Genomic DNA, 72,089 nt, shown 5'->3' on the forward strand with positions numbered 1-72,089 from the left:
CTATCCAAATTACAGAAATATGGGTTGGATGGCTTGAATACAAAGTGGGTGAAAAACTGGCAGAACTATGGGAGCTGAAGATTGGTAGTCAGTAGACTGAAGTCTGACAGGCAGACAGTTAGTGATGAACTTCCTCAGGCATCAGTACTGGCAGTTTAATATGTTTGCCAGCGGCCTGAACTATAGGATAAACTGTGTCCTCATCAAAGCAAAATAGCTACATGCACCAGTACAGTCCGGGTAATGGTAGCAGCTCTGCAGAAAATGACTGGGACTCTTGCTAGCGCAAGTTAAGTGTCTGTCCTCTTGACAACCAAGGCTAACCACATAATGAGCTGCATTAACAAAAGCGTAACCAGTAAGTTTTAGGAAATTACTATTACCCTCTACCTGGCACACTCATGGTGTGCCATCTAGAGTCTTGAGTCCAGTTTTGGTCTTCCATTAAAAAAGAAAGAGTGACTTCAGAACAGGATGAACAAAACTATTAGGAGGCTGGAGTATATTACATGTGCATTAGTCTGGAAAACAGAAGGCTGAGGGGGAGTATTATTCCAGTCTTCAGCTACAGCCATGATGGAGTTGAGAGAACTGGACTCCTTTCAGAGATACACAGAGAAAGGACAAGATGTCATGGTCCCAAATTGCAGCAAGAGAAATTTTCATTGGATATAAGGAAAAAAAAAAAAAAGACACAATAAAAGTTGTTAAGCACTGGAACAGGTTGCTAAGAGAGATGAGAAGATTCTTCATCCTTGGACATCTTTAAAAACTTGTCTGAAAGAGAACTGAGTAACCTGATCTACCTTTGCAGCTCTTTCTCTGTTCAGAAGATGGTTGGATGATCTTCAAAGGTTACTTCAAGTCTAATTTTTTGTATGATTATGTGAGTTCTTTTGACTTTAAAATCTATGGATCTACCTATATTTCTGATGGAATATTCAAGAGTTTAGAGCATGTTAGACTGTTTTTATAGAGAAGGAGTTTGCATGTAAATGCTAACATTTTATGTTCTCTCTGTTAAAGGACAAAATAGATGTACATATTCACTGTACTTTAGGGAAATCAGTCTTTAGAAGAGCCTGTATCTATGAACTATTTAGGATAGGTAATACTAATTTTTTTTCCACTGTAAAGAATCTCAATTAAGTGGGAATCTCAGTTATGAGCTTAAGGTTACTTGGGATAAATCAGTCTCAGACTGAAAGGTGGACTAAATTAAAGGGGGAAATCAGTTTCAGAAAAAAATGTTTGTGCAGTTGTATTTAATTAAAAGAATGGAGCTAGTACAATAAAAGTAAAACAAAAGAAATGGACTGCTATTAATAATAGCTATTTTTTCTATGGCGTCTTTCATTCACACATTTGTAAGCTGAGATCCAAAAGGGTCTTTTTAATCTGTGTTCTGAGTAGCTGTACTGAACTCTTGTTTGAATAACTTCTGAAATGGAATCCACAATCCTAAATCAGGTGTTTGTACTCCTAAGAAGTGACTTGAGAGAGATACACCAGCTAAGTGACTTCCTTGAATCCCGTTTCTCCATGTGATTTGTGAACCTTACTCATTACATTTAGAAGATATCTTCCTTAATGCAAGACTGTATCTTAGAATTCTCTACAGAAGCTGAAGCAGGCTCACTTGAAGCTGGTTTTATGTAGCAGCCCAAGTATCTGAGCATTCGTGAAGAATAAAGCACATAGAGGTTACTCTAGAAAAAGTACAAAACTATAGCTTTCCTGTCTCCAGACAGTATCCAACCTTTAAGTTAGAGATAAATGTGATACAGTTCCTTCTACTTCTACTTATTTCCTGTGTATCGATACAATTAATAATTAATTAGGGGATGTGATAACAGAAATTTTAAAATGTTAAGTATATACAAATATAAAGCATGAGTCTTTAGTCTGGATGTCACAAAGAGATTTGTGTTTTTCAAGGATTCCTTCTTATCTGTGAGTGATAAAGTAAAATATATATATATATGGGGTTTTTCGTAAATAGCGACTACATCTCAGAGGAGAGTAGCAAAGGGATCCCTCCACCAAAGCTCCATATTGATGTCCCAAGAAAATTCACATGCTATTTCTTGTTGACCCTATTGACTTTTTAGTTTTGAGTGACGTCTTACAGTGTCCACTGAATCAATGTCATCTGACGTTTAACTCCATGCTTGTCCAGAGGGGAACAAGTCCTCTGTGAAAACATCTCAGAAATCTGAAGTATCAGGAAGCTGTATCACAAACCTTCAGTCTGCAAGCTGGACCTCGACTGAGAAAACAGTGGTCATTTATTTATTTATTTATTCAACATACAGCAATAATAATGGTAAGTATGGATCACATGTTGCCATTACTGTTTGAGCAGAACAGCCCTGTGCAATCAGTTTATAGTAGAAGTGCTCAATCATTGTTTAGGCATTGATACACTTTAGATGTAAATGACAGAACCCTGGAATGGGAATTAGGAGATCTAGATTATATTTATGGCCCTGCTATAACCTGCTATATGACCCTTAGTAAATAACAACACCTTTTGTTATCCTATTTCCTTATCCATATTTAACTGTCTACTTCAGAAGACAAGCTTCATATGCAGGGAATTGTGCTCATTAATTTTCCTCAATGCTTATTTAGATGTCTTATTAATTACCTTATTTTAATTATGGCAATGTTAAAAAATAGTACCTATGAACAGACTGGTATTACACTATGCACGGCCTGTTTAAATCTGGGACAGAGATAGGGCTATTTTAGTTAGGAGCTGTAGAGAAAATTGAGAATAAAAGGCAATATTGTACCTTCAGTTAAAACCAACCACACAGACTCAGGAATCACTAATAAATCCATTAATTTTAGAAAATGTTACAGTGACTGTGGTGAGACGATAGCTTAATAGTCAGGTCAGGAAAAAGGAGATAATTTCACTTGGAATACAGTTTACTGAAGGAGCCTTTGTCACTTAAGGGTTTTTCACCATATCTGAATTTAAATGTCTCTAAATTTCAGCTCTGATTCTATACGACATAAGCTTCAGCATGACCCCACCCTTAGTTTTATTGTATCAGGCATTCTTTTGATCTGATTTTTTATCTCCATTTTTTTATGGGTGTTTATGCAAGAAGCAAGTATAGAGTGAATGAAAATCTTGACCTAAGCATAAAGAGCATATTTTGTGTCTGAAACCATATTTATTTTGCCTTGGGGCAAATGGCAGCCCAAGATATAAAGAAAAGGGAAAGCATGAATATGCTATGGGACTAAATCTAAAAGAGCCAACAAAGAAAGTAAAAGCAAAATATGAAAAGTTTGTCTAATTTTATCAACCCAAATTTCAGTTCAATTCTAGGTAGCATATTAGGTTTTCACTTCTGGAGATACAAGATCTGTTCCCCATTAGGTAGATCACAAATTAAATATATTTCATGAATCTTTCATCCTTCTTCCTATTCTGTTCATCATAAAAACAGCAGTACCCAGTCTAGTCTGTAAATGAAAACTGTAATTCAAAAATAGCAGTGAGAGAGGGGTTGCAGATCAGGATTGATTTAAATGGATTGGTGTAAATGGACCTTCATCAAGTCCTGATTCAGCAAAACACTTGAACATATGCATAGCATTTAGTGCTTGATCAGTCCCATTGCTTTCCTGAAGTAGGGCTTTAGATACATTATAGTTGGTTCAGAACAGTTATGTTAGTCTCTGACTAGCAGGCACAAAAACATTCATAAACATTAGCCGAGGTTTGCTCTTGTACAGAAATTGGACAGCAACTCTTGAAGTGCAAAGCCAGACCGTAGACTATAAATACATAACGGCTGATGTTGAGAGGTTGTGGATAGGTTGTTTTGCAAAAGGGGGAAAATTGCAACATGTCAGACAGTGCACTCTGCTAATGTCTGGCACTAGAATTTTTCAAAAAAAAATATTCTATAAATAAGAAATTCTCATAATACAAGTGAGAGGAAAGAAAAAAAAAACTCAGGAGATTAAAATGAAATTCAATTGAAACAATGTTTTAGTTTAAGGTTTTGTTTGTTGGTTGGTTTTTTTTTTGTTTTGTTTTGGTTTTTTTATTGGTTTTCCTCTAGCAACGATTTAAATTATTTTTTCATCATGTTCCAGGTTTCTCGTAAACTTAGTGCCTGGTGTGACAAGATCAAGACTTCCAAAAGTTCTCAAACAAATGGTGGACCGGTAAAAGGTATTATCAGTTCAAATTTGGGCTCATCATAGTATTCAGGTATACCTGAAGTTATGATGATCTATATATATTTATGCAAGAAAAAAAATTAGATATTATTTTTGATACTGCACCAGAGTTTTCCGTTGTGCACAGACTCCTACACGACATTATTAGGATTAAAAAATTGTGTAAAACTGGATTAGTGAAAAGTAGTTCAGAATTGCTGTTTCTAAGCGGTAAGTGCCTTGACCATATAGAAGTTGATGATCTGGAATTAGGCAGCTTTGATTCCTATGTAGTACAAGTAATGAGTGATTTACAAGCTGCAAAGACTTTTCTTAAATTTCTTCTTGCAAAGTTTTTCCATTCTCTATAAAATGTTAAAACATTTACTATTTTTATTCTTACGGTTCTGAGAATGATTCCACAGAGTGCACCTACAGTAGTAACTTTTTTTGAAGTCCATTTTCTTTGTCTGCTTTGTTATGGATGTCTTACATCCCTGCTGCTCTCCAGTTTCAGGGAATGGTAATTATTTTTTAAAAAAATGCAATTATTTGATCTCTGTTTTATTCTTAATGCAAAGCAGCCACTGAATCTGGGCTTCCTATGTTCTAAATGAGTGTTGCAGGCACTGGACTACAAAGGCAAAACCATTCTCAGCTATCAATGTGCCTACGTTGCAGGGAGAGCGAGGTCAGCAGTATGCTCAAAGTTCCTGGTCCCCCGATCATCCAGGTTGAGGAATCAAGGGGATACCACCTCCCATCTCTTTCTGTGCATTGAAGTGAACAGAATGCCCAGTCTTCCACAAGGCTGCACTGGGCATCTGAGACCCCTGGCTGCGGGGTGTATCGCAAGTACATCTCTTCTGAAGTGAAGACACAGCTTGCCTCCTTCTCCTGCCACCCTAAACGTATGTACACAGCTTAGCGTTGTGCTGAACCCAGACTGGAAACAGGTTCTGAGAATTACAGCAGGAAGAGGCTCTGCAAGCAACATAAGCAACATAAGCAATGAAACTCAGAGGCTCAGAATACTAATGGACCATAAGTACTGACCTATGTTGGGCAGCTGTGCAACAGATCTCGGCAGTGAAAGATGGGATGTCCAAACACACTGGCTTATCTGGAGCTAACTCTGGTACATCTGATCAGTGCTGCACTAGATGATGAACCTGTAACTAAACAACATGGACATCTTGTAGGGTTTGAAAGCCACAGCAGTCATTTTAGTGCATCTAGGTTGATGCATTCTATCTGAAGCTGAGTGGCATGGAATGAGCTTTCTTTGTGCTACTAAACAGTCTTAACTTTCAAACGAGAAAGGCCATTTCCAGACTACCTACTGGAATCTGTTTCTTGCCTGTGGTCTTCTCATTGTCTGGTAGTATGCTAATTGAGATACAACAAATCCATGCCACGGAGCCCACTAGCAATTTAACAGTATGGAACACTGAGCTTTTGTGCCTGGGAACATCCCCTGGCGCTGTTTAATCCTCTAGTGTAGATGTAATCAAAGTGGGTTTACATAGAAGCCTTCAAGTCTGGCTTGAAGGCTATTTCAAGTCTGGTTATTTCAATACAGTGCTTTAGTTCTGTTGTCACTTCAGTCCTCCATCTCTGTACATGAATCATGCTGAAGTCCAAACCTGTCTCATGTTGACCCATAATTTTCATAAAAAATGAGGTGTGGCACTCAGTAATAGAAAACTTGTCCTCTACTACCTTTATTGTCAACCCAAATGCATATTTATCCTCAAGGTGGTCAAAGTTTTCTTGCTTTTACTCATCTTTTCCTCTTCCTCTGTCCTGCTGTGAGTGGGAGGGAGGAGTGAAGGTCTGGTTGTGAGGTGCCTAGCTGCCTACTAGGGTTAACCCACAACAGCCTGGAGGAGCTGACGTAGTAAACATGTTGGGCAGTATGGACATTCCCCACACCCCATCTTGCACAATGTCTGCTACATAACTTAATGACGTACTCTGCACTTACAGGATTCAGGTTTTCCCACAACATTTGGTTATGGTGCAACTAGTACTTATGGATGCTTTTCCTGTATTTAACCGTTTATTCTAAATGATGGTATAATCAAAATAGCTATTCATTCACAGTTTTTTTGCCCAAATAAAGACATTTTTCTACAATAAAATACCATAATTAAAATATATATCATACATCAGAAATAAGAAGACTATAATTTCCTCTTCTGCTCTTGCAAGCCATAATGCAAGGGGTCATGTTACTGTAATAACAAACAAGAAATGGAAGAAAAAGTTTTATTAATTTATTTGCACTCTAATGAACATACCACATCATTATGGTCTCTTTTCTCCTTCCTTCCTTTCTTTTTCTTTCTTTTCAGAATTTTTCTCCTGATTCTCTCTCTCTTTTTTTTTCTTTTCTTTTTTTTTTTTTTTTTTTTTTGTTTCTTCCTAAAGGGACGCTTGAATAGAACTATCTGGTTTAGAAGATGAGGCTGACTGATTACTGTAATTCATAGGGCCTTAATTAGCTGCACAAACCATTAGCTACAATTAGACTATTATAAAACACTTGATGCGCTGTGTCAACCATGGGGGCTCATTTATTCTTGTGGCAGGGAAGGGAGGGGGGAAGGGGAAAAGAGAGCACTGTACAGCCAAGCATGCTAATAAAGAATGATTTTTGATTTAAGATGTTGCCGATAGTGCCTCAAAATTAATCTCAATAGCTGTCTAATTTGTGTCGGTGGATGGTATATTTATTGTAAAATGACACCAAAGCTAAATGAGTTACCTGAAGCAGGACTGCTAATGTCAGCGCCTGGAGACGCAACTCCATATGCCGTAATACAGCAAGGCACTGGGGCTGAATACTCCCAGCGGAGCACTTTGCTTCATCTGTCTCTGAAAATGCAGCAACTTGACTTCCACTTTATGATCCTTAAATAATAATAATAAAAAAAAATAGATATGAGAAACAAATTCCAGAACAGCTTTCAAAGGTTAGGGGGCTTACAAGGGCATGGTGCAGCTGAAAACCTTATTGAAATCGGGCTGGGTGTTGGCATATGTAAAAGTGGAAATTACGAGATTCGTCTTTAAAGTGAAAAGAGACAGGAAATAATACAGATGAGGAGGATTTTTTAAATGAGCTTAACACGGCGAGAATATAAGAATGACATTCGTTAACTTAGAGATGCCTTTTTTGTTTGTTTTCCTGTTGTATTTTCTAATTCATATTGTATCGATCCAGCTTTCTAGTTGCAAATTGCTGGAAATACATTTATAGATTCCTTTAATTTTTGGTTTTACCCTTGATTAATTTCCTCCTTAGCCCCTTTGCAACAGTAAGTCAGGAACTTAAAAAAGGAGAGATTGGTTCGATAAGACATGGCACTTGGTCTTTTCTGTACCATGTATGAAAGTATAAAAGCACAGAGGGGAAGAAAGCAGAGTCTGTAGTTAATATGTTAGATTGGGACTCTGAGACCTGAATTCTGTTCGTGTTGTGCCCTACATGACCTTGGGCAAATACATTTCTCTGTGCTTTTGTGCAACACAGGGACAGTCATACTTTCTCTCCTATTATGTTTTGTTTCTTTCAACTCTGGGGCCTACATCCATGAAGGTAAATCAAGGTAATTTATCTTGATGGACTTGAAAGTAAGAGCTGAATTACCTCTGTGGATCAGGGTCTGAGCTGTTTGGGGCAAGGATTGCCTATTGGTTTGGGAAATTACAACACTTAGTATCTGGGACCAAATGTCATTTAGAAACTCTAAATCATCTCACAATAAAAAAAGAAAAAAAAAACACTAATAGGATGGAGTTGTTACACTGCATACGCTGTGATTAACTAACTGATGATCTTCATTGATGCTGCAGCTGCCAATACACTTTGTACTATCCTCAGCCATTAATATCTCAGCAGAAACAGAGCTCAGATTGTCCAGCCCCAAAATTACAAGGCTCTGTTGCTGGACCCAAAGGAAGGTGAGTCACTGATAATTGCAGTTTAGTGTTCTGTCTCTCACTTAGGATGCTAAGAAATATTTCTCCTCCAGGAATCAGAGACAAAGAACCGGGGCATGACCCTCATCTCTCTGCTTACGCAGTGCAATGCAAGTGTGAGGTGACAGATAAGCCTTACTTGGCTCTGATCTAGGGGTGGTAGCCACCATTTCCCATGTGTGGAAATGCCCTAGAGCAGTTAGGCATCATATTGTCTCTTTCTGTGTCTGGCTTGACTGTTCAAGAGCTGAGCAGGTATCACTGTGTGTGCATCGGGGAAGTGGCAGCCCTAACCTCCCTCCCTTTATTGCAGTCATGAAAGCCAAGTTTTCCTCTTTGCTTATCTAAGTGCCAAAGAACAATATTGACATAACTTTAACATCATAGTTTAAATAAATATATATATTGCATACAGTCATCAACGTGGTGATTTTTCATTAAAGTCTCAGGGGGAAAATTTTGGATGCCTTGCGAGGAAAACAAACAAAGTCCCACAAGATAGTATAGAGGTGGAAAAGACCACAGAAAGATAAAAATTGTTAAAAAAAAACCACAAACCAACCTACCAAACAAAGCATTTTGTCCTACATGCATATGTGAGTGCATATACACATTCATGCATGCATATAATAGATATATACATATACATGGATGTAGGCATTTATAAAGAAGATTCTCATATCACTAACAAAATATCTTCCATCAACAAATTGGAAAAAAAAAAATAAAACCCCGGTTACACTTTTTAAGTCAGTCTGTTCAAAATGCTATAATTTATACAGGGGCATGGAGCTCTAGTAAAGTTTGTTGTCAGAAAGAATTCAATAATTAGTAGTTAATTGTAAAAAGGAACTTATTTAGATAGGGTTGCCATATTATAATTATGGTGGAAGATGAAAAAGGATTTTCTGGATGATGAAGGAAGGATCAGTCAAGGATGACCAAGAGCTCAGTTCAATCTAGTAACATGATTGCAATTAACAATCACACTCATAAATAGTACTCCATTGGGATTTGAGGAAATACCTTGGCCTTATAGAAAAAAAAAGGTTAAGTCCTGCTGTAGATTGATGAGGAGGGACAGCTGGTATTTGCAAAAGGAAGAAATTAAGTCTTTTGCTTTAGGACTAATTATCAACGTGTCTTCAAAAGAATCCATGGTCTACACAAATGACTGCAGGGATATTCTAAATAAATTGACTTCGAGTTCTTTATTAGACAACATCAGGAAATAGCCTGAGGGAAATAGGTGTGGTGGGTGTCTTCTCTGACAGAAAAATAACTCCCACATGAAAGAAAAGTATATTGGAAGTATGTGGTCCTAGGAAATTTATTAAATGTTCATTCAGTGATTATCGAACAATCACTCTTCAAGCAGCAGTTTGTTCAGTATCCAGGCAGTCACTTTCAAATAATGATGACAGAAGACCTGGCTGCCTCAGGAGATGTCCCTTGGGGAGCTTTTCTCAAGCGCCCCAAAACAGGATGCTTAGCAGCAGCAAGACTGCCAGCCCAGGGAGATAGCTTTCTGCTCTTTACTGTAGCAGTAAGGGAAGCCAGAAACTATCCTAACCCACTCTTTTTCAGCCCCATATGAAATGACTTAATAGCTTCTCTGAGTATTTAGATGTCTCTCCATGTTTTCTGAGGTTTTGGATTTCCATTTCTGAAGCAGTGTTTGTTTGGCTTGAATAACCCCTTCAGCACGGTCATTTACATCTTCCCTCCCTCCTTCCTTTCATGTCAAAGGGTATGCAGGCCTTCTATGACTTTGCTATGGCTATGGTACATTTACATGAAAAGGAGATGAAGGATTTCAGGAGGATGTTTTCAAAGGCTCAAACGGCAAGCAGGCGTGAGATTCTTATTAAGGATCTAAGTTGCTGAGGGCCTTCGAAAATCTTGCCTTTAATTTCCTGGCTTCTGGAGTTAGCATCACCCTGCTTCCCGTTTTCTTTCCTTTTTCTCTTAACTTTCTATTCAACAGTTTAAAAACTTACAAAGCTATTTTTAGTAGGGATTTCCTCTTTTTGGTGTTGTTTGTTTTGTTTTGTTTTGTTTTTTCTTTTTTTTATTCTTGGGATGTCAAACTTATATTATAGACAGTATTATTTAGCGGTTCGTCTATAGTTCCTTTCATCTGTAGTTCCTTCTTGGACCAATTCCTGTTTGTTGCTTAGGACTTACAGATGTTTGGTACAGATACTGTAAAAAGCAAAGAGTTCTCAGACTCCTTTTAAAGTCATAAATCCTCCAGCTTCTGAGCAAAGAATGAATCATTCACCCAAAGAGAGCATGTGGGTGCAGGAAAAATTAAGAAAAGCAGAAAAATACCACCTTTCCTGTTTACTAGATTTGGCTTAGATCTCATAAATTTCCTTTAATGTGATATTATCATTTTTCCTTGTTCCAAAGAAAAAAAAAGAGTCTCTTAGATCAAAATTTATCACAGTCAAAATAAAAAATGTAACAGACCAGCATAAAACATTTAACAGCAATAGTTAATAATGTATACAATAAAATATTGCGCTAATATATTGACAAATACAGCAATAAAGTATTAATGTGATTATGCTTCATCAGTATAACAGCCATTCCTCCTTGCCTTTCAAACAGTTTTAAAAAAGCCTCTCCCCCTAATCAAAAATTTCAACATAGTCCTTTAAAAACAAACAAAGAAACAAAAAGGAATTTAAAATAAAGCTCTCCAAACTGATATTCCTATAATATTTTATACATATACAAACTAAGGTAGCAGTAATTTATTCTTGGTTTACACTAAGGAAAGTGAAATGGGATTTTACTCTATAACAGCTTGATCAAGAAAACATTGTAAGTGTAGTTTTTTTATATTTATTTTCACCACTCCTGGGAAAAAGGCAAGTGCTACTATCACCATTTTTCAGATGCTGACTGAAGCATGGGAAGAGGAAGGGCCCAATCTATAAATGAGACTGTCAAAGTGGCAAAGTCCAGCTCTTTTCTGCAGTGCCTGAGGACAGCCAGACACCTGAGATGGTCATAGACTTTTGAGGACACATACTGGGAAGAGTGAGACACCTAAAAATGCAATTCATAATAGGCAGCATTTAGGAATCTCTTCAAAGTCATCTCAGAGATAGAATCTCACTCTGGGCTGCTGAAGGCCCCTCTCAGCTACAAATCCTCTCCCGTAATTAAATAAGACAGGTCAGTTCTTTCTCATATCAACAAGAAAAGGTTCAGAAGGTTAAAGCACTCTCATAGTCTGTGTCTGCTCATGATTCAAGCCTCCCTTTTCTCTGAACATCTAAGAAATCATGCATATATGAGATTCTATTTAATGAATGGAACATAAAGGGTAAAGCAGATAACTGAGAGCCCCTTCTTTCAAGCATTTTAATTATTATTTTCATATGAGCTCTACATCACTAGATCTTATCGGCAACTACTTCATATGTCCTGTCTTATGGAATTGAAATGTTCAAAGAGGCTAAACCCCCTTAAAAGTACTGTTTCTTCAGTCATATTTCCTGCTTAGGAGTGAAAAGATCCTGGCATGTTGTTTCAGATGCATAAACGAAATGGAATCTGGTGCCAGAATTGCAGGTATATGTGTTTTGTGGTGTGCATAGCGTACTCACGCTCATGTCATTGTTAAAGCTAAATTTGGATTTCTGAGACAGAAGGGCAGTTTTCAGCCTATATTTAATTCAGATGTAGAAAAAGATTGCATCACCCCATGCTTTTTGAAAAGGAGACTTCAGATATCTCTCCTGAAAAGATATAAAAGAATTTAGATTTGTGTTTCTAAAACTTCAGTGGCTGCTAGAGGAATAGTGAAGTTGCATGTGGCAAAAATGATAGTATTCTCTTTAGGCTTGTGAGAGAGGCTTGGCTAACATTGTTAACGGCTTTCGAACGTGTTTGGAATTAATCCCTTGCATCTGTTTGTCGTCTTTTTCAGATTTAATGACTTGTTGCTTTTCTGGGTAAACAGAGAGACTCTCTTACTCGTACATGCTACTTAGAGCAGTGTGCATACCTGTAGGTTTAAAAGGTGGCTAGACTGAAAACTGTATTATGACCTTTTTTCAGGCTAAATTCCAGTTCAACATGAGTCGTAGCAGTCTGATGTACTGGCTGGTCTATTGAGTCTGCTCATGCACCACCCAGGAGAGAAATAGGAATTCTTGTAGCTAAATGTAGACATCACCAGTATAGAAATCTATATCTTAGCTACTCACTCATCTTCCTTTATACTCAGTGAAGAATAATAGACATTTTCAGGTCACTATTCATCTGATCTCATTTAGATGTCTACTTTGGTGTAAGATGAATTGCATCCTAGAACTGCCCACTGACTATGAAGGCACAGGAAGATGATATCTGTGTTGTAGACATCTACAATGAATCATGTGAATTCCTCCATAGTTTTAAGGAAGGTGGAAAGCAAAAGTTAATATTGGATGTCCCTCTCCATTCTTATGTTAAAGTCATTATAGCTCTGCTGCTCCGTAAGGAAGAAAGATTTCCCTGGTAACTACAGCAGAGAAGTCCCTTCAAATGTAAAGAGTACCATTTTTATGAAAAAAAAAAAAAAAAAAAAAAAAAAAAAGTGAGAGTGAAACGAATGCAGGGAATAAACAGACTAAATTGATACTCATTGATATTGATTCTATTCTTCTTCTTCTACTTGATACTGGTTGCTGAAAAATTAGGTGTGACACGACACCTTTGGCCAAAAGAGACAGAACTGGAAACGGCTCAAACGCTTTCTATATCGCTCGCCTGCATAACACAGGAGATTAGCTCTGCTTCTGTCTTTCAGTGGAATGCTCAGACTGAGGGAGGCAGGTTCATAAAACACGGTATTTTCTAGCTCTGCCTCCTACAGAAACCAGCTGTCGATGAATACTAGCAGCCATGGAGCTGAATGTCTTTAGCAGCTCCTGCTGTTGTGTGGGCAGCTCATATATGCCACATATATAGATGTATTTGTATGTTGTTGCCTTGGCAGATTCAACATGAAGATCTGGGTCAGTCCCTCTGCAATGCTGTGTCTGTGAGTCTGGAATTCTGCTATTCATTTCCAAACTAACTGGAAACCTCACAGGTTATTCAAAGACCTTCCATCTTATTTTCCCAGCCAATGTTCCCACCCTCCTTTGGGACTGAAAAACAGCTAGCATACAAAATCAAACTGAGAGAATATCTATACAAAACAGAAAACACATGTCAGTGAAGAAAATGAGAAAATTCATTTGAGAGTGTAAAACCAGAAGGTTTTGACAATTCTGAACTTCTTGTCCCTATTCCCAAAAATCAAAATGTCAAAATTGCCATTAAAAATCCTGTCTTCAGAATGCTTTTGATTTTAATGAATCAGAACTTTAACTGTCTGGGTTTTGTTGTTTTTATTTTTTTAATTGTTTGGGTCTTTATTTTTGTTTTGTTGTTGTTTTTGTTGTTGTTGTTGTTGTTGCTTTACCAAAACACCTCTACCTCAGATTTAAGGTCTCTTCCTCAGGACAAGTTTAGAAAATGACGAGGACCATATTCGCTCAAGTCCTTGCAGAAATAATTTTTATGTATTCCAAGCATGATAAGAAATATTGGCTATATTTGTTCCATTCTATCAGGTAAATATGTATATGTGCAGTTTCTTTAAAACATTTAATTATTTACTCAGGAGACCAGAACAGCTGTTCTACCAGGTAAATATATTTTGAGGCAGCTTTTTAAAATGTGTATTATGTTAGATCTATTTTCACTTAAATGCATTTTTTTATAATGCAAATTCTTTTAAAAGGCAAAATCTATTACCTTCAGAGCCATTCTCTTCTATCGTGTAAACATAGATTTGGGGATCACGCTTTGCATAATAAAAATGTGCCAGTAAGATTCTTTGAAAAGTTGTTCTTGCTAGATCTTGTGGGCCAGATTCTCATGCACTCATTTGTAAGACGAATGACAACCTTAACTGAGGTTAGTTTTACATACTTCCATAACAAAGCAGGTTCCTGCATAGTAATGTGGCACACCTGAGTGTAGTAGCATGAGTAGCGTGAGTATGCGCACAGGACTTGCATCCTTACTCCAAAAAAAGATTGTGCGTGCTCAAACACTGGCCTGTGTCTCAGCGTTCAGTCTGCCTTCCAAGTAGAAAACTTGGAAAGTGGTTGGTTTATCAGACTAAACGATTACCACCCATTCTAGCGCTGGGAATGCCTTTGGATCTAGGGCTGTCTTCTTCAGTTTTATGTTCACAGACTTTCTGGGAACAATTTGACTGCTTTCCATGTGAGTTAGATTACCAAACAGTATACTATGTTTAGATTTTTGATGGTGATTTTTCTCTTAAGCCCTTTGTGAAAAGCCATTTCTGAAACTTGGCTTTCCTGAGTTGCTTTCCTGCTCATTTTCTTTAACAGCATGGCTATCATTATTAAATGTATTATAACATATTTAGGAGTAATGATATTTTTGTGCTTGTGGTGCTCAAAGGTAAATATTTGTAGCAAAAGAAATCAACTTTATTACACCAACCGATATAGTTCTTCTCCAGACGTCATGTGCTCAAAAACTTGTTCTTTTCCTTTTTCTTAGTTTTTCTAATAAAAAATGTCTGTTTGGCTTTCTTTTCCGAAAGATCTTACCCTTCTAGTACCAGTAACTTTGACCTCATACTTTATTTTATTAAATGTTGCACAAAGGGATTCCTAAAAGAGGACCCCAAAAGAGATTCACCTTGAAAGCACTGGTTACCTGATGCTGATTTTATACATTCATTAACAGATCAATTTGATGTTTTACAAGTACTTTGATTTATTAAGCATTTTACACTAATCTAAATTTTATAAGAAAAAGGTGCGTGATGTAAGGGTAGGGATATTTATTTAGGTGAGTTGCAAGTGATTGCTGAAGAGGGTACTTTGATAGTTAACATGGGAAGGAGTCCTTGAAAGCTTTTTAGTTTCAAAACTGGGTGGTAAGAGTCTTAGAAAAAATTATTCCCACAACCTTTCTAAGGGTTCTTGGTTTGACTAAATCAGAGGTACTTTATAGATAGCTGATAAAGATGGTACAACTCCAGTGATGTTGGTGATGGTACCTGACTTCTATGTTTTGATCAATGTAAGCATGTGTTTGACTGTAGACAAATAGGTGGATGTCAACAGATAAACAAATAAATTAAAATTACTGAACTGTATAGCTAACAATGTGTAAAAAAAAATAAAATTCTCCCTCCAAATTCCACATTTTCTAATCTCACCCAGAAAGTTTTGTCTGAAAGCTGAACGATGTTTGAGACATTCCTCTTTCCGTTTGAAGTGCGTTGCTCATCCATCTGAACAACTTTAATAATAACTCAGCATCGTGTCTTTTACCATTGTCCCTCCACTTTTTCTCTTTTTTCTCTTGGGCTACTATGAGAAGTTAAATGATCCAACAACTTTGTCTTTTGTCGCCTGGGAATGCTGCAAATTTTATTTGGTGGGATCAAGGCATTGGAAAGATACTATAAGTGAAACACCAGGATAAATTGGTACTCCCCAAATATGTTATGTTCAAGTTGATTTTCCCAAACTATCAGTCTTTTCTCAAATAACAGGTGTCTGACCAACAAATGATTGCTCATCTACAGTGTGTGCGGTCAAGAACTTTCTACCTTTTCGCCAATATTCTCCTAAACTGTTTAATGTAAGACTTCTTTCTGCTGTTAGCACAACATTTTAAACTGAAAGGAATTAATTTGTTTTCATATATAAGTGGAACGACATCTCTTTCACTTGCCCAAAGACCAACGTTCATTTGCTGATATTCATGCTTTAACAATATTTTAATAGTTTGATCATGTGCTGTGGATCAACATGGTTTACAGCTATGTAAACCTTCCCATTATTATAGACCACAAAATTGGTCTTTATTATCCAGGCTCCCATCTTTGACATTAGCCAGTATCTGATGCTTCAGTAGAAAAGGTGAGAAATCAGTAACTGTTTAATTATATAACTGTGTGCTTCTAAACTGTATTTCTTGCTAATCCCATCAGATAGGGATGCCTTATGCACTGAAGCATCTTAGTCTATGTGTCAGATTTGCAAATACGTTTAGCTGCCTAAGCTTCCATTAATTTCAACGGAAGATTTAGTATCAAAATGAAGGTTATATGTGTAAAATCTGTTGAGGAATCTCTATCCCTACCACCTTCCTGCCCCATTGAATTTAAGTTTGCATAGTCCCTTTGTATATACAATATCTAAAGGCTCTGTTAGATGGGATCTGCAAAACCTTGCTTCACTGGTTTAAGATACTACCGCCTCTAGCTGTCTTCCCTCCTAGACTTACAGCAAAGCTGGCAAAAGGCTACATATGATTAGGTGTCAGATGCACCATCAATAAGATTAGCGTCTTCATTTAAATTAGAAGTAAAACTTGCAACCTGGAACACCTCAGGGGAGAGTTTATTTTTCTTTTCCTGACTGTTTTGGGGTGCTGTGACTTGCAGAGTAGGGGCAAGGTGAACTTCCAAGCAGAACAGAGCAGTAAGCACTGAGAGATTTGCCAGAGATAATTTGTCAGCATCCTAAGCCTTTCTTGAAGTTTTGCTTCCCAAGTTATCTTGAGGCAATGAGCTCCACAGAAAAATTAGTGTTAGTTTTAAAATATACATGCATGTAGAATATATGTGTACATAGAGGTATTTTTTTTTCAATATTCTTTCCTGGATAGATATAGAAATCATAACAATACACGTGAAGTATTATTTTTATATCTACAAAGTTGGGTGTAAAATACACTGTTTACCTTGTAAGAAAAAGAACATGAATTTATGGACTTGAATGAATACCAAGAGTTAAACATAAAAGCAGAATGTTGTTGTTTCATTTGGTTTTGATTGTTTGTTGTTTGGGTTTGTTGTTTTTTTTTTTTTAAGGAATGAGTATAGTTCTGTTCAATTTTCCTTTTAAATATTCATGGCCCATTGTTCCTTATTTCTAGTGTTTAAAAAATGGTTGCCATAAATTCTTATATTCCTGTCTTTTAAAATGTTTATGATCTAAAAATAAGTCAGTCAGGAGTGTTAAGACACAGTTTTTTAATTTGAGTAAGAATTGCTTTTGCAGAAACAAGCATTTTTTATCATAACAAAAGAATTCAGGATTAGAGAGGTTAAAAATGATTTTTAAGTCCAGCAACAGAAAGCTTGAGTGATTCATATAGTTTCAATTCTTCCTGTGAATTTGTCCTTTGCTTTCAATTGTTCTTATTTACATATAGCCTTCTTTCAGAGCAGAGACCTTTTAAACACATCGATAGGTCAATAAATCTATGCTTTTAATAGGGATGTACTTTTGTCCATTCTTTATTTTGGAGCGTTCCATTATACACTATCCTACATGACTATACACTGCTGAAATGTTTACGTCCAATTGATTGGTTCTTTCAACATATTTGATTATCAGAAAGTGCAAAAAGGATGTTTTCAAGGTTTATAGAGGAATATGTTGACCTTTCTTTGTGAATATAAAAGCCTAATTCTATTACCATTAGCCCCTCTGCAGAGGGGACATGGTGCAGTGCCTGGGAACGTATAAACCCTCACAGCAGAACAGAGAAGTAACGTTTCCAAGGACACATGACTTAAGGACATGCTTCTATTATGGATGTAGACTTTTCTTCTTCTTTCTGATGCCTTCTTCCCGCTGCCTTTGCAAATCATACATAGAACTGGAAACATGGTCTAGAGGCTCACTTCTAATAACATCGACCAGTGTAAATGAGTAAATCAACAGAGTAAATGTCTGAACTTTGAGGCACCACTCTCAGAAAGGAGTCTGAGGCATGTTACCTACGAGAATGCCCCACTTTGCGTCCTGCCTTATTGCCAGTACACAGCTATCTCACAAACACCTGTCACAGCAGTGTACCCATCAGCTACATGTGCTTAAGGAAACAGATTCCCTTATGCCCTGGGGATCATGCTCCTTTTCAATCATCAGGACTGTTTTTGCAGGGTCACTGTCTGTGAATTCAGTAGGTTCAGTGGAGCTGGGTGGTGTCAACAAGCTCAAAATCTTTCAGGCCAAGACTCTCAGGTACATTAAGGCATCAGCTCCTTCTGAAATAAAAAGTGTTTAAAGGTTTGCCTTTACGCATCTCTGTAAGGACATGAATTTCCATTGGTACTTTACAGATGTTATGACCTTCCCTATACGTAAGGGGAACATCCATTATGATGTAACTTGAAACCAATGATAAAAAAACTCTCCAAGCTATAAGATATGGGATATAAGTACTCTGGTAAAGCAACAAATGGGCAGGGGAAGAGATTTTCCTCCACAATTAGAAGGATAGCAGGGTCAGCAAACAGAACCGTATCACGATGCTCTTCATCCTGTCTTGTAGTTATATCCAAAAGCAGATTCACAGTGGTTATAACTTCCCTTCCGCCTTCCACTTCATGACATGACTATGACCATGGGATGGTTCTGCCCATGGACACTATGGCTGCTCCTGCCTTTGCCTATGCTGTCTGTGCCTAAATCAATGACCTATTTAGGGTCTCAGAGTCCATAATGTTCCAGAGTGCAGTTACTTTGTATGCTTAACAACAGAAAGAGTTAGTGTGAAGGATACTGGGAGGACCTCTCTGGCTCTCTTCTGCTTGATCATACTTGCACCATGCAGCTAAGGGAAGTATCCAGTCAAGAAGTTTCTGATTTTTTTTCAAAAGAAGACGTGGGTAAAATCCCTAGCTATTAAGAAACATAGCAAAGAAAAGCATAACCCTGTGGAAAGTGCTTCTAAAACACCACTGCTTTTCTGAATGCTTCCATAATTGAAAATGATAGTCTTTAATACCTGGGACTGAAATAGGGAAATCAGTGTTTCATGTTGGATTGTAGCAAACAAACCAACAAAATAAGATTCTGTACTGTGAAGCTGCACAAACCTTAATCCTTCCCTAATTAGGGACAAAAGGCAAACCAACAGAGAATTACCCTTTCCCCAGTTTGGGACAATAATTTTGTTTTGCCGTTTCCATTGCAGATCTTCTCAGTTTGGCTGGCTCCCACTCTCTCCCTGCTTCTTTCAGTTTTCGGACTCCTTGTGCTCCTGAAAGCTGGACAATTCAAAGGTGAGCTGCGTTGTGCTGTAGCGCAGTAGAACTTCAGCAGGTCAGAGGAGTTCTGGCGTCTTTCATATTATCATTGTCCAATTTCTCTCACAACTGTTATATTGTGTATTCTGGGATACTGTTCCTCAGTCAATCTATTCTCCTAGGTTTATTTTTATATCAGATCGTCATCAAGTGGGCTCCATTGTACAAAGCACTGTTCTCAAAAGTGGCTATTATAATTCAGCATACAGTGATGAACACAATTACCTTTAGGTTCATTTAAAAAAAAGATGAAAAAAAGAAGAAGAAAAAAAAAAGCAATGCATCTGAACAAAGAAAGTCTTTGTAGAAAGGTCAATTGGATAAAGGGATAGTTGTTAAAAAAAAGACACATTGATCTAAGCTGCAGGAATAGTAAAAATATACAAAAAATGGATAGTGCAGATATATAAATGAAGGCAAAAAATAATTTAATTAAAATTTTTAAGTCTAATACAATATTAGTAGGTAATACTGTTCAAAAGTCATTATCTGATGATTTTGAAGGAGTAAAATGAGATGGAGACTCATATGCTTTTGAATGACTGGACCTGCATATGGGTGCAAATGGGATTTTTAAGAAGCATTCTCAATAAGCAATAAGTTGGATTTTTCTTTAGCCCAATTGTTAGGCTAAATTTTTTCAATTGGTGTGGAAATGCCAGTACCTTCATTTCATAGATGAGGAATAGAGACATGGAGTATATGAGTTATCCACTTAAGGTTGCAGGGAAGTATTTTTATACCAAACCAATGCTCAGAACACTGGATCATGTGCTTTCTCCTCTCCTAAGGTATATTTATGCATATTCTTAAAGGAGAAGGTTCAATTTGCAAAATACACTTTAAAACTGCATACAATATTTTTTCTACCATAGGAAGAATCTGGATTGCAGTGTGGGAATAACACAGTGGCCCTAACACATACTCCAGAAAACTCACTGCTTTTAAATTTTGACTGTTGTCTTAAAAAAAAAATCTGTCTCTCTGTCTACTAATTCAACATCAGCCTCTTCATATTCAGCCAAACTTACACGATACAAGGGGATAACTTACTCTGGAGCATTTGTTCAGTTTATCAACAGCAGTAAATCTTGTGGATCAAAGTTGACCTGTAGGACTTTCAATTTTGTTCAATATATTCATTAATGACCTGGATGAGGGGACAGAGTGTATCCTCAGCAAGTTTGCTGATGATACCAAACTGGATGGGGTGGCTGACACCCCAGAGGGCCGTGCTGCCATCCAGCATGACCTGGGCATGACCTGGGCAGCTGGGCAGAGAAGAACCTAATGAGGTTCAACAAAAGCAAGTGCAAGGTCCTGCACCTGGGGAGGAAGAATGCTAGGCACCAGTATAGGTTAGGGGCGGACCTGCTGGGAAGTAGTTCTCAGGAGAAGGATCTGGGGGTCCTGGTAGATAGTGAGCCAGCAATGTGCCCTTGTTGCCAAAAAGGCCAATGGAATCCTGGGCTGCATAGGGAAGAGTGTGGCCGGTAGGTCGAGGGAGGTCATTCTCTCCCTCTACTCTGCACTGCTGAGGCCCCAACTGGAATACTGTGTCCAGTTTTGGGCTCCCCATTTCAAGAGGGACAGGGAACTGCTGGAGCGAGTCCAGCAAAGGACAACTAAGATGATTAAGGGCTTGGAGCGTCTGCCTTATGAGGAAAGGCTGAGAGAGCTGGGACTCTTTAGCCTGGAGAAGAGAAGGCTGAGGGGAGACCTTAGTATGGCGTACAAGTATCTAAAGGGTGGGTTGAAGGAGGATGGAGCCAGGCTCTTTTCAATGGTTCCCAGTGACAGGATGAGGGGCAATGGGCACAAGTTAGAACACAGGAAGTTCCGTTCAAATACACGGAAACACTTCTTTACGGTTCAGGTGACAGAGCACTGGCACAGGCTGCCCAGGGAGGGGGTGGAGTCCCCTTCTCTGGAGATTTTCAAGACCCGCCTGGATGCAGTCCTGAGTAATGTGCTCTGGGCAATCCTGCTTTGGCAGGGGAGTTGGGCTAGATGATCTCTAGAGGTCCCTTCCAACTCTGAAACTCCATGATTCTGTGATTCATATTCAACTCTGTGCAAATAAATACATAACTAAAATGCCACATAGTTCACCCACACCATGGGAATCTGTTTTAAAGTGCCTATTCACTCATAGTATCTTGCGGTCCTGATTTTTTCACTCACTGGTGGCTTTTCTTTGGATTTAACAGAAGTATTAGAGGGAGTAAAGGAATATTCCTGAAGGATAAAGCTAGACATCAGGCTCTCTTTTTGTCACAAAGTTACCTTTTAACAGAATTTTAATCAATTTCATTAAAAGTTACAAAGATCTGGAAGCCCACAGAACCTGCTCTGCAGGCTCAGTGTCCTTTTCTGCTTTGCTGCTAACAGAAGTCCATATAATGTCAGCCCAAATGAGTGAGTAAAAATGTACTCCTACAATTGCTGGAAGAAACCTACAGCATTATTTTTCCCATAGTTGAAGTGCCAGAGTTCCAAAAATCCTGGATATCCAGATCTACCTGCAATTTAAAAGAATTTCCCTCAGAATTGGCTAATACTCCATCCAACACAAGAGTTTTTTAATAACAGGGCTCAATAAAATCTAATTTTTCAAATTAATGCATTTTCAATAGAAAAATTCTGGCCTGCTTTGTGCTGTTATTCTTACCTCTGCGTTTTGATTCAAAGCAGAAAAGCACTGTGCAATATTTTTTTTTTTTTTTTTTCAGAGATCTTAGGCTAGAAGTAGGGGGTGTCTGTTCCTGTTGTTGTTTTTATCTTTCCTCATTTTTATTGGTAAACTATCAAGCAGGATGTTCCCCCCTCCTGGTTTTAAACAGCTTAAACTGATTGTATTTCAAAAAAATGCAGATGCCTATATCTTTTATAGGAGGAAAGTCATTAAATTTTGTAAATGCTAGAAAAAAAGAAACTGTGAATGATATTCTGGAAAGTGACGGCATCGTAAAATATGCACAATCTGGTCAAGTTCCAATTAAAAAAAATGTGTGAGCATAAACAACCTTTAAAAATAGCAATGCAAAATTTACGAGTGCAGAGCGGATTTGGAAGTTGTAGCCACGCCCAGCCACATTTTCTGTTCTCATCAGCCTGGTTTCTAATTCTGCATACATTTTACATTTGCTGACATTTTCACATTTACACAGAAAGTTTCTGCAGTTGATGTGGAGAAACATCAAGCCCTGTGCAGCACGGAAAAAGGATTCTTCAGGGTGGAAGAACATTGTGTTGACACTTTCATCTTGATCTGGCAAACATTTCCTTTCACTTTCGTAACTTGTTACTGCTACGTCTTCCAACAGCTTGGAAATCAGTTATGTAGGATGGACTGTTAGAGAGTGTTTAATTATTCACATTTAAATACACAAAGGGAAGCTGGGGGAGGTATCTACTAGACCCAAGGTTTCTATCAACACATCTTCCTTGATCAGCTGTTCCCTTGTGAGCATTTTTTGAGGCTAAGGAAGGCTAAGCCTCTAGGAGCTAGCAGATTTGTTTTTCTGTCATGAAAGTTCCTAATCACTTTAACTCAAACCCTCAAATTAATGTCTTTCACTACAATTAAATTTAACTGAACTTTGAACAACTTCTCATTCTTAAAATCTTTGTCCAACTGCTGTATACCCCTGAAGTTTCCTAAAGCATGCAGATTTCTACCTTATAAACACTTAGGTTTGTCTGGCACCTGTTTTTAATTCTGGGTGTCTGCCTGCGGTCAAGCGTTAACAATATTTCAATTGCCATTCCTCAGCATGTTCCCGCATTACTGTGCTATTCCAGAAAGTCTTTCCTATCCTAAGATGGGAGACACCCAGGGCTATCAAAAACTTTAGCTAGCCAAAATTAAGCAATCACTTAAAATCATTCAGCCTAACGTGGAGTGACTAAAGCTGTTCTGTGTAATATGGAAAAATCAGTCCTTTGCCCAGAGTAAGGGAGTATAAATATGAAAACTATGAAAACATACCTCCCAATGGCTAGAGCACTCATCTGAGAGGGCAAAATCCCTGAGCCCTGAACTAAAGAAACATTTGAATTTTACGTGAAGCAGTCAGTGGAAAAAACTGTTAGTCACTGAAGTGCAGACTTGAATCCATGACCCTCCTTCTCAAATCAGTGCACTAACAACTAAGCAGCTTTTTTTCTTATATTTTGACTTTAATGAACTATTTAAAAGTGTTAACAAGACTATACTTCTTCACATGAAATACTGATTCTTCTCATCTTTCTCCCAAAAGATGAGTTTCAATGCTTTTGTCTATTTCTCTCCAAGTCTCTGTAAGCACAGTAACAGCTGGACTAGTTTTACCTCTTCCCAGTTACTGAAGGAGAAGTTTCAGGCACGAAGTTTAAGGCAGATCTGCAGTTTGTCAGTGCCTACAGAAGGGAATGGGCTTACTCATAGTGGAAAAGTGAGGGTGATCCCTCTCCAGGCATTTCCCTCCTCATTGGATTATATGAGTCCCATCAATAGTTAGGAGAAATTTGGACCAGAAGGTTAAAAAAAAAAAAAAAAAAAAAAAAAAAGGAAAAGCCCAAACAGATACTTTTCTGCAAATACCTTGAACCTCGATTTCTGTTTCCCATGCAGTCAAGTATACGATGGCGAAGAACGAACGCATGTAAGAATACTTTATTTATATAAATATAAACATTAATCCTATATGAAGAGAATGTTTCATAAAGCACTTTTTAGTTTAACATATTTCCTTGGTTTCTTGATTTAACAGCAACACTAAAAAATAAATATTAGCCTGTTAGAATGTGATGAAAATCCAGTGAAGTAGCTGTTGGAAGTTGGTAAGATATGAGTCTGGTCAGAATTTAAGTTGGTACACAAATGATGGTAATCAGAATTTGATTTGGACTATAAATGGCCATTGATTTCTTTCCAAAATGTCTCGGTTCCTCACCTCTAAAGAAAACTAAACCAAAATATATTGATTTGTTAATTCAACACATGTTTATGAACTGTTTTGGCTGACCCAGATGTCTATGTTCTGGTAAATCACTAATAATTAGAGAAATAGTGGACTCTTTTCTTGCCAAATGAAGTCAGTACCTGCCTCACCTTTGCTATGCAGAGTGGATGAGAAAGACAAAGACAAATCCAAAGAGGTATTGACTGCTGAATAGAAGCTGTTCTTCAAAAGATGCAACATTATATCTTTTCTGCTACATAGTTATGCCCCTTCTTCACCCCCAGATCCTCCTTTTTTTTTTTTTGTTATGTTCCCATTTACCTCATTACCTAATACAGCATTTTATCGTTCTATCCACCTCTTCATTGAAAGGATAAACAAATCAGAGAACAATGCTAGCCAAGAGATCAGTGTTTATAACTAAATAAATGAAAATTCCAAAGAGAGCCTGCTAGGAAACACTGCAGTTCTCAGTGGCACAATGTTTTGCTGCCTCCACACTTGATGAGAGAAATCACATTTTGAAGAATACTTTCCACACAAGACATTTTTCTTCCTATCCTCTTCATTCGCACCACCTGCTTCAGGAAATATATATTTTCCACATACTGCTCAAATGAACTAATCTATTTTCACTATGTGTCCTTTTTGGCAAAATATCTGCAGTATTTTCTTTCATAAAGACAAATTCTGTTCTTTTGGTATTTTTCCCCTTCCTTTTTCTTTTTTATTAATAAAAAAATATGATCCCTTATTTCCTCCTCAGGGAAAAAAAAAAAAGGAAGAAAAAAAAGAAAAAAGACAGCAAGAGAAAGAGTAAAGACAAAGTAAACAAAAAAGAAACCCTGTTGAAGCCTAGAGAAATTAAAAATTTAGGGCCAGAACCCCAAATATCTCAAGGTGGCATAGGTTTATTGAAAAACTGCTTGTGAATATTTAATTGTTTAGTGTCTTTTGAAATAACATTTCTGAAGATAGTAGCATGAAGGAAAAACTGCCACTTTTTTATTATTTGGACTGAAACTGCCAATACTGTGTCAGCTAGGAAAGATGAATTATTTCATTCACCTTCTACTGAAGGTGCTGTAGTAGAGCTAGGTCCATGGGAGACCCAGTTTCCCAAATAAAGTTACTTTTCTTACTAATGCAAAAACTACTATGAAATAAGGCTTCTACTATAACTTCCTTATCAGCATGTGCACTTATCTTTCCATCTTTCAAGCATTTCTTGTTTGTTTTTCTTTCTTTTTTTTTTTTTTCTGGGAAAAAAAATCATTCTAGGTGAAGAATGAGTAGGTAGCATTCAAGGCAGATTTTAGCCTTTCTTTTTATTTTATTTTATTTTATTTTATTTTATTTTATTTTATTTTATTTTATTTTATTTTATTTTATTTTACTTTATTTTAGTTTATTTTCACAGGATCACAGAATGCTTAGGGTTGGAAGGGACCTCTAGAGATCATCTGGTCCAAACCCCTGCCAGAACCAGTTCACCTACATCAGGTTGCACAGAATGGTGTCCAGGTTTTGAATCACTCCAGAGTCAGACACTTCACCACCTCTCTGGACTGCCTGTTCCAGTGCTCTGCCACGCTCAAAGTGAAGAAGGTCCTTCTCATGCGTAGATGGAACTTCTTATGTTCAAATTTGTGCCCGTTACCTCTTGTCCTATCACTGGGCACCATTGAAAAAAAAACTTGTTCCCATCCCCCTGGCACCCTCCCTGTATGTATTTAGAAGCAGTGATAAGATCCCTCCTTGGTCTTCTCTTCTCCAGACTAAAAAGACCCAACTCCCTCAGCCTTTCCTCATAGGAAAGATACTTCAATCCCCTAATCACCTTTGTAGCCCTTTGCTGGACCCTCTCCAGCAGATCCCCGTCTTTCTTGAACTGGGGAGCCCAGGACTGGACGCAATACAGCAGATGTGGCCTCACCAGGGCAGAGTAGAGGGGAAGGATGACCTCCCTCGACCTTCTGGCCACACTCCTCTTGATGCACCCGAGGATGCCATTGGCTTTCTTGGACACCAGGGCACATTGCTGGCTCATGGTCATCCTCTTGTCCATGAGGTCCTTTCCACAGAGCTGCTGTCCAGGAGGTCAGCCCCCAACCTGTACAGATGCATGGGGTTATTCCTCCCCAGATGCAGTACCCTACACTTACCCTTGTTGAATTTCATAAGGTTCCTCTCTGCCCAACTCTCCAGCCTGTCCAAGTCATGCTGAATGGTGGCACAGCCTTCTGGTGTGTCACCCACCCCTCCCAGTTTTGTGTCATCAGCAAACTTGCTGATGGCACACTCTATCCCTTCATCCAGGTCATTGATGAATATATTGAACAGGACTGGACCCAGTACTGACCCCTGAGGGACACCACTCATTATTGACCTCCAACTAGACTCTGCACCGCTAACCACAACCCTCTGAACTCTACCTGTCAGCCACTGTTCAATCCATCCCACTGTCCATTCATCTAACCCACACTGCCTAAGCTTGCCTGTGAGGATGATGTGGGAGACAGTGCCGAAAGCCTTGCTGAAGTCAAGGTAGACAACATCCACTGCCCTCCCCTCATCCACCCATCCAGTCATGCCTTCGTAGTAGGCTATCAGATTAGTAAGACATGACTTCCCCTTGGTGAATCCATGTTGACTACTTCTAATAACCTTCTTTTCCTCCAGATGCTTGGAGATGATACCCAGAATGATCTGTTCCATCATATTTCCAGGGATGGAGGTGAGGCTGACTGGCCTGTAGTTTCCCAGGTCTTCCTCCTTGCCAGTTTTGAAGACTAGAGTGACACTGGCTTTCCTCATTGCAATAAAGATTTTAGAAGCATGAAGACAGTGATAAGCCTCATTCCAAAGGGCTTACAAATAATGTTTTACTAGATGGTTGTCTCTATCTGCCTGAATGAATGTGCATCAACTCTAAATGAAGCTTTAAGGTTAACATGCATCTAAATTTTCTTTAATAATTTTTTCATTTTCATGGTATTACAGCTATGGGAGATAAGTAATAAAAGCACGACCATATGCATGCAGGAATTATTTTCTTAAAAAATGGTTAAATTAATATTTTGTTTCCTTTTTTATATTACCACTTACTTCATGACTCTAACAAGACACTATTAGAATTGTCTCTCCAAGACTTGCCTTCCCTTTCCTTCCTCTTCCTCCCTCCATCCCCCTACCATCTTCCTTTCCTTTTCCTCTCTTTGGTCTTGTCTTTCAGTTTTATCTTCCCCTTCCCTTCCCTTCCCTTCCCTTCCCTTCCCTTCCCTTCCCTTCCCTTCCCTTCCCTTCCCTTCCCTTCCCTTCCCTTCCCTTCCCTTCCCTTCCCTTCCCTTCCCTTCCCTTCCCTTCCCTTCCCTTCCCTTCCCTTCCCTTCCCTTCCCTTCCCTTCCCTTCCCTTCCCTTCCCTTCCCTTCCCTTCCCTTCCCTTCCCTTCCCTTCCCTTCCCTTCCCTTCCCTTCCCTTCCCTTCCCTTCCCTTCCCTTCCCTTCCCTTCCCTTCCCTTCCCTTCCCTTCCCTTCCCTTCCCTTCCCTTCCCTTCCCTTTCCCTTCCCTTTCCCTTCCCTTCCCTTTCCCTTTCCCTTTCCTTTCCCTTTCCTTTTTTTTTTTGTTTGTTTTGTGTTTTTTTTTTGTTTTTTTTGTTTTTTTGTCTTTTGGGGATTATTTTTGCCTTTTTATTGCTTTAACTATCCTTGCTCTGAAAAAGGAAACCGAGGCCTAGGTAGCTGAGCTCTCTAGTCCTGTTTCATATCGTTCTCCCAAGGTACAAAGAAATATCCTCTGACTCACCCCAGTTACTGTGCTCTGACTCATTACCTCTCTGTGAATGTTTCAAAATCCCCAAACTCATGCCATGGATTAAAAGACCTCTGTGTAATATCCTGAATTATTTTTGTTTCTTAGTAATCTGTGGATATTTTGTATTTATTTTCAAAGGTTGATATACTCTGTATCAATATGGAGAAGACACCAAAAGTGGAATTCATAGTGGTCTGAAAATATGTTTCTGAAGGACAAAAAAGAATAAGCTTTTCATCACTCAAGGACAAATTGTGTGCCGTAATTACTCTAAGCACATCATCTGACATTAAAATGTCACATATATTAGTAGAGAACCCAGAGAGGGAACTTCCATTAAGTGCTGGACTCATGATTTTGTCTTTCAAGGACTAAATTGCCATATACTTGGGGTTGTCACGCACCATTTCTTTAGTCTCAAGATTTCTACTGGTATCAGAATTTGATCACGCCCAGTTTAAGAAGTAAAGCCTAAGATTTCATCTTATTAAAATAAATTTCTGCTACCTTTCTCTTCATTCATGTTCTTCATTTTCATCCAGTTTTCATTTGTTTTCTCTGTCCTCTGGTTAACAACAGAGGAAAGATACAGATTGCAAATGCTGCTTGATTTTCTTTCTAAATAGGTGTGTTCCCATAAGATGTTTCTGTTACAATAGAAACAGACCAGAGTGGTGATAGCTTGGAAGGTAAAAAAGTCCAAAGGTGTAGCTATCTTCCAGGAGCGCCCAGTTGTTAGTAGCATTGATATTCGATTTGTACATTTGGGTTGTCTCTCTTTGACAAAGCACTGGCAATAGTTAATGTCTGAGCAGGATCCAGTTTAATACCTTGCAGACACCTTTTCAGACAGCATCTGTCTTCCCCTGCAGGATGCCAGTAAAATAGGTAGACAGTCTCATTTCTGAAGGAAAAGGAGCACCCTGGTATTTTTACTATTGCCTTCAGAAAGACAGATCTTCAGACACTGGAATTTGCCCAGCAGAAAAGGGTATGAATTGGGTATGATTTTGTCCAGCACTGATTTCAATACTATTGCTCATGGCTATTGGTCATTACCAGTGTCCGAGGACTTTCCATGGAAGAACACTAGGAATAAAGGTACAAAGGGAGTTGAAGTATGGTAATGTTTCTCTCGTTTGGTGAAACACACAGTACTGTCCCTCTGAAATCTTTTTTAAGGGATTTGAGTTGGTCTGGGTTGTGCCTAGAGATGGGTATCTGTATTTACAACACTGTTTTTATTAGTTTTGGGTTTGGGTTTTTTCAGGCAGAAGGACACGTCATCATATGTTAATGATGATGATGATGTACAAGTCTGTGAAGGTTACAGTCAGGGTCATGCATACTTGAAGGGTCATATTCTTTCAATGTTAATGTGTTAAATGGATGTTGAGAGCAGGAGACAGACATCTGACACCTTCCAAAAATCCAGTGAGACACAAAGGTAAAGGGTCACTGATGGTCAATACACTGTGGAAAGTTCACCTATGGACAGCTTCCCTCTTTCTGAACACAGGTCTCAGTGAAAGCACACTAAAATCCGTGAGAGCCTTTCTCCTGCCCTCAGAGTTGTTGGGATACTTGAGGACATGCCCTTAAATATTATTAATGACACAAGTGGGCCTAATATCACTTCCCCACATGAGTCATTAAATAGTCTAAGCAAGAGCAAGGATAGCTAATATAATGAGAAATGTTTTCTTTCTTTCACATAAGAACAATGGGAATATGTGTCATGGATTACATGAGTCTCTAAAGACAAGAAATATGAGAAGGCTACACTAAGGAATATATAGTACTAGGAAACTGTAAGGCATAGATAAAGCATACTTTCTGCACTTTCATACATTAATCCCTTCCCCCCCCACCTCCCTTACTTCCCACACCACCTTCTTTGTTCCAATAGTGGATGTCAAAAAAGAAAAAGGGAAAGACTTCTGAACCATCACGAAGGAGAGGAGCTCATGAACACAACTCTGCCGGGCAATAAGCTGTAGAGTGGGTTATTATACCTGTGTCCCAGCCAAAGGCAGGAAGGAACATGAGATTTCATGTTGATACAGGGCAGGGCAAAAGCTTGGCAATGAAGATGCAGCTCATAGGAAGACCGATGATGGGACTGTCTTGGATCAAGTTCAACAAAGCCGATGAAGAATTGGGCCTGATTGCTGTATTTGGTTGAGAAAAAGCATGAATGGTTTTAGGAAAAAAATGGTTATCCTTGCTGGTTAAAAACGAGGAAAAGCTGCCAGTGAAGCTTTTAGAACTGGTATTCTAGAAGGAGCAAAATGTAGAAAATTTCCAGAAGCTAATTTTATGAGGCATGTATTAGATACAATTACCTGGTTTAGGTTTTCCCAATAATGGTGTAAATACCTAGGCTGCGTTAAAAAAAAAAAAAAAAAAAAAAAAGTTCAACATGTCTAATTTTTAAACTCTTACTGCAGATGAAAGTTTCCTTCCTTGGAAATTAAGGGTGGTGAAAACAGTAATAGGATCATAAGAGCAATGAGAACTGAAAAATCTGGAATTCTCTGTGTCCTTTCTGTGAAAATACAATCTGTGAACTCTCCCACAAATGATACTTGATATATTTTGCAGGGGTTATAGTGAATGCATATCCTCTGATATCCAATGTGAGTCATACCAGACTTGAATGTGACATGATTCAGTTCTCTGTGAGTGGACCAACATCTCCCACAAAATTTTCAATTGTGATTTGCTGTTGTTCATTTTTTTGGGGGAAATGGAAAGCTCATTTTAAGCTAGTTTGGGAGTAAAAGGGAAAAATACAGATGCAGGGCCTTTAATCTGCTGTGGATAACTTATGTATCTCAGGGTCCATATTTTAAGTAAATGTTCACTGCATCATTAAACTTGGGCATTTACAGTATGCATCAAAAATAGAAATTTTGTTCAGTCGGAGAAGGCAAAGATTTGCAATGCAGGGTGTAAAATGGCACAATTCCATTGATTTCCATGGAGATGGAGCAATTTACATCATCTGGGAGTACGGCCCACAATCTCCTCAACAAAAAATAAAGTCAAACTGTGAATATGGAAAAGCAGGAATCTGCCTAACTTCTTTTGACTTTGAGAAGGTTACAGGCAAGGTTGACAGTGTCAACACATACAGCATGATTTATCTGGAGTTTCAGAAAGCCCTCAATAAAGTTCCACATGACAGGCATCTGTTTAAGTTAAAAGCTACAGGGATCCAGGATAAGACATGGAAGTGAATAAAGAAATAGTTAAAAAACAGAACACAAAGGCTATCTGCATGATGAGGTAGACTGCTTCCCCGACAAGGTTAATAATGGCAATATTTTTGACATTACTGTGTTAGCTCTTGTAGTTGCAGGAGAAATCCAAACATATTAATTGCAAAGGATAAAGAAAAGAAAAAAAGAGAAAGGAAAGAAAAAAAATAAAGAAAAGGAGGAGAAAAGAAGAGAAAAGTTGTTAAATAAACTAAGCAAGATTAATTTCTATTTCAACAGACCCTAGACTTGCTATTGTTTTACAGATTGTTGCAGCATGTGATCAAGAAGGGCGGTAGAAAATAAACACTTGCAATGAAGCAGGAAACCAGTTCTCCAGCAGCTAAGTGGAATGCAGCTGCTTAAATGCAGCCAAGCTACAATCAGCTCCGAGTTGAGAGCTTGTTATAGTGGAGGGAGGGGGTTACAATCAGGCTGGATCAGTAGGGAGAGCAGACTCCCCTTTGATCTTCTTTCGGCTTTCATGCATGTATAAAAAATGCAAATAAAATAGACCCACCGTTTTCTGTAAATTAAAGGAATTTCCCCCCCGCCCCCCCAAATTATCGAGCCATATTTTTTCCATGTGCTTTCAAACAAATTAAAACAGCTTGAAAAAAAGGAACTGAAATATATTGAATGCATAAAAGTGGGAGTTCTGCATAATCAGCTTCCAAGAGTTCTTAAATCTCTGTATATAAACTGTTTAAAAGTAAATTAAAATTATTCCTTAATGAAATACAAATCTGAAGTCACTTGAATAACTAATCGTTTTATGACCCATGCAGTGAATTTTTAATGCCTGCCTCTACCTGATTATTTTAGATATGTCTGTGTTGTAAATTAAAAGCTACATAAATCATTAATGTGTTGATACAGATCAGTGGGCTGACTACACTATATCTGATTCCTCAGGACATACAGTGTCTGATTCACCTCACTCCTATTTTATGGAGTCCAGATTTATTCCACGTTTATTCTTGGTTAAAACCTTATTTGAAGAATTTGAATGGACTTTGTATAGTATTTACAGCGCTGAGGTTACCCACACCTTATAGACCACCATTTTGCAAAAATTCTACCACTGGTAAAGAGGCTATTATTTCTGTGACAATTACCGCATACTTGCAGAAAGCATTTTATCCATGGTACTCAGATTGCTTTGCAACCATTAATTAAGTCTTACAGTTCACAAAACCACTTTGAGTTAGGTAACTATTAGGATTTCTATCTACAGCCTGGTAAACAAGGACAGAGACATTGACCACTTGAAATAGGAATAGATCTAGGAATAGAAGCCAGCTGTCCTGACTTTCAGTTGCCTACTTTAATGACTAGAAAAAAAAACCAAAAAACTTTCCCATAAGAATAAAAAGCAAATTTTAAAAGCACAAGCTGAGTCCCTGAAGTGAAGGAGAAAAGACAAGATCTGTAAAATATTTAAAACTCATGGACTATTGAAGTTGGCACGTGTTTGTATATGTGAATTTGCTGAAAGGAGCAAAACAAGCCCAGTGGAATAGCATTCTACCTTTACCTGGACCAGAATCAGGGATTTGCCCTGTCTTATCGAGTCCCATGATTCTCTTGCATTAATGAATAATCAGATGGGTCCACTACTGCTGCAGTAGAAGTGCTGTTGTTTTGCTTTAACTGCTGCCGCGGTTAGTTGCCTTGAACTGTAAAAACACAGCTCCTGAATCATATTTGCTTGCTTTGTTTTCTCTGATCTTTCCTTCCAACTTCCATAAATGAGCTTTGTTTCTTGACAAAAGTGCTCCATTTGCTGAGTACAGTTAAATAGCTACAGTTTAACTGAAAATCTGATGTTGGTATTCAGGTGCATTTTTGCTTTTCATCAGCGTGTGCCTCTGGGCTAAATTAGAGCCCAATATAATGAATGCTTGTGATGGAATAGGGCGCGCTATTGAACAATCCCATTGATGTGTGGGAGAGCATTTACGTGTGATCTTACTGCCAGATGAAGTTTTTACAAGAGCAAACCCTTTGTCATTGAAATACATGCTGGTTTTACTAAAAAAATAAATGAAAATAAGTCATTTTACACTATGTGAAGATATGGCTCGTGAACATTAAAAGATGCAGTCATACAGAAAAGTGCACTCACATCACCTTTTGGCCTCTTCTGTACCGATGATTTAAAAATGAGGAGAGTATTTGTAGCAGAGAAGATACCGTAGATATTTTAGAATGAATGAAAAGATGAAAACTGCCATCAGGTCAAAATATATTTACTCTCACTTACACCTGTGTAAATCCAGACTGACTTCACTGGAGTCAACAGTGTTACCTTGGATTTTAAGAGAGTTATTGAGACTGGAATCTGTTCCATTATATTATCAATATGGAAACCTGCAATTACCTCTCTAAAAGATAACAAAGAGCCTGTCAATCCTTTTTCTTTATCCTTGTTTGATCTGGATTGCTGATGTGCTGCTTTTTGCAGTATCTGATGTATGTTAATTTACAGAGTATGCTTGCGACTTCTGTTGATAAGGACTCATTTATTTTTGTTTGGCTTCTTGTAAACTGACCAAGGGGGGAGGGGAGCTTCTTTTAACCCATTTTACACATGTATTGCACACTGTGGCAATAGTAGTACTGAAATAAAAAGCAATCCATAAAGACTTGCAGACCAAAGAAAAGAAAAAGTCCTCTATGTGTTGGAAGTGTACTGATGGTGGCTTTTTTTTTTTTCCAGTTATTATCAGTGATCTCCCAACATTTTTAGGTTTATCTGTATGTACCAGGTAATTTTGCTGAAGACCATAATACAAGAGCCTTCTGATTTCCATAGGAGAAGAAATTAACTGTTTTTAAAACCAGAAGGGACAGTTGCGTGGTCTGCTTTCACCTCTTGGATAAAGTTAACTGTAGATTTTTACCCAGTGATCCTCGCAATGGGGAAAGTGCATTCAGCTTGGATTTATATGTGAGCACAGTCAAGCCAAGCGATATGTGGTGCAACCAAGGCATGTCTCAGCCAGACCTCTTGACAAGAACAATATTAATTGTTCTGGCAGTCAATGGCTAGTGGAGCTCATGTATTCAGTAAATACAATTAAAAAAAAAAAAAATCATCTGTACTTCAGAATTTAAATACAAACAGAAGAAGGTTGTTTTGAGTCTTATTATAAACTGCCCTGAAACTAATATTCTAAACACATATATATGCTATCAAAATAGCCCTCAAAGCTATACTTTATTTTTCCTGGCATTCTTTTTTCATTTGCTTGTTTGTTTTTTTTTGTTTGTTTTGTTTGTTTGTTTTTTGTTATTATTAGTATTGGTGTTATACATTCTTCTGACCAGAACATTTCAACCTCTCTCATAGTTCACCTCCAGGCACAGGACTTGGGTCTTTTTGTTCCTTTTTTTTTTTTTTTTTTTTGTGGGTTTTATCTGGGAGGTGGGGCAGTGTATTTTGTTTGGTTGGGTTTTTTTGTCAGTCACCTGTATCATGTTGGTGCTCTTCCTAGTGAACTCTTTCAGGTGACAAGAAATTCTTTCCAAACACAGAGTGGAGCAGAGCTAATGTTGTTCTGTTTTCTGTGGATTTGTGTCTAGCAGTTGACTGACATTAACATCTAAAAGGAACGAATTTCAGTTGAAACTCTTGTTCTGTTTGGGATATCTACAATATATGTCACGTGTAGATTTTCTGATGTGTCTCAGTTCTTTCTTGCTGGGAATAGCAATACAGATGTCCACGTCTGTCTGCTGCATATTTCATAAGACTTAAGCCCTCCTAATCATGTCCTTACAGAGTATCTCTCTCTTGATTATAGAAGGAGCCTATAGTGAGCAGGGAACTGAGTTAACCGCTTAAAGCTTGTTGGTAGGATGAACCCAGGTCCTAATCTCCCATTAATTAGTTAATGTAACTCATGAATATAATAGCGCTTCTCTGGGTCCCCAGTAGGTGCAATGGTGGTGGGAGTTAAGGAACAGAGCTAGAGCAGGCCAGACACTGTTTTTAACTGATTTTGTAATTTTATCACCTGTATCTTGAGGGAAACCATCTCCAAAACTAAAATGACTTTCTTGTCCACCAACAGGAATAAGACCAACAGGAGCAGAGATGCCCCAGAGGCTCACAAGTCACATTGACAGCCACTGTCTCCTCAGAAATTATATTTTTGGATGAACATATTTACAGTTCTTAGGTGGTGTATCCTATTTATACATGAACATATATTTGTTTTTTAAAAATTTGAAAAGAAATATAAGACGCTTTTCAAATATTCTCATTAGTATCAACTTCTGATTTATTTCTTCCACAACTATTTTGCAATGTCTTTAATAAAGCTGCACTCCAGTTTGTCTTGTAATAGTGGCAATAATGTTGGGTTTTTTTTTTTAGTTTTTTTTTTTTAATTATTATTTATTTTTATGAAAAACCTAGGTGTCCAAAAGGACTTTCTCTCCTCTTCAACACACAAACCCACAGTACCCTCAAGCACCAAGCACTTCTTTATTCAGGACATTTTGTAATGCTTTCTTCCACAGTGTAGCACTGGTAGAGCTATTAAAAGCAGCATCACAAAATGTTCTCTCACACAAGAAGGTGGCATAGAGGATTCTACAAAACCAGAGGTGGTAAGTTTAAATGAGAGCTTAAACAAAGCAAATTTTATAGAAATATGTATTTCATGGTGTTAACTGAAACTTTGAACTTTTTGGTGTAGGTGCCCCAAATTGTGTGAAATTTTGGTAGCATTTTATTCACACCATGTAAGCTAGACTTTTTCTGTGAGCAAGTCCAGTACGAATTCCTGCTTGAATTTAAGGGCCTTTCTGGTAATTTCAGACATGGCTTGTTCCTAGTAATACAGCACCTGTTTGGTGTTTTAAGGCCTTGGTCCTTAGCTAACAGAAATCAGTGTAACTTAATTGAAATTGTTTTACTTCAGCTATAGAGCTGACATCCAGTTGATAGTACTTTTGAAAGCTCCTGGTGAATATTGGTGAAGTCTTTTATCAAACTTTTTGGGATAAGTAGCTTTTGGGGGAAATTTCTAAAAGGTGAATTTCAAACCCTAATTCCCCTTGACTTTTACTGAATGTCAATGAGACTTTGAGTCATACATTCAGAAATAATTAGATGCTGAAATAAAAGAATAGGCAGCTAGTGATATTCTGGGGGAAAACAAAAAGAGTAAAAATTTAGAGAAAGGAATAAAGACAGGAATGAAGATATAAAGGAAAAACAAACAAACAAACAAACAAACAAAATCTATGCAGGTGGTCAAATCCAAAATTATGTTACTCTGTTGTTGCTGTGTAAATTGAGCAGTACCAAAGTGTCATGGCAAAATTCTCTAAAAAGACTAAAAATCATTTTTGAGGCTTCTTTAACATTTCTGGACAGTTTGGGACCTATCTTATACCTGAACTCAGCTGGAATGCATAAAGAAGAACTCATTTATCTCTGAGTACCCTGTTTGTGATGCTTTCTCAGACTACAAGTAATGTGCAAGGCATGGATGTCCACCAGATGATTCAATCATGGCATTTGGTTGTTCAAGAAAATCCCCCAGCCTTTCAGCTGTAAGATATTCAGGCACTGAGATTCTTGGATGTCCTGACCTATTCAAGACATTCCAAGACACAGAATAATTATATATTAATTGAAGCAGAGTTTTACGAGATTACGGACTAGCTGGTCATTATGAGTGCTGCCTCCAAAAAAAAAAAGTCACTACAGTCATGTACTCATTCCTGCAACTCCTTTGACATGCAGGTTTTCATTTTGTCCCAGTTAGTGCCTGTAAAGAGTTCAGTAGTCAAAAGAGTGATGCTCAGACTGAGTGGTGGACCTGTGACCTGTTGTATGTCGCAACACATTATGTGAGAGATGCCCATCTGCCATATGTTTCCAAATGCCAGGAAGCTGCTCCGGATCCAGCTGATGCAGACAGAGGAAGCTAAGTTGTTACCTTGATCAGAAAGCAAACAGAGTGGCTATTTTGGAACCCAGGATAAGGATACATGTCATGACTTTGTGGTCAAGACCGCCTACAAAGACAGCTCCCTGGGCACAAGCTCCAGCCTCATCCTGTGGAGGAAACAGAGAAGGCTCACTGTAGTGTAGCATTCCCTGGGAGATCTGGTGAACCTCTCTTCTGAGTGGATAAAATCTCCCAGCATGGACTGAGTTGTAGTAAGATCACCTTTGGAACAATATCGTAATCTGTGCTGAGGAGTAACCCGGTGACACCTAAAGCTCCACAGTTTGCACTCTAACGGTTCAGTCCGCAACACCCAATGTGGGATAGCCAGCATGAGTGGAGGTAGCTTTTCCTCAGAATGGCTTTCTCCTTCACCACATGGAGTCCTGATTAGTATTCCCTCCAAAGACCCTGTGTCTTCATACAGTATCTCCTGTCTTGGCTGGCTGTAAGGGGTCGACAGATCTAAGCACTTGAGTGGGCTGGTTTGGAAGCACCATAGAAGAAAGGGAGACAGATGTAAGCAATACGGTGGTTAGCAGGGCTGAAGACAGGTGTTGGAGAACCTAGGTGTGGTCATTGTAGTGGTATGACTCTTCTACATCTCCTCTTGGAGAGTGAATATCGGTCAGGTAGATCAGCGTGATCCAATAGGTTATTTATATTTTTATTGGTTGTTTACAATAATTAATGTATTTATAATTACATTTTCATAGATCTATTTTTGTATAATTTCACTTTTTAAACTGATTACAAAACACGTTGAAAAGATTTGTGTGACATGGTCACTGAAATCCATTAGACCTTCTAGAAATTTCACAAACTTTTTTTTTAGTTGAATATTTCCATTTCAAGATACCACTTAATATATGGCATACTGTTTAATTAATAATAGTGGTTGTGAATAGATCTAATTCTTCCTCATATGACTCAGAAGCTTTCACGTACAGCATTTCTAAACGAAATTCAGATTCTGTCAATGTAAGAGAATATTTATTATTTTTATACCATTCGATCAGAATGACCTCTTAACAATTGCAAGGAATCAGAAGGACGAATTTCAGTAAAATCTTATAAAAAGTTACAAAGTCTTTCTAATTTGGGTGGTCTTTCTGAAGAAATGTAAATTATAATTAATCAAGATTAGTAACAAAGAAACGGTGAACAAAATTTGAATTCTAAAGGAAATATGAGCAATAATAATAATAAGATAAACTGCTGATACAAAGACTGACATTTAAGCAGTAATCCTTACCACTGAATGTTCGCCACTGAGATAATTAAATGTAACATCAGTTACATAACCTAAATGAAAACTAAGGTGTACAATGGCAACACATCTTTTTCACAATATTGCAATTAGATAAATAGAAAGTATAATAGAAAGTGTTCCATATTTATAGTTCTTTTTCTTTTTTTTTTTTTTTTTTAATTTATATTAGATGTGTGCCTATCCACAGTTTTTTTTCAAAGTCTTTCAAGTAAAGGAAAAGCTTGAACTATTTCAGCCTGGAACAGGCTGCCCAGGGAGGGTGTGGAGTCCCCTTCTCTGGAGATTTTCAAGACCCGCCTGGATGCAGTCCTGAGTAATGTGCTCTGGGCAATCCTGCTTTAGCAGGGGGGTTGGGCTGGATGATCTCTAGAGGTCCCTTCCAACTCTGAAAATTCTGTGATTCTGTGATTCTGTGATTTCAATAAACTCTAGATTAAGCTTTGGTGAGTGTAAGCGTCAAATTTATCTACATAGGCACAGTAAGTGGTGTCTTACAAAGTAGATGTGAGAACTTTTTTGCAAGTAATTTCATTATTTGGATGGGAATTCTTGAGAAGTTTATTTTCACAGTTAGAATAGCCAGCAGAAAAACATGCTAACTAGGAATTGCCCACACTGTTCACTAACAAAATCTAGCTAATGGCAGGCTAAAAAAAGAAAAACAAATAACAAACCAGAAAAAATGTGCAATCATGCTCAGATTTCTGGCACATTCCAACTCTTAACTTCAAAAAAAAAAAAAAAAAAGAAAATCCAGAAATGTGGTTATGTTTATGTTCTTGTGTTATGTATATTAGCTTCAAACCCCTTTATCACACTTAGAGTCACTTCTTAGACAAGCAGCTACCCAAGAAATAGAAAAATTACTCATGTGAATAAGTACTTTCCAGTGCAAATAAGGAACTCACAGTTTGGCCTTGTGGCCATTTTTTAGAATTATTATCTCTAAGTGTTAGATATGATTCCTTACAATAATTATAAGTTGTATATACAATGACCCAGATGACTAAAATAGCAAAGCTTTAAACTTCTACTTAAAATTCAGCAACAATGGTAAATATTAAAACTATGAAATACATTTGAGGCTAACATAGAAATACTCAGATTTCACCCCCTTTCAGTGCTGTGCATGACACACTTTTCATCAGTGGCATTTTTCTTATAGCTACATATAGAAAAGTTTGTCAGCTCTGAATAGAGGTTTTGTTACTTATTTCCTGATCTGTTGGGTCTAAAACATGCTCTTGGGAGGAATAGTAGAAGCTGATTTGATTTGTGTCCTCAAGGGAAGCAGATGGATTGTGTCTTTTTCACCCTATCAGAGGGTAGCTAGAATATATCCTGTTTTTCTAGAGCCTTAACTTCAGGTTGCACTTAGTGACCACACCAAAAATGGCATGGTGGGAATGACTGACTATCAAAACTTGGGAGGTATGGATGGATCCTGATCTTCTGAAAAGGTTTGTCGATTTAAAAAGTAGATTTTTAAAGTGTTGGGTTTTTTTTTTGTTTTGTTTTGATTTGGTTTGGTTTGGGTTGTTTTGTTTTGTTTTGTTTTGTTTTTGTTTGTTTTTTTTTGTTTTGTTTTTGTTTGTTTGTTTGTTTTTGTTTTTGTTTTTGTTTTTGTTTTTCCAAAATCTACTTCACCAAACTAATAATATCCAAAAAAATACACCCCAAAATATTTCCCCATCAATGTCATAAGTTCTGATTCTTCATGTGCTTGTGTTTGGCTATGGGCATCTGTGGAGCTAAGCCTACAGAGTTTTTATAGGCAGGAATAGAGTATGTGTGTGAGTTGGAGATGAGAAGGGGTTGAAAAGAACGACAACATTTGTTTCTACTCAGGAAAATGTCTAATCTTTTCAAGAAGCAGCAGGTGGACTTCATCTCCCAAGTGCGTAAGGGAAGTCACAGTTTTGTCTACTTTTTATCTTTCTTCTTCTTTTCTCACTTTCTAGTCCTTCATCCAACATGTTGTTCTTCAGTATGTTATAAAGTTGGTCACTTTCAAAATCTCCAAAAGACTCTTGTAAGCATGAATATATTTAATCCAGTGAAAGGTAGGAGACCTGAGTCCTTCTGAGGAGAGGGTTTTACTGGATTAGGATCAGCAGAAACACTAAGGGGAAACGAAACAAACAAAAAAAGTTACTTAAGGGACTTATACTTGAATTAGAAGGGACAAAGAGGTTAGATGTTTGCTAGGTAAGTTGGAGCAGAAGTTCAGAGAAGCAGAACCGTCTTTCTTGAAGTGATTCCATAGCTGACCTAGGAAAAAAAAAAAAAAAAAAAAAACCAAACAAAACTATCTCTTGGATTTTAAGAAAACGGACTCTGGTACATCAGATATGTAAAAAGAATGTGTTCATGGGTCATTTCTGGACTAATGTTAGTAACAAACTAGAAATCCCTTCCCTCTTTGAAGTACTCTAATCCTCAAATTGCTAGAAATATTCAGAAGTTGTTCTTATTCACTGAAAAATTGCTTATTTCTGTTACATGGCTTTATTTCACATTATGGCTTTAATTCACAGTATTTAAATAATTTAATAATAATTTAAAGCATTATGGCTTTAATTCACAGTAATGTTAGTCTCTAATTGAAGAAATTATTACAATTTGGGACAATAACAACTCTTTTGGTAGTTGCAAGCTTGGAAATTTAAAAAAAAAAAAGATATTTAGACTCACCTCAGATGACTTTAAGGCACATTACTGAGTCGTCTAAATTAAATATCTTTAAATATCTAAATTTCATTTCCCTAGACTCACTGCATAGTCAATGGAGAGAGACTGGGACATCTCAATATTGATTTCTCTTACCTATCATCTAAAATGTCATTTGGAATTGTTTATCCCTCAGTGCTCACAACTGAGGAGACCTACAAACATTATGCTCTTAACTTAAACTTTTGTTAGGTGCCTAATGTTAGATGGGGTGAATCTGGGTTCATTTCTTCATTCACCCCCTTATTCATAATGACATTACCCAACTGGTTGAGAAGGTTGTGGATGGGAAAATATTTCAAGAAGTTTGCCCTTTTGGTATTTGTTCTTCAGAGAAATAAGCAGACATCAATTTTTTGGGTGAGTGGGTTTATATGTTCTGCCAGAATCAAATGAACTAAAAAAAAAATAAAAATATCTTTCTGATTTCAGCCTATTATATAGATGCAGACAACTTTAATATCTTTTTCCCCCCTCCCATTGTCTGAGATGTCTCATCTTGTGCAAAGATGTTACACAAGTTTTGCTACAGTTCTTTTTTAAAGGTAGCAATAAAATAAATATGAGCCTTTTGATTATACAGAACGTGCCCCGGCTTCTCTTCCAACTTTTGTCTAATATTAGGTAAAACACATGACTTGTTCAGATAATGGCACAGTGTATTATGGCAGGATGTCATAGTGAACAAATGTTATTTATTATTATCTGTCCAATCTTGAGATAACTGGGGCTTTGTGAATAAACTTCACTTTAAAAAAAAAAAAAAAAAAAAAGAGGGTGATGGTGGAAGAAATTGCATGGTCCACTTTAAAATCTAATTCAAAAAAGGTCCCTGTGATTCATCCTTTCCAGCTCCAAGGCAAACAGTGAGATTGGTAGCACATTCATAATTCAACGTGGTTAAATGCCAAGGGCCGAACAGAGAGCACCCTCCCGGCCAGTACGAGCAGAATGACATTCATGGTTGATTCAGCTCCTTGCAGCAAGCTGTGTAATTGGAAAAGCCAAGGGAAATGACCCCAGTCTCTGTGTCCTGCTGATGTCAAAATACATTCGTATCACCCTGACAAGTGGCCAGTTTGGAGGCTTCCTTAGAATAGGAGGCTGAGAGGAAAGTAGCCTGAAATAGCTACAGCACAGGTAGGGTATATGCTACAGAGTAGGTGCTTTGTAGGATTTGTGCCTTAGTTTTGAAAAGGATTGAGCAAAACAGGCTCAGAAGAGGACACCCGCTCAGTGCAATTTGGTGCCTTAATTACACCTGGTGATATGCACCAATGTGCTTAATGACGCTTGCTGTACTTAATAAACGTGTAGACACTGCTGTAAAGTTGGTCGGTGTGATCAATAGAAACGGACGGGATATTTGACGATGGCGACACTATGCTCAAATCTGAAAATTATGATCTGTGGTTTAGCTGGACCAGGAGGAAGGGAAAACTATAATCTAGAACAGGTGTGCGTGTGTGAAGATCTGAAGCTCTATATTGTTTGGGGCATTCAAATCCCCTCAAGGGGAAGAGAAGTGGTTCTGAACTAAGACCATCTGCGGCATATACTCTTCCTGTCAGATCGCTAACAAAAAGTTTGTCTAAACAGTGTCCAGTCGGGGCTTTAAAAGTAGGTAGTACTACCTATTTAGTAGCAATGCATTACTGATAGTACATTGTTATTAATAATAATTAATATTCTAATATTATTAATAATGTATTATTATTAATACATGCACACAATCTGGCTCAGCTGGATTTTTCCATCTGCTAAAAGAAGAAAATGAACAGTGTTGAACAAATGAAGAAATTGGTTTCCATTAATTTCTTCTGAGCTATGGACTGTCATTTCCACAGTGAACTGTGGAATGAGGGTCAGCTGCATTTATACACCATTTAAACTGTTCAGATACTCTTTTGGGAGGAGAGGGTACCTTGCAAATAGTTTGTGTTCTTTAGTATGCTCCTACCATGCAGTATCACTTCTTTCAGAAATTTGAGAAATCTTTCAGAGATTCCCATGGCAATCTAAAGGACGTATTTTCTTTTTAACAAGTTATGCTCACTCTCGGTATATGAAGAACAGGAATTTTTTTTCTGGGTGTTTTGTTTAATTTATTATAAGTTTTACTATATCCAGAGAATGCAGACATTATCATTTGAATATAATAGTTGAAGATATATGGTCCTATGTTTCATTTATATATATTGGTTGTAATGCTGTTAGTAAACATGAAATGATTAATAATTGTTCAGATTATTTTCTCTCATATTAATTCAAATGAATTATTTTTATTTGTATCATTGGTCAGAATATAGTTCTGAAAAAGTGCTCCACATTCTCTAAGTCCCTCATTAGAAATAATTTCCCTATAACTAAATTAGTAGGAGTTCCATATTGGGCCACAGAGCCATAACAAAACACACATCATTCCTGACAAATCTCACCTTTTATCTCTCTCACATAAGTATTTAAGTGCAAATACGCATACACATACATATTACTATTGAACCTTGCTTCTCAATAATACTTGACCTGGAGTGTTTGTCTGCTTTACGGTTAGTAACACTTTACAGGTCTTCATCTGTGTATGTGCCTGAAGAGACATCAGATAGCAATAATTGTTTAGTATTTTGTTTGCTAGTATAATCTTTTTCTTACATTTGACCAATATTAAGCAGATCATTTGGTGACTAGCTAATGTTGCTTGGGTTTTTCTTGCAGACATGTCACACACATGTCACTGTTGTTACCCGAATCATGATGGCCTAAGGACATTGCAATTGAGATGATAGCTATTATCTGTACAGTGTTACATTAAGAGATTGACCCTGCTTGAGAAATGTTACAAAATATAAAGATGAAATTCTTAAAATTGTTAAAAAAAAAAAATCATAATTTTTGCCTTTGCCTTTTCCAGTAGTTCAGAAAAGAGTTAAGATTTCTCTTCAGTTTAGGAAAAAAACAATTTTGCTCCCCAAGGGTGAAAGCTTTGACCTGTCCAGGGACAGAACGTTCCAAAAGAGTTACAGTTAGAGTAAAGTTGGGATGGGGAGCACGGTGGAGTTCTGGAGGGTTAAGTAACTTCAGTGGTTGCTCTTGGTGTCTTGTTCTGGTTTTGAAACCTATAAACTAAGATCTTCAACTGGTGTAAGTTGAAAGACGCCAGTTTTAGCGAAGGCATGTATTACACCAGCTGAATCCATCCTATGATTTTAGACATTTTTGATAAGCATTACCCAAGGATAGATTTTTGTGACCCTTAATTCTGCTAGGTAACACATGAATCACTGAAAACTCTGAGACAGTGAAAGAGAGATGGACCATAAAGGGAAGTGGCAGAAGCTGTGAATTTGTTATACCAACTACTATGTCTAAGAAACCTGCATATGTTCAAAAAAATTCCTTAATCACCTGTCTTGTGTGCTTGTGCATGGGTGCCTGAATGCACACACACATGCACACATGCACACACATATATACACGTGCATGTGTGTGTATGTTTTTATCTAATGAAATATTCTGATGGGGACTGCAAAGCCATATTGAGAAATGTTGCACCTAAGTTTATGTGAATCACCCATCTTTTGGGCATCTAATTCCCATAGGTGCCTTTAAAAATCTAACTCTTAACTAGTTGAATGTATAATTCACTACAAATTATTTGCTCAGCTCTACTCTTAATGATACTTAGCTGTAGCTGAATTGCATTTTTCATCTTCAAAGTGCTTTTCATTCGTTAACTAATTCATTAGCCTTCTAGATCTCACCGGCAAGATTTTCCTGATATGCAGCTTACATTTTCTTTTTGCTTCAATTCTTCCCATGGCTTTCACGGTTATATCCCCTCAGACTTCTCTTAACAGCTCTTCATTTTCTCTCACTCTCTTTCTCATGACCAAATTCATCCCTGAGGTAACACTACTGAAGTTGACTTGAGTGAAGTTACACCATGGGTGTATCTGTCCCTTGGTGATGACAACATTCTTCAAATACAATCCTTGTAGATGTTTATCCTGCTCTCCACCTCCAGATATCATTTGGCCAAGCTATACATATTTACTGTCACTCTTTTCATCTTTCCTCATAAATCAATCCCTCCAGCCCCTCAATCATGTTGGTTGATCTTGTCTTTATTACTTCCAATTTGCTCACAATTATGTAGTGCTTAATAGCTTTTCTGAATAACTTTAAGTCAAGAATGACACATGGCAGGGGAACTGCAGTTGTTGCGAAATAATTGCAGGTGCTGGTGGTGTTCTAGAAAGGAGGAAATTTTGCTGTTGCCAGTTATGTATCTTTCTTAGTTCTGACTAGATGGAAAGAAACATAAGGCAAAACCTATTTCTACTAAAAAATTTCATTCAAAGACAAACAGGAAGAAAAATAGCTTTTTTTTTCCTGAAAATAAATTTCATAAATATATAAATACATATTTTTGATTTACTTATGAAAATCATCTAAATATATTCTATGAAACCACACACTTCCTAATTTTTTGAAGACGGGAAATAGAAAACGTTAATTTCCCCTGAACTGTCTTTTATCAGAGGCATCAGTTTTTGATTTATTCTATTCTTAATGGAAACGCAGATAAATAAATTGATAAATTACATTTTAAATTACACTTGTCTACATTTCTCTGTATTCTTCTTATTTCATACCGTACTTATTTGTCATCTCACCCTCAGTTTTTTCCTATTATCTTTGCCTTCATTAATCCAGTCAAAATACTTCTAAAAGCTGATTGCTTGCCTCGTCTGACTCTGCTTCCAAACAGTTTTACCGAACAAAATTTTACTGTTCTTCCTAACAGTACTTTTTCTACTTCATCTTTATCTTTTTCCTCCCCAGCTTTACCCTACCTTGGTGTCATCTGATCTCAGCTTTTCTCCCCCTGAACACTCCATCACCTGCAACAGTGACCTGAACTCAGTACTCCCTGTTGCCTTCTCAAGACCTCAGCTGAGTCAAACTGTCCCACCAAACCCAGGTCTCCATAGTGGGAGGAGGATGTCTTAGCACCATGCTATAACAAGATGAGACACCTCCTTTAATTCAGTCTATGCTCAGGCAAAACTTATCCAGACAAAAGGGGCAGTATAATTACGTATGGTTCATGTAGACATCTGAACTTTTACATCTTACATAGCAAATGCAGTGCAAGAAAGAGTTGAAGTTCAGAACATCTTAGGGAAAACCTACGAATAATGAATAAAGTATTGCTTGACTTTACGTCATAACTGCTTTACTTACTAATAAAGACAAATACAGGGAGTGAATTTGAGTTTTATATTTTTTTTGTGATGAGTATAACTCTCTGTATGTATATACATGTTTGTATATGTAGTGCTGCGAGTGGTGTGGGGTGCATTATATTGTTAAAAAAGTATGTGAGTTTGAAAGAATTGATTTCTTATACAAAGAATGCTGACTGAGTTGAAAAATAAGTTTCTCCAAAGAAAACCAGGAGGACTGGCAGGTCTATCATATTGACAAATATGATACATGAACAATGTTTTATTTACATACTGAAGTATTTCCTTGAAATTGAATCTATATGCTTATGCTACAATGCCTCTTCATCTGTAGTCTTGAGTTGTCTGAAGAGTGTTTTAATTATTTGAAAAGCAATGTGTTTGCAATAGCAACTGGTATGCTATTACTTATGCATGAGAAAATTCAGTCATGACTCAACTTGTTTGGGTTGTTAATAACATCTGAGTTAAAAGTCCCACCAGGGTCAGTTTGAAAACCTAAGTAGAAACTCATATTAATGTTATTATTAATATTATTAAACCAAAAGTTGAAAGGCAAAGCAGAAAGTATCATGCATACATGTAAAAAAGATGTTCCTCTGCACTGTTTGATATTGACAGATATGTCTATAAAGCATGTACACAGGGGGAATGGGAATAGGGGAACTTTAATTGAATTTAATTCAAACTTCTGAAGATTTTGAAGAAAAGTCATTTCAGTCAATTAAGTCTGAAGCAATTGAAATGAGTGTAACAACTAGGATGTAAAACCAGCAATGCCAGAGTTCTAGAACTTCCCCTGGTATCTTGAACTTAAACTCATTTTTCCAAATTTTGAAGGTGTTCACATACACAGGCCTTGGCAGTATTACCAGAAGGTTTCAAAAGTTTAGTTTCTTTCAGAAGCGATTTTCTAAACAAGACTTATTTCTTCAAACTGCACATCATCTTTAGCTCAGAAAGTCTTTATACTGCTGAACGTACACTAAGAAGACATAAAAAAGCAATAATTTTCCTGCTTTCCATACAATTCCCCTAAGCATTAGCTGTTGATGACAGCTGGAAATAGTATGATGGGCCAGTAGGTTACATGACATTGTCCAAAAAGTCACTTCCAAAATACTTTTTTGGATATGTGGCATTTCCGAAGCATCACAGAGTAGAAAAAAACTGTGGCATATTCTTAACCATGTTGCGGCTGTAGCAAATCCAGAACGAGTGAAACAAGCCAGTGCATGTGTTAATTGGCTGTAACTGAAAACCACTGAGGGCTTGAAGAGAGGGAAAGTCTGGTTCTGGAAGAAACATGCTTTGCTACTTCGATTTGTTGGCCAAGCTGCAGCAGACGCTATCGAAGCTGGTGCCTGCAACTTGGAAATTAAAAGAGAAAGAAAGAAATGGAGAGGAGGGTAGGGCTCAAAGACTGATTACTGCTGCATAAGCATTTTGTCATAAGCAAAAAAGGAATGCAGACCAGATAGGGGCCTCTAACAGTGACAGAGATAAAGAGGCTAAAGTTTAAAAGCACAGAAGTTTAACTGCCAGTGTTTATTTATAGCTTCGCACGTACAAAGGCACTGCTATTTCAGGGAAACTGCACTATTTTTTATATGTGTCAGTTTTGAATAGTCCAGACACAGTAAAAGTAAAATAAAGCGAACCGCATGTGTTAAGGAACAAATTTAAATAGCAATGGCTCTGAGAATAAAGTGTACATTAAAATAAGGGAAGAGGCTATAGCTCATTTAATTTGCAGAATAAATCTCTGACAAACATCCCTGTCTCGGGTACAGAGATGATATTAGGAGTTGAGAAAAAGATATAAGCCACAGCCTAATATAATATGTGTGTTTCTATGTATGGATGTATAAATACTACCACTTATCTATCCCACTATCTATCTACCAGTAATACATGCACATTTAGAAACATTCATGTTTATATTATTCATTAACATACAAAGGTTTACGTATTAACTTATCAATACTTTATTTCACAATGAATTCTTTGAGGCAAGAATTTTCCGTGGTTTTATGCGTTACAGATATACAGCACGGAGAAACAATCGATTCTATAACATTAAAGAAGCTGTGCTTCCTTGCGACCTTATTTCCCAGTGACAGTATCAGAGATGTTCGATAAATGCCAGTTCTTCACCCTCTGATACGTGTTTTACTCATTATATGCCATATGATTTAAAGCCAAAAAAAAAAATAAAAAAAAGTTCCTAGAACTTCACTGAAGTATGTTTTCATTGTCTCTATATTTCCAGAGTTAGTTTTCTAGCTAACAAATTAACTCTTTAAATAATTTTAGCTGGATGAACTCCTGTCTTCAACATCTACATACAGGCCAAATTGTACGCTTGTCCATTGATTATAGAGGCATAAAGAAAGATCCTGTTTCATTGCAGAGTTTTTTACTTGGGTTTTTTTCCATTCCATTCCATCCAGTCTTTGTCAAGGGAAACTTTCAGTATTTCAATTTTTATGCCTCTCATTCATGGAAATTGCCTGTCTCTGAGATATCATAAAGACAAAAAACTTGGTTTTTGTAGTCTGCTGCTGCAGCTGCCCTTAGGAAGATCAAGCTCTGAACTCTGTGTTCCTTTCCCAGAGCCCAGCCCATCTATGCTTACAAGAAATGGGCCACAGCTTTGTTGGGTACCCCACAGCAGATAACTAGAGGGAAGAGAGGGAAGCTCAGCACCATGTCATAAAGGGGATTTATCCAGTGCGTTACAGAGCATTAGCTCTGAGAGATTTGGTAATTAGTACTGAGGTCTGCCCAAATTAGTGTACTTTACTCCTTATGGTTAACAGGGCAAGTGTGCTACTGGAATTTGGTGTGGCACTGTCTACTTCCCATCCCTGTGGGATATGAGAGTTTTTTTTTTTTTCCCTGTCAACTGTGTTTAAGGAACATCTTTTCATTGTTCTAAGAATGTAAAAACATTTAAAACTGGACAAAAAAATACAATCTACTTTGATTTAAAGACAAGATCCTTTTTTTTTTAAAGATGTCATGGCTCTCTTCTAAACTAACTGCTTATGAACTGACGACAATTCCCACTGCAAGTAGTGAACTGTCTCAGAACTGTCTCAGAAAAGCTTTACTTTTTTTTTCTTCCTTTCCCTTATTACAGCTTTTGCTGAAAAATTTGATACAAATTTGTGTTCTTGATTTCTCTCTTTTTCTTATTTATTTTCCTATTTTTTACAGATTAGTTTATAAAAATATAACATTATCTTCTGGAAAAGCAAATACAGTCAAAATTTTCCCATTTGAAAAACATTTACTTATCTTATTTCTTTTAGAAATAAAACAAGCTTAATGGTAATCAGTGATTTCTCTGTCTTCTTTATTTTCTCTCTCTCCATTTCTTTATTATGATTTTTTTTTTTAATAATTAATTTTCCATTATTTCAATAGAACATGAAAGTAACATAGTCTGGAAAAAAATCATCTCAACCAATACTCCTCATCATCTTTATCCTTTCCTTTTCACCCTCTACTCCTAATGACTTTCTGATGAAAAAAAAAGGCTAAACTCCTAAAATTTTAATGAGCAGTTGAGTTTTTCCTTATCTAGTAATTGGTCCCTTTGATTTCTGTGGTTCTGCTCATAAAGTAAGATGCAACCAGGTATTATCAAGGGTGTATTAATCATTAACAATTACCTAAATGACTAAGGATCTCAATTTTACATAGTATAGATTAGATTGTTTCTAAGATTATATGCTTATGAAGAACCCAACAACATTGTAAGAACTCCCAAGGCTAATCTATTTAAATTTTGGATCTTTCACTTAGTACTGAAAGGCGTTAATCAGTGGCTTTCTACCTTTTTAGTGACAACAGGTGAACATTTATTTGGTTACTTCCTCATTTTCCATCAGATGTTATTATATGGGTAGTAATTTGCTACATGTATGAAGCATAACTCCTCTCTCCCAGGAACAAATGGAAAGAAATGAAATCAGAGCTATTCAGAGAGACTTCAACCCTTCTGGGCTATTTCTGCAGTAGTTCACTGTGCATCCATCTTCCGCTTTGCTCAGGGCTCATTCCAAAATCAATCTGTAGCCTTATACGTGTTTATACACCATTGTATTGGCACATCTAAGTATATAACAGCACCTCTTTCTCCCCATGGTGACTTCCAGCATCTTGCTGCAAAAGATATTTTTGGGATGAGATTTTGCTTGCCGGTTATTCTGGGGTGACTTTGTAAAGGTCAATGAAATTACTCTCCGTTTGTTCTAGTCAAAATCTGACGCACCCGCATGGGGGCAAATAAAATCTGTGTGGATTATACTGACATTATAATAGTGATCTTTTTGTTTGTTTGTTTCTATATAAATATGTGGCTGTGTGTGTATTTCTCTCCCCCTCATCACTCTTAGACTCTCACTACAGCCCTTGTCATAACTGAAGGGAGTAGACAGTTATCTCATGACCTAAAGGCATTAGCCAAATTATCATGGATCAGACATCCGCAAAATACAAAATGAGGTTTCATTTGACATAGACATTTACATCAAACATATACAGAATAATTATTTCCACTGGAGCATTGATGAATCAACCAATGGCAATTTAATGAGAATACTGTCTGTCCTTGTAAGTTATATTCCCCTTCAGTTGCAAAGGTGCTAGCCAAGCGCACTGTATCACTCAGTCTTGTCAGAGTAGATGTTCTGTCACTGATTAAAGAGCTGGATGTCCTCTTTAGTCACAAAAACATTTCATGGAATAACCTTGTTTCTGTCTTAATGGATTCTTGCAATGTAATGAAAGGCTCCAAACTGGACTTGAAGAAACCCTCAGAGAGACAGAGAGTGTCACTTCTCACTTAGTCACCGCTGGCAATTGCTGCCACTCTGTCCATAGCACACCTGAGAAGAGATGTACAAGTCATTTAAAAGGCACATTCCGTCAAACGCATAATGGGCAAGAAAAGCATCACAAGAGTTTTTATTTCATTCCCCCTCCCCAGCATCCTCAACTTTCAGATTTCTCAGATTTGTCACAGCCAAACCAGGGGGTCAGGCGTAAGAACGAATATTTGATACTGTTCTGTGAGCTGCGTGTGACATGCGGATGGCACTTTGGTAATCTCTCCAAGGCAAATTATTTTCCCGGGTTTGTGGGGGGGAAGGGGGGAAAAGGAAAGGAGAACTGACGGTGCAGTTTCGCTCCACATCTGCTGCCAATTTTAAGGAGCCACTAATTCACAAACTATATGGTAAGCACATTTAACTGTTCTAGCATTTTTCTCATGCTTCATGAAAACAGAGATAATAACTGGTAAACCAACTGTAAAATTAAAAGAACTAGATGTTGCCAATAAAGACCATCATTTCAGGAAAATAAATTTGTTTCTTGGAAGCTGCTCTCTAACGTAGGCTTTAGGTGCCCACAAGAAAAGCAATTCAACCGGAGAGTAAATTGATCTTGCTCCACTGGTTTATATGAACAGAGCAAAAATATACACCAACAGGTTATCACTTAATAACTCTTTGTTTCCCTAATATTGAATCAATAGCAGGATCACTTGGAGTCATCAAATCTTGAAGTGCAATGTAAAAAGTAATTCAAGGACACACACACATAGACACATACACACACATGCGCACACATGCACCACTGAAGGCATAAACATTTCCAAGGCAAAATATACCATCACACTTAAGAAAACATTGGTCTTCTGAAGATGAGAAACAGTAGTTTAATATTTTCCCACAGAACTCATGGTCCAAAGCATATGCTAGTATAACTCTTCTTATTTCTGCAGAGGAACTGGTTTTATATGCAGCTGGAACCATGCTTTAAAACTGTTGTTGTTTGGGCTGGGCTGGCCACTAAAATGAAAGGCAGTCGCTCTCTTTTACCTCTCTCCCCTTCTGAGAAGGAAGAGCCTCTCCCTTCAGAGGGGAGGAGAGAAAATGAGAGGACAAGAGAACTTATGGGTTGAAAAATAAACTAAACTATTTAAATTAAATATTAATAATAAAATAGTAAAAAGAAAATAATAATGAGAAAATAATGAAACACATACAACCTGTATCGAGCTCCCAGGATGACATTCAAGTCACTGACAGGCATTGGGAAAGCCCCAGACTGGACTCAGCAACAGATGGGAACTGGTTTCTGGATCTGGATTCAGGAATGTATGTATTGGGATCAAAGGCAGACAAACGGACAGAGTCCTCCTCGAACATCGGCCATTGCAGAAAGAGAGCTGAACCTTTGATCCCTCAGCTTTTATACTGAGCATGAGGCAGACAGGATAGAATACCCTGTTGGTCAGTTTTGGGTGACCTGTCCTGTCCGCTCCTCCCAGCAGGTGGGACCCCTCTACGTTTTTCCACTTCCGACCCTCCAAGTTGGTACAAAACAAATTTAACAGACCTTGGTTGTTATCAAAATAAGTATAAGGAGGAGCCTCTCTGCATACCATTCCTTGGTACTGACTATAAACATCAGACCTTATCTGCTAGAAGTGGACACCCTCTGAAAAACATGCTGTTAATTTCAGGCTTAACCAAAAAGTAAAATTATTAAAAAATACTGGTTGTGTTTTACCTCAAACAGGGATGAAAACACACACTATGTGCCATGTATGTACAAGCTGATCTCTTCTCCCTGGTATCCAGTGACAGAACACATGGGAATTGCTCAAAGCTGCACCAGGGGAGGTTTACACTGGACATTAGGAAGCACTTCTTTACTGAGAGGGTGGTGAAATACTGGGACAGACTTCCTAGAGAGGTGATCAATGCCCCAGGCCTGTCAGTGTTTAAAAGGTGTTTGGACAATGCCCTTAACAACATGCTTTAACTTTCGGTCAGCCCTGAATTGATCAGGCAGTTAGCCTAGATGATCATTGTAGGTTCCTTCCAATTGAATTCTATTCTATTCTAGTCTAGTCTAGTCTAGTCTAAGAAAAGATAAGCACTAACAAAGGCTGAGGGTTTTGCTGTTGGGCCCCAAATCAGGTCCATTTTGCTAATAATCACAGTTAATGTTAATGTTCCTTATGTTACTTCTATATCAAGAATTCGGGGAGCAAAGCCTCTGTTTGAGATCTTTCCCTTAGAAGAGAGGGGAGACAAACTGCTGGGGTGGTCATTGACTAAAGCGCAGTTTGTAGAAACACCCTTAGCCTTAAATTTACTCAGGCTCCATCAAGGTACTAGATGGTTTCAGGACTTAAACTACTGTATATAGGCTTCCTTTATTGTCAGTGAAGAGAAATAGGCAGGTCTAGTGCAATTCTTACACGATCTAATTTCGATGACTGCATTAGGATAAGGTAAATAGCATCTGAAATGATCTTATTTCTTCCTTTTGGCAATAAAAGGCGTCTAAGATGCTTAGCACAAAGACAGCTATCTACATTAAATAGATGCATCCTATGAAGGATTGGTATAAACCACGGACTTGTTCATACCCATATGGCCCATTACAATAGGTGAAATACAATTTCTATCAACAATGGTACAGAAGGAGAAAATGCATTTAGAAAAAAATCAAACTACTTTAGCTCCCTCATTTAAAAGGCTAACTTTCTTGGGAAAGAGCCTTTCACTTAAACTAAGAAAGAGCTCAGGACAAGCTGTGAAGTATTCAGATTCCCTCCTTTCCATGAAAACACACTCCAAGCATCTCTCTTAGGTTCCTTTCTTTCTGTATGTATAAAGAAAAGAAAATAATAAACTTTTATCTCGGCACCAGCTGTAGTGGTGCTAGCAATATGGGGAATAACAGTATTTTCATTGCAAAGTCTAATCTAGACAAATAAATGAGGTAACTCCTTTTTCTATTGCTGACCTGTGAAAAAGCATATCATTGTGAGATTCAGATGCCATCCTGTTGGTTATTGTTGCATACAACACATAGTTCCTAAGACAATGGCTTGGTTCAATGTTTTGAATACTAAACATAGTACTGCTTGCACTGTCAAACCTGTGGTCAAATTTCCACTCTTAGTGAGTGAAAATAAGAAAAAGAAACAAAAAAACCACCCAACTTATATTTCAGGGGCATGAATTAATTGGAAAGCTGTATTTCCACTACAGTTGATATTAAGCTTTTCCATTGACACCAGAGCTGTGAAATATAGCTGACTCAAGGGGTAGGAAAATAGAGGAATATGTTTTCCTGACAACTGACACATGGCCTGCTGTCTCCTTAAAGGGCTGCTGGCCATCCGCTCTGCTTCCCGGCTCCCACAGGCCACCCTGGGTCTCAGCAGCAACGGGTGAATTTCAGCAAAGTTTGGCTGCTCAAACACAGCACATTTCAGCCAGGGAACAGGACTGGAAATCACAGACGATTGATTCCTCTCGCTGGGTTTCCAGCATCACCTGGTTTGGCGATATAAATCAAGGCCTCTATTTCTCTTAGTCTAGAAGGAAGTAAAAAGGGCTGCAACCCATTTATTTCAAATTAAATCAAACTCTTTTTATCTTCTTTTTTTTTTTTTTTTTCCTTTCACATTTTGAATAAGTTTCAGTGTTAGTCCTGATCCAGACTGGTGAAAAAAGATGTCAGTTCTAGTTTTTCACCAGAACTAGTTGTTTTATTAGTTCGGACTTTATTTTGGATTCAAGGAATAAAATAAATGACTGATAATGATAAAAGGATGTCTTTTATGTTATGGCTTATATATTCCGAGCACTGTAAATATCAGTAAATCAATGCTTTTTAACTGCCATGACTCTCTATTAACAGTCCATTCAGAGGAGAAGAAACTGAGGCCAAAAGGTCAAGACCTATACACAGAGACAGATCTGAGCTAATCTTTCAGATGTCCTGATCACCATCATTCCTCCAGAAAAAAAGATGCCTTAATTAATTTGTCTGCTTACAGGGTGCACTTAATGAATTGTGTGTGTGTGTGTGCATGTGTGTAAGAAGCTTCTAGTGTCTTAAAGAGGAGATGATGCTTCCCAGTCTGGAACAGCAATACCAGTCAGCTTAAAAAAATCTGTGATAAACACATTTACCCACTAGGGGATGCCTGGACAAGCTCTTCTAGGTAGAAAGGCGGCTCTTACGCTGAAAACTTCAGTGCCTGATTCTCAAAGGCACAAGTGTGTGGTTACATTCCTAATTTGTGTGTGCCGTCGCTGTTATCAGGACTGCCAATAAAGCAGCAGCAAATGGGCAGCTATATGTGCACCAACAGGCATTTTAGCAGGCGATTATGAGATTTCCTGGTGCAACCGATGCAAGGCACACAGGGAGTTCTGAACCACGGGTCCAAAAAGCAAACAGCAAAACGGGGCGAGATGTGCTTTAAAGTTAGATGGATGCTTTACTGAGGCAAGAAGCTTAAGCACAGGCCTAGCTGCTGTTAGCACATAAAGCAGCCCTATCCCCTTTCCATGAGTTTCCCCTGCTTCTCACCTGCTTCTGCAGTTCTATTTACATGGCTCAGACTCAGACACCGGTAGAGCTGCAGAAGGCTGTGGGAGCTGCCCACGCAGGAGGGGGGATATGGGGAACTGATCTTTGCAGGATTTGACATTACGCTTTTAGTAAGCGGTGCAGAATTGAGCTGTACATTTTGGTTTGGTACAATTCCCCATTAGTCCCCACCTTTCTCTGAGGAATGGGAGTTCACAGCAGCTCTGGCTCCTCAGGGTTAAGAAATAAGGCACAGGCCTTTTACCAAGTTGGCATTCTGCTGCTTTGACAGAGTCCATGCTAAGTCAGTACTGAGCAAAACAGCTGATAAGCAGTTCAGAAATTTTCCCCATCTGTAACAGCTCTCTGCATTTAGAATATTTTCACCTTAAACAACTGCACCTGAATACGCATAACAGCTATTGCCAATTCACTCAGCATTTGCACATCGCACAACTTATTTGCTCATCCTCTGGTGCTGCCAAAGAGTTACTATGAAATAAAATAAAAATAATAAAAAAAAGAAAACAACTTCAAACCTGAAATCCCAAGTTGCAATGTATACTTTAAAGAAATATGTACAATTATTTTTATTGTTTGTGCCCAGTCCTGTTTATTACCAAATGTTTAACAGGATGAAGCCTAGCAATTGAACAGCTAATAGTGGTAGGTATTGAATTTACAATTGAACACAAAGTGGATGAGTCTATTATAAAGCTTGTCCAGGGAATGCATTTATGAGACATCCTCTAATCAGGCAAAGAGAGGGGGCATGTTTGTCCTTTCTCTGTTGCACTGTGAGTTAGTGTTGCACTGAAAGACTGGCTCATATCCAGGAAACAGCAGATGTGGGTGCATAGTATTTTTTTCCTTGCCTTTCACTTAAAATAGGTCTGTGTCCAAAATTTAATTATAAAAAAGATCATCAGAATTGTTTCTTTGACAATTAAAATAATTACAAATATGAGCTCAGAAGAGTTCCCCTCCATCTCACTATAACTTTCCCAACTCTGGCTCAGTGCCATCACTTTTAAATGTGATTTTTTGCATGCATTGCAAAGCCCCAAATGTTTCAGAGAGCTTTGAATATTTGATTTATTGAGTTGTTTTAATGCAGTTTAATTCAGCTTGTACTTACCTTCTCTTGATACTGGAGGACCCGTGGTGGTGGTTTACATTATAAAAAGGAAGCATTTATCTTGTTGTGATATTGATGTTATCCTGATAAGTTGCAATATTTAACCATTCTTAGTGGCATTGAGGGGGGCTGATACCAACAAAATAAGATGAATGCTTCCATTTTGTTTCAGAACAAAGTTCATGAAAATAAAAGGCCATAGTCCCTACTTGATTGCATTTTCTTTCCTCTCCCTGGACATCCTATTATCAGATGAAAATGCAGATAATGGGCTATTTTGCTCTTTTTCTGTCTAGATTGGCAAATCATTATCTGTGTCCTCTCATCCATTCATAGTACAGAAGAATTATCTCTTGATACTGACTACTAGATTTTCAACAACTATAAAATACTAATATATACGCAATCTTTTTTACCCATAGATCTTATAAGCATTTATAAACAACTTAAATATCATCATTTTCTCTGTCACATACAAACAGGCTATGATGTTCCTTTGGCAAATGTAGAAAGTGAGGCAGAAAGCAATGAAAATAATTTCCCAAGACAACGGAACGAGTTTTAGATTGTCAACTACATTCTTGGGAAAACATTGGCCAAATACAGAGAGATCTAACCATGCAATTGACCTAAAAAGCAGTATCCACAATTATATCAGAATATAATCTCTATTGTTAGTTAGGAATTTGAAAATATCTAGTACCTTTAATCCAAAAAGTCTGTATTTAAATCTCTAGAATATTCCTATGTTATTCAGTGATGTGCTGTTTGAGAATATACTTTATGCAATAAAGGATGGTTAATACTTCCCAATAACAACTATAGCCATTGCTTTAAGTTCATTGATAAAAGTTGATTTCTTTTCTGGCATTTTGTACAGTAGAACTTATTGTGTATTGCCTTGGAACTGAAAGCACTTCACCCAGGCATCTATATTTTAGGAATGAATGTTTGGTCTGATTGAAACAAGAACTACCTCCAAGCAAAAGATAGACTAAAGTAGAATTGCTCCACTGATGAATGTAGTTACTAATGAGTACACTTTTTCCTTTCTGAAGTAAATATATTTCCACATGCTTTATTTTCAAAATTCCCAATTTGTTTGCTAATATTCTTCTCTTGCAGCACAGAGTGGCTCGTTCCCTGTGCTTGCCTGGTGTTCTAGCACCCTCTTGACTGGTAAAACTCTCCCAGCATCTCACTGCCAAACTCAACACAGGAACGGGAACTTCCAGGAATAACCATGAGAAAGCAAATGTGGAGGGGAGGATTTGGATTTCAAAACTATGCTAAAGTCCTCACAACACATTTTTTTTCTCATTTACTGGCCTACTTGTACCTAAACTGATAAATCTCAACTTCTGAATGCAGTCACACAACTCAGTGTTGTAGTAATCACTCTGAATACAGCTCCAGAAGTCATATCCACACTTCAAGTAATTAGATTGGGATCTCTTAGCAAAATACTCGTAGTATTCTGTAGCTCAGAACAAACTACTGCTCAGATCCCACATTCTAAGTGTAGGTACTTCAGACCACAATGAGTGTCTTGTACCAAAAATTATGCTATAAAAAGAATATGCCTTATTTAAGTTCTCATGTATAAGCTGCAGAAGCTGAAGCATAGATGTATTCAGTTCAAGACAGAATGAAGCAGGTTAGTGCTTAAGACTCAGATGACAGTGTTTGTGGAAAAAGTCTTGGACGTATAAAGTGTATTCTTGGTTACCTTTTCATTTATACTGGTTTATTTTCTTTTATTTATTTATTTATTTATTTATATTAATGTATTCCTGCCATGGAAAAAATAAATAAACTCCCTTCTTTGCTGTGGCTTGTTGATGGTATAAGTGTTATAACACTAACAGATCTTTCCAGGGCCCTTCTTTTAATGAACGGACAATCCACATATATAGCAATACATTAAAGCTTCTTCTTTACAAGAATCTTTCCATTCCTGTAGTTAGAAATATTGAATTAGATTCAAAGAATACCTAAAAGGCCTTTAAAATAAGACTATGTGAAAGGTTTCTTTAAAAAAAAATAATCTGGAAGTTTGCCCACTTTCCTATTCCACTGCAATTCCAAAATCAATGCCTTGTCCAGTTTGAGCTGCAGGAGTCCAGTTTTACTGTTCAAGACCAGAATTTCACACAAAGAGTCATTCTCAGTTTACTCAATGACACCTGTCTGGAAAATCACTAGATTATCTATTTATTTTTTTTTTTTTTCCCTCCACCCCTCTCCCCCTGGCCCCACCCACAGGACTCCCAGGTCATAGTTTTCTGTGCATATTCAGGACTAGAATAATCATGTCCAACACCTGATGCATATCTGAGCTCTCTCTCTGCCATGTCCCCTGACAATGATTTTTGCCTTTTTATTAGAAATACGTTGTGGTGTGATAGCAACAAAATGGATGAATAGTGTGCTTAGACCACCTGCTATAGCCTCAGTCATGTCTATGCTCCTGAAATGAAACACCCTGAACACTCATTCAGAGGTGTTAAAGCAAGGAACCACCACAATGGGTTCTGCTGTTTTTCAGGCTGTTTTCGTTACTGCTTGCCCAGTGTGCCCTTTGGTCCTTCTCCTCCTAAACTCACAGAGCCTTGAAGTGCTTCCTTAAAAGCACTGTTGTACTTAAGGTGAGAGAAACAGAAATATCTTTTTAAAGAATATGACTGCAATTCTGTATCAGTTGCTGCACTCATAACATGAACAGAGAAATTCACATACAGACAGAGAAAGAGGCAGACCAAATTTCACTGCCATGTTATGGGCATCAAATATGAAAGTAAAGGTGAGTGACAATCTTGGGTGAATTTTCTAGGTTGTTATTGGTGTAAGAGAATTTCTGCTAGAATTTTTTTTTATCATTTATCTGTTTAACATGAATTGATGATAGATAGGTTGGCTGTTATTTGTTTCTGAAGTAAATAAAAGTGAGGAAAAACATCTGACACAGCTCAATTAATGTATTGATTACGACCATAAGAGACCAGAACTAATTAACAACATAAAATATGTTACCAAAAACTTGTCTGTTGTGGTTCTGAACCAGTTAAAAAGGAGGCCAGCTCAGCATGCCTTTTCAAACTGCCTTCATTTTCTATTTCTTTAAAACATATAGTTTTATAGAATTTAATAAATCCCCATCTGCTTATCTTTAGAGCAAACGTACCAAAATTATCAATGTGTACCAGACACACAAATTGTTATTACCGGTATCCATTTGAAAATTTTAAAAACAGAAACATAAAAGTGACTGAAAACCATCTAAGCCTAGCACAAGGAAGAAAGTCTTCATATTTATATAACAGAACCAAAGGTTATATGAAGTTTAATAGGTCTCTTGATGTGGGTGTTGGAGGTCCAGTTCAGAGCTTACTATGTCACAAAAAGGACCTTCATACACACATTTAAAAATATCCCCTTGAAAATAATGTCAGTCATTAAAATAAACCAGGTTATAAAGATGTAGATTTGGTTGATGGATCATTCTCTTTTTTTTTTTTTTTTCCTTTTATTTTTTCCCAACCCTCAATTCATGAATGGCCATGATGCAACATGGAGTTCATGGAGTTTTCCACCATTTATGTATCTGCGGCATACTACAAATCATACATTTATATGTGATGTTTATGATAGCTGTGATTTCAGGACAGTGGACTGTCTGAACTCTGGATATGTCAAAAAACATGAAGTGCGTAACGCAGCACAACAGGTTGTATATTCTGTTCTTTCTTGATGAAGTTTATAAGGATTCAGTCCTTATATTATAGCCTTCAATATTATATCCATTGAAGTTGGTAACATTACAGCCCAGTAAAGGAGTGAGTCAGCTGGTATTATTGACATTTCCTCAACGAGTAAGAATAAACACATTTTTCGGATTTAAAATGTGGTAGATCTCTGGGTGGTTATCAATGCTTTCTCTCAATGGGAGGCAACATCTCTCTCTGCAGAATGGTGCCTTATATATTTAAAAAAAACTCATTTGGTGCCAGGTCTCTTCAAAGTAGAAGGCAATAACATAAGTTTTTTATTTCTCTCTGAGTTACTGTTTTATTCCCATTTTGGTGAACACAAGGTTTCAGCAATTCCCAACTTCCTCTTTTATCTTATCAATCATTGTTCTAGAAAACTGTTGTATGCTGTTTCATAAAAGTAATTGTGTCATACTTGCTGCTACCTTTACAAAGGAGAGTTGGTATTATTCTAAGATATGATTTAAATAGGTCCAATTTCTATTCTGCGTAGCAAACATAAGTATTATTTTGTGAGAGAAACTCAAGCTTTGGACTTTATTTTCATTGCAAATGGAGATGAAAGGGAAGCAAGGAAGAGAGGAAGAATGAAAGGAGGGAGGAAGAAAGAAGGGAGGAAGGAGGGATCTGGACAAGGTGGATTGATGGGATGAGGCCAATGGTGTGAGGTTCAACAAGGCCAAGTGCCGGGTCCTGCACTTGGGTCACACCAACCCCATGCAGCGCTACAGGCTTGGGGAAGAGTGGCTCGAAAGCTGCCTGGCAGAGAAGGACCTGGGGGGGTTGGTCAACAGCCGGCTGAATATGAGCCAGCAGTGTGCCCAGGTGGCCAAGAAGGCCAACAGCATCCTGGCCTGTATCAGGAATAGCACGGCCAGTAGGACTATGGAACTGATCGTTCCCCTGTACTCAGCATGGGTGAGGCCCCACCTCGAGTACTGTGTTCATTTTTGGGTCCTTCACTACAAGAAAGACATTGAGGTATTGGAGCATGTCCAGAGAAGGACAACAAAGCTGGTGAGGGGTCTGGAGCACAAGTCTTACTAGGAGCAGCTGAGGGAACTGGGGTTGTTTAGCCTGGAGAAAAGGAGGTTGAGGGGACACAGTATCACTCTTTACAACTAGCTGAAAGGGGGTTGTAGAGAGGTGGGGGTTGGTCTCTTCTCTGAAGTAACAGGTGATAGGACAAGAGAAAATGGTCTCAAGTTGTTCCAGGGGAGGTTTAGATTGGATAATAGGAAAAATTTCTTTACTGAAAGTGTTATCAAGTATTGGAACAGGTTGAGTCACCAGTCCTGGAGGCATTTAAAAGACAGCTAGATATGGTGCTGTGGGACTCATTTTAGTGGTGGACTTGGCAGTGGTAGGTTGATGGTTGGACTCGATGATCTTAAAGTTTCCTTCCTAGACAATCCTATGATTCTATAAGGGAGGAATGAGTGAGGAGGGGATGATGGGAAGGAGCAGGGAGAGAGGGAGGGAAAGAGGAAAGGAGTAAGGGAGACAGAAGGAAGGAAGGAAGGAAGGAAGGAAGGAAGGAAGGAAGGAAGGAAGGAAGGAAAGAAGGAAGGAAGGAAGGAAGGAAGGGGGGCACATGTTCATGTCTTTGTGTAACCTTACAAAACCTAGTCTTAACTTACCTCAAAAGAAAGAAACAAAACATCCATCTAACACCCCTGCTCCCACAGACAAACCACAGTACTTCTCCATTGTCAGGCTTCTGTTGTTACTAAATATGTCTGTCACAAAGCAGAACAAATTCAAACATCATAGACAGAACCCCAAAATCTAGATTCCGTAAACTTTGTGATGGCTGGTATATCAAGGATAAAACCGAGGTTTATTAACCATCAAGGTCCTCTATTCCAATTTAAAATATTTCAATTGAGAGTCCTCTAACCATGATCTTAGCATGCAAGGCACACACGAAGTTGACAAAGGAAATTATTGGAGACAATGTCCCACTGTAATTAAAACACTGGAAGGGCAGAACATAGAAACTCTCCCACCCGCCATTCACCCTTCCCATCCTAATGCAAGTAGAAATACATGCTTTGTAGACCACAAATACCCAGGCTGATTAATTACATGGCTATGCAATATTACTCATGCATTCCTCCTGAAATGTCAAAAGGATTAGGAGTGCCACATCTTCCCTCCCAAACTCTAATCTTAAGGAGCCCTGCTGCAATGAAAACAGTGCAATTACTTTCGTACACTGTCAATTTTACAATAGGGGGAAAAAAGAGCTTTACTAACAGCAAATAATTATACCACCACTTAATGATTGATTTAACATAGAAAACCCATCTAATTCCTTTTGTCATTACAATCTACAGTACTAACACTCTAACAATGCTGCCTTAGTGGTTCGACATTATATTAGCATTAAGAATAATGCTAATATAAAACATGGCTTAACTTTTTGTATTGTTAATCTGCATCAGCGCACGATACACCCGGTGTATTATGAGGCCTATTAGGGTAGCAAACTTTTGGGATGACTCAATCCAGTCTAGCAGCATCCTTTCAACAAAGGCACTAGTGCAGCATATTATACATTTGAAAAATGCCTACATGGCACACAGGGTCATAAAGTTTCCATTTTACTGCAAACAACAGCTGCAGAGCTAAGGAGTAATACTTAGCCCAGAATAAAATTCCATATTTTCAAGCCAAGCCATCTCCAGATGATTACTGCCCTATCTTGAGGCTTTGAGTTGGGGATGGACCTATTTCTGATATTGTTTACATAAGTCAAGGATCAGTAGTGCACTGGGCTGGGAAGGTCTTTTTAAAAAAATAGAGGAAGGCCTCATTTTATTTTACAGGATTTTAGAATAGTTCTTTATTTGTATTTCAATCCACAACACTATGTTAGTTGCTGTATAAACACTGCAAGAAGCAGCACTTGCCTTGTAGCGCTAACTGCATAAATAAAATATAGGCCTAGGGTGAGAAAAAAAAAAAAAAAGAGAAGGAGTATTCTTACCTTCATTTTGCAGGTTTCGTTGTACTTCAAGTGCTCAACAAAGTTTGTAGATCCTAGACTTTTCAGAACTACTTAATTCCTCCTGAACAAAAGGAAGGAAACCTGACAAGGTCACAGATGTTTTGTGAGTTCCAGGTTTGAGCCAGAACAGGTTAGTTGAAGAACATCCTATAAAACAAGGACATACCTGGTTTAGCAGAAAGAACAGATAGAGCTGGTCATGTATTTATCTGATTTCAAAATTCAGGAAACTTGATTGCCTTCCCCATTCACACACTTGATATAGGGTCAGAGAGGGTTTTAGCTTTTCCTCCATCTCTAATATGAATGAAATGAACTTAAGAAGCATTGCAACAGAGTGAAAGAACTGAAGTATGAAAATGTATGCTCAAATATCCCATCAGAGAGGGCTGTAAACTCCACACAATCCATTACTTGCTCAGAGTGGTATTCCACATGTGGACTAAGAATGAAGGTGTGAAATCATTAGAGTTTATATCTCAGGCTGGCTGTAAGCTTTGGCCTATTTCTTTAGAAGTGTCACTACTTCCTGTTTAACATATCGACCTGCCTATTTGGCATTTGACAGCACTATTGAATTTTTGCTGAATTTTATGCTTCAGGAAGGACATAAAGTAACAGGTTTTCCCCTGGGCTCCCCCCTCCACAGCCTCAATTTTACTGTGATCTTCAGAAACACTTTGTAACCTCGTGTAAATATACTATTTCCTCTTTTTATTTCCTCTTTTCTGTTGGAGGCAGACTTTTTTTTTTTTTTTTGGCAGGGAGGCAGTGGGGTGGCAGGGGGTAATCCTTGACTCTAGAGAAGTTGTTTGTTAATAATCAAGTGCTTTTCCAAAACATAAGTAAATAAATGTCCCCTTTGCCCCTTCTCCCCATATTTTATTGGCTGGTTTAGGTGGATCTCAGCACATCAAGTTGTCTTTGATGATCTCTCTATGTACTCTCTTGGTACCTTGTTCTTCCTTCATACTTTCACAAAGCCCAGTCCCTAGGCTGGGACTGTAGGTTCCACTAGGTGGCAAAGGGTCTGAAAGTTAAGTATTACAACACTGAGAAAGGAAACATCCACATTCTTTTGTCAATTCAAAGACAGATTTTTAAAAGCCTTTTGGCTCATAATTCCCAGTAGAGCGTGAATTACAGCTGAAATCAAAATGTTCTCCCAAAACAGGTGTCGTTACACTTAGCACTCAGGTAATGAAAAATTAGGTGCACAGAATTAACAGCAATCATATTGCTATCTAAACACTGCATACAGCTAAGAGAAAAATATAGAAACAGGGTGTTCTTAACAGTCACCAAAGCAAGTCAAAGCCAGTTAGCAAGGCAAGTCTAAGAAAAAGTCTGACTTGGATTTATACTACAATATAGGTGTGCAGACTTTTGCTTCTGTAACAATCTCTGCACCTTCTCTTCACTTCAAGTGTCTAAGGCATGGACTAAGGCACAAGTGGGTGATGGTTTCTTTGAAACATGACCAGAAGAGGAAGATTTAGAAGGTGGACTGTTGAACCAAGTGAGTGAGTGCGTGTGTGTGTGTGTGCGTGTGTGTGTGTGTGTGTGTGTGTTGAAGGGGCATAACAATGCCTTCAATATGCCTAGAGATCACTTGGGGAAAAAAAAAAAAAAAAAAAAAGTGGTATACACTGAAATGAACTGTAATTCTGATTGTCCTCACTGTCCATATGACAGACAAGGCTGTTGAAAGAAGACATGTCTTAAAGGCTTCTTTGGAGTCTCAAAAGAGCATTGTTTATAGGCTATGTATCCAATTCTTCCCCCTTCTGCTACTCTGCTTCATAGCTTTAAGATACAGTAATTCTAGGTTCCGCTTCATGGGAGACAATTAGATTTACCAATATTTAATTTTAAAGCACAGAGTGTTCATGACTGCAATAACTTCAGTGAAGGGACGGGGACACCCAGAGCTCATAATTCAACTAGAATTTAACATTCTAAAACTTTCCTGTTGCTGAGCCCATTCTTTCCAACTCCTGTTTCATTTTTTCTCTTTGTCACGTTGCTCTGCCAGCATTCAGTGTTACTATTTTTTTTCAATTACTCTCGAATTTTCATCCATCATACTACAAATGCCTTTAAAGTTTCTATCTTTTTTTCTTTTCTTGCCTAATAGGTCATGAGTTGTGAAACAAGCCTATACCTTCTTATTCTTTTCTTTCTTTTTTTCCTCCTTTTTTTTTTTTCTTCCTGCTTTGCATAGATTTATCTGAGGAAAAAAAGAATGATTAAATTCTTTGTTAAAGAGTAGGAATGACTGAAAAAACCACCAATTGCAATAACTACAAGGACATGTTTAACCCCACAGTAGGGATAAGTTACTAAACAGTTACTTCAGCTCAGGTTCAGGGTACGACAACTGTTTAAATTGAGGAAATCCTACCCCACAGGACTGTCCACCTGCCTTATAAAGAATAAGTCCACAAATTATTGCACTTTTGCACATTTCTACCAATCCTGAGGACACATTAACACCTTTTTTGAGTCTGTTCATACCTTAAGGCGTTCTTTTACCACCCCTAAGATGGTAGTTTCATTCTCAAGTTCCTATCAGGAATGCATGTTTTGACCAAAGTAGTCTTCCTAAAGTTAAGGAAAGAATCTGAATTACAGCATTGACTAGTTTGATAATAGTATTTTATTTTAAACCCCTGTTGTGGACAGTTCTGGAGTCTTTCTCATGAGAGAAAAGATTTGAACTATTCTCCTGTGACTTCATTTTTCCTCTTGAATGTCCTGTTAGATATGGAGTCAAGAATGAAGATGCACTGATCCACGGAAGTGGATAAGAATATGATTAAATGCGATTTAGGGATCAAAGAAACTCATAATAAAAGGTTAGCGTATAAGACAGCCACAGCAGGAGGAGACAGAAAGGCAAACATGAACGTGGCAGGCAGAACACTGAAGATCACTCTTCAGACAGAAATCTTAAGCACAGACAAAAACTATGGTAAAATTATTTTGTCTCCTAGCACACGGTGGAAATCCTGGGCCAACTGTAAGCTGCCTGGGTTTATCAGACCATTGAGGTGCTGTTGAATGAAAGATCTGAGCCAATTTCTCAACTTGCGACCACAAAAGGGGATCATGTTGCACTTCCTTCTCTTCTCACACAGTGTTTATCTGGCTGGTGTCAGACACACTGTTTCTCACCCTTCGATTAGCCAGTTCAGTTTCTCATTTAGGAATTGCTATTGATGGTTGGTTGATTTTCTGCAGAATTGCTGTGCTGAAATCGCTTATTGAATAGTTAGCTAGGTAAGCACCACAGCTATCACAAGGAGAATCATAAAATCATAGAATCATAGAATGGTTTAAGTTGGAAGGCACCTTGAAGATCATCGAGTACCAACCCCCCTGCCATAGGCAGGGTCACTTCCCACTACACCAGGTTGCCCAAGGCTACATCCAGCCTGGCCTTCAACACCTCCAGGGATGGGGCCTCAGCGACTTCTCTGGGAAACCTGTTCCAGTGCATTACCACCCTCAAAGTGAAAAAATTCTTCCAAATGTTTAATCTAAACCTGCCCTCTTCCAGTTTAAAATCATTCCTCCTTGTCCTATCACTACATGCCCTAGTAAAAAGTCCTTCCCCAGCTCTCCTGTAGGCCCCCTTTAGGTACTGGAAGGACGCAATAAGAGCTCCCCGGAGCCTTCTCTTCTCCACGCTGAACAGCCCCAACTCTCTCAGCCTCTCCTCACAGGAGAGGTGCTCCAGCCCTTGGATCATCCTCATGGATCTCCTCTGGACACGCTCCAGCAGGTCCATGTCCTTCTTATGTTGGGGACTCCCGAGCTGGATGCAGTACTCCAGGTGGGGTCTCCCAAGAGTGGAGTAGAGGGGCAGAATCACCTCCTTTGACCTGCTGGTCACACTTCTTCTGATGCAGCCCAGGATACGGTTGGCCTTCTGGGCTGTGATCGCACATTGCTGGCTCATGTTGAGCTTCTTGTTAATGAGCACCCCCAGGTCCTTCTCCTCAGGGCTGCTCTCCAGCCATTCCCCGCCCAGCCTGTATTTGTGCTTGGGATTGCCCCGACCCAGATGCAGGACCTTGCACTTGGCCTTGTTGAACTGCATGAGGTTGGCTTGGGCCCACCTCTGCAGCCTGTCCAGGTCCCTCTGGATGGCATCCCTCCCCTCCAGTGTGTCTACCTCGTCAAACAGCTTGGTATCATTGGCAAACTTGCTGAGGGTTCACTCAACCCCACTGTCCGTGTCGCCGACAAAGATGTTGAACAGTACAGGTCCCAAAACTGACCTCTGAGGAATGCCACTCGTCACTGCTCTCCACTTGGACATCGAGCGGTTGACTGCAACTCTTTGAGTGTGACCATCCAGCCAGTTCTTTACCCACCGAGTGGTCCATTTGTCGAATCCATGCCTTTTCAATTTAGAGACCAGGATATCGTGTGGGACAGTGTCAAATGCTTTGCATAAGTCCAAGTAGATGGCATCAGTTTATCTTCCCTTGTCAAGTGCCGCTGTAACCCCTTCATAGAAGGCCACCAAATTTGTCAGGCATGACTTGCCCTTGGTGAAGCCATGCTGGCTGTCACCAATCACCTCCTTGTTTTCTATGTGCCTCAGCAGAGTTTTCAGGAGGATATGCTCCATGATCGTGCCAGGCACAGAGGTGAGACTGACTGGCCTGTAGTTCTCTGGGTCTTCCTTATTTCACTTTTTGAAAATAGGGGTTATGTTTCCCCTTTTCCAGACAGCAGGAAACTCACCAAACCTCCACAACTTCTCAAATATGATGGCTAGTGGCTTAGCGATTTCATCTGCAAGTTCCCTCAGGACCCATGGATGTATCTCATCAGGTCCCATGGACTTGTGCACCTTCAGGCTCCTCAGGTGGTCTCGCACTTGATCTTTGCCTGCAGTGGGTGGTTCTCCATTTTCCCAATCCTCGCCTTTGCATTCTGCATCATGGGCAGTGCAGCTGCAGTCCTTGCCATTGAAGACTGAGGCAAAAAAGTCATTGAGTACCTCAGCTTTGTCTCTGTCCCGGGTAACCAGCTCTTGTGTTTCCTTCTGGAAAGGGCCCACATCTTCCCTAGTCTATCTTTTCTCGCTGACATATTTAAAGAAGGATTTTTTGTTTTTCTTAATGTCCCTGGCCAGATTTAGTTCTATCTGGGCTTTACCTTGTCTAACCCAATCCCTGGCTGCTCGAACAATTCCTCTGTATACCTCCCAGGCTACCCACCCCTGTTTCCACTCCCTATATACCTCCTTTTTGCTTTTGATCATGTCCAGGAGCTACTTGTTCATACATGCAGGCCTCCTGGCTTTTTTGCCTGCCTTCCTCTTTGTAGGGATGCATCGCTCCTGAGCTTGGAGGAGGTGGTCCTTGAAGATTAACCAACCTTCTTGGGCCCTTTTTCCCTCCAGCACATCATCCCATGGCACCATACCAAGCAGATTCTTCAAGAGGCCAAAGTCAGCTCTCCCAAAGTCCAGGGTGGTCAGCCTGCTGCGCACCTTCCTCGCTGCCTCGAGGATCTCAAACTCGACCATTTCATGGTCACTACAGCTCAGGCTACCCTTGAGTTTGACCCTGTCTACCAGCCCCTCCTTGTTGGTAAGAACAAGGTCCAGCACAGCTCCTCTCCTTGTTGGCTCCTCAACCACTTGGAGAAGGAAGTTGTCCTCAATGCAATCCAAGAACCTCCTGGATTGCCTATGCCTGGCTGTGTTACCCGTCCAACAGATGTCGGGGTGGCTGAAGTCGCCCATGAGGACCAGGGTCTGTGAACATGGTGCTGCCCCTATCTGCCTATAGAGTGCTTCATCCACTCAGTCTTCTTGGTCAGGTGGCCTGTAGCAGACCCTCACTGTAATGTCCCCTGCTCCTGATTTCCCTTTAATCCTGACCCATAGGCTCTCGGACGGCTCTTTATCCATCCCTAGGCTGAGCTCCATGCATTCCAGCTGCTTGTTAATATATAGGGCAACACCGCCTCCTCATTTCCCTTGCCTGTCTCTCCTGAAGAGCCTGTAGCCTTCCATGCCAACACTCCAGTCGTAGGAGTCATCCCACCAAGTTTCTACAATGCCAATGAGATTGTAGCCTTGGAGGCGTGCACACACTTCTAGGTCCTCCTGTTTGTTCCCCATGCTCCGTGCATTTGCATAGAGGCATTTCAGCCGTGTCTTCATTGAGGCTGACTTGGTGGGAGCAGTTGTAATTACTTTGTGCTGCTCTCCAAGTGGCATTCCTTTGCCGTGTATTAACGTTGCCTCCCCATTGGCTCCTGTTGCCCCAGGAGCTCCTGGCTCATCTGTGTAAGACTTTGAGCATGCTGCAGCATAGCCAGCAGATTTCAGAGCAAACAGCTTCAGGCCCTCCCCAACACCCCATTCCTCTTTGCTTGGTACAACATCCCTTGGCTGGTCGCAGGCAAACCCTATAATACCTCCTTCCCCCGTCGAATCTAGTTTAAAGCCCTGTTAATGAGCTCTGCTAATTTTGGGGCAAAACCCCTTCTTTCCCTTTGAGTGAGACAACCCCCGTCTGCTGCCAGCAGGGCTGGTGCCGCATAGGTCATTCCATTGTCGAAAAACCGAAAATTGTGGTGGTGACACCAGCCACTGAGCCACGTATTAACAGACTGAGCTCGTCTGTTCCTTTCAATGTCATTGTCTGCAACTGGAAGTAGGGACGAAATAATAACTTGTGTTCCAGGTCTCCACAGTAACTGTCCCAAGGCCCTGATATCTCTTTTATTCATTTTTGCACTTCGATTTGCACTTTCATCCACCCCCCCACGTGGAACAGAAGCAGTGAGTGGCAATCCAAGGGCTGCACCAGGCTGGGGAGTCTCTTTGTGATGTCCCCAACCTGTGCCCCAGGGAGGCAGCAGACTTCCCTGAGTAGGGTCTGCCCTACATGGCGGGCCCTCTGTCCCCCTCAGAGCTAAGTCGCCCATTTCTTCCTTGTAGAGGTGGCCTTAATACAGTGAGTAGGCCTTTCCAGTCCTGGGGGCTCCTCTGATGTGTTTGAACTGCCAGCCTCATCATCCTTTGGCAGTTCTACCATGCCCAGGGCCTCATACCTGTTGTACGGTGGTACATGGGGAGGGGAGGTGGCCAAGGAGGGGCCTCGCTTACTGCCCTGAACAGAGACTTGCCTCCATTCACCGTTTTCCGATAGGTCACTGCCTTCTGTCCCTTCACACCTACAGGGCAAGGAGAGGACATCCCTGTGATCTTTTTTTTTATTTCCGGTGTCTGGCCCGGTCTCTCTTTCAAGGAGCTCCAGGCCTGGGTCCACCAGCCTATTTCTTCCTCACTCTCCCTGATACGCCTTGGTCGTTCAACTTCCTCCCTGGGCTCTGCCACCAGGCTCAGCAGGTCGTCCACTTGCTCACACCCCACACAGCCGTTATTACCGCTACCACTTGCGCGCTGTGCGGGGCTGCGGCACTACCTGCAGCCTGAGGCCTGGGTGCCTGTGTGTTTCCGAGGGAGCGCTGTCTGCGTTGCTTCGTCTACTCTGGCAAGTGCTGAGGGTACGACTTTCCGGCCAGACAATCTTGATGAAATTTACCCTGCTTTGAATTACATATTAACCAAATGAGAGACTACTCAGATGACCCATATCAGCTTTATTAGAGCAGTCCTCCCACAAACTTAATAGAAAAAGTCAAACAGCAAGCATAGTGTAATTCCTCACAAGGTCTAAGTCTCTCCAAAGAGAAGTCATGGAGTACAATGCAATGACTTCATTTCTTTCCAAAATCTCTATGAACAGATTTACCGGGGAACTAAAGACTGCTTCATAAAATGTACGTATTCCTATGCCTTGCAGCATGGTCTTAGCCATGCACAGTCTCGCCTGCTGACACCAGGACTCCATCAATCTTTGGTCTCATGTCCAGCTGCATGTTTTAGGATCTTATCCTAAAGAACCAACAAAATGCTAAACCACTTCCTCTGCTACTGCTGTCAAGGATGGTAAAGAAAAAAATGTACAGGAGTCAGCTTCAGCTGAGATGGTCCAACTTTCTCACCACCAAATGGGTTTCAGATCACAAGCTACTCCAAATTTTATTTAAATTTTCTGTCTATAAGGCAGTATTCTCCATGTGTGAGGATGCAAATTTTCAGTGAAGTTAGCATTACATTCATACAACAGCTAGGACTCCCTT

Source organism: Vanellus vanellus, assembly GCF_965231255.1.
Source record: "Vanellus vanellus genome assembly, chromosome: Z".
NCBI classification, from domain to species: Eukaryota; Metazoa; Chordata; class Aves; order Charadriiformes; family Charadriidae; genus Vanellus; species Vanellus vanellus.